This window comes from Ursus arctos, unplaced genomic scaffold (assembly GCF_023065955.2).
Source record: "Ursus arctos isolate Adak ecotype North America unplaced genomic scaffold, UrsArc2.0 scaffold_12, whole genome shotgun sequence".
In the NCBI taxonomy this organism is placed as follows: Eukaryota; Metazoa; Chordata; class Mammalia; order Carnivora; family Ursidae; genus Ursus; species Ursus arctos.
The window spans coordinates 29,009,680-29,081,768 of record NW_026622786.1 but is presented as its reverse complement, the minus strand read 5'-3'; the positions used below and the strand labels follow the sequence as shown (position 1 = coordinate 29,081,768).

At 37.7% G+C, this 72,089-nt stretch overlaps 1 protein-coding gene and 2 pseudogenes across 1 annotated transcript; 1 reads left to right on the top strand and 2 right to left on the bottom strand.

Moving 5' to 3' along the window:
- The first annotated feature begins 15,075 nt into the window (after positions 1 to 15,075).
- On the top strand, positions 15,076 to 32,142 carry DR1 (down-regulator of transcription 1). The gene is made up of 3 exons (XM_026497595.4): positions 15,076 to 16,029; positions 23,650 to 23,813; positions 30,099 to 32,142. Exons 1-3 carry the CDS (start codon positions 15,810 to 15,812, stop codon positions 30,243 to 30,245), a joined length of 531 nt encoding a protein of 176 aa, XP_026353380.1. The 5' UTR covers positions 15,076 to 15,809; the 3' UTR covers positions 30,246 to 32,142.
- An 825-nt stretch (positions 32,143 to 32,967) lies between these two features.
- LOC113254306 (eukaryotic translation initiation factor 2-alpha kinase 1-like) lies at positions 32,968 to 33,611 on the bottom strand (annotated as a pseudogene).
- A 14,115-nt stretch (positions 33,612 to 47,726) lies between these two features.
- On the bottom strand, positions 47,727 to 48,661 carry LOC113254305 (40S ribosomal protein SA-like; annotated as a pseudogene).
- Between the last annotated feature and the right edge of the window lie 23,428 nt (positions 48,662 to 72,089).

The window sequence follows — 72,089 nt, the reverse complement described above, 5'->3', positions numbered from 1 at the left end:
TTGCACGCTCTCTGTCAAATAAATAAATAAAATCTTAAAAAAAAAAAATCTCTTTCGTCCTAAATGTGATCTTTTGAGGATAGGAGGCTTGTTTTAGGTATTCTTTAATGCTCAATGCCCTATTGCTTGACACATAGTAGGTTCTCAATAAATTTTACTGAACGAATGAATGAATTGATGAATGGCTATCTTGGCTCCCCCACCAGACTGTTGGCTCCCTTGATTGGCCCCAGAGTTTGACACAGATCCTTAAAATTAATAAATTACAAGACTACCTTGTGTATTGTTTTAATAAATGCTGTTTTTAAAAAATAATTGAAGTACTAATAGAAGGGTTTTGTGATTTTGCTTTAATGATTTTAATTCTTGTTCACATCAATTTTAAATCTGTTTAGGAGTGACCTGGGATTAGAATTTGTCTTCTCCTGCATCTTAAATACTCCCCAATTAGAATTTGCAAAACACTAACTTAGATTGGTTTTCCTTAATTTGTCTGAATAATATTTTATAGCAGTTCTCTGCATAATGAAAATTCCTTTGTGCAGATAGCAGGTATGCCTTTATGTATTTGTTGACTTTCTGTGAGCTAGTGAGTCATTGACCCTGATGCTACAGTGGGGGTGGTTTGCACCACAGATAGCTTAATCATCCCCATGGTAACACGGAGCCTTCTTGCCTACTACTTCTTCCCACATCTTTGTTATATTTAAAGGAGGAAATCATTATTTATTTTAGATTTGATGTTCTGATGTTTTTTAGGACACAAATTCCTAACCTCAGCATTGTTGTGTATAAAACATTGCCATAGCAACAATAAAAATAGTGATTATCAATAATACCTTACGAAATGAAAAATGACCTGCCGATTCTACAGCATTTTAAGATTCAATACTTTTTTCCCTCAATTTTGCATCCCAATTACAAAGATATTGAAATTAAACTGTATTTAACCAAATGACTAATTGATGATTCTTACACATTTTGTAAAGGTAAACACTAAGTTGCATTATATGTTTAATTTGAAAATATGTTTGGGTGTACCTGGGGGGCTCAGTCAGTTGGGCGTCCAACTCTTGATTTCAGCTCGGGTCATGATCTCATGATCTCAGGGTCCTTAGGATCAAGCCCCATGTTGAGCCTTGTGTCGAGCCCTGTGTTGGTCTCCATGCTCAGTAGGGAGTCTGCTTGTCTCTCTTCCTCTACTCCCTTCCCTTCACTCCTGCTCTCTCTCTAAAATAGATAAATAAACAAAATCTTTAAAAGCAGGAAATATGTTTGCTTATAAAAAATAATTCCTGCTCTTTGTGGTTAAATTAGAAAATAATGACAGGCAAAAAGAACATTCAATAATGTAGTAATCTCCCTTCCCCATAGGTTATTATGTCTTTCCAATACCTTTCCATTGTGTATCTGTGTGTGTGGTGGTGGCCAAGAGAGGACAGAGAGATAGAAAGATGCACTCCCACTCACCTAACCCTCCACCCCCCCAGCCAATACATTTTGCTCTGTATCCCAAGTTTTTTACTTAACACTATATTGTGGTATGGAATTGTCGAATCACTACATGGTATACCTGAATCTAGTATAACACCGTATATAAACTATGTTGGAATTAAAATAAAATAAAATTTAAAAATCATAAAAACAAAAAACCACCCCAATATATTGTGAACATTTTTCAAATATACGGTTGACCTTTGAATAAGACAGGTTTGAACTGTGAAAGTCTACTTATACGTGGATTTTTTTCCATAAGTACAGTAATGTAAATGTATTTTCTCTTCCTTGTGATTTTAATAACATTTCCTTTCCTCTAGCTTACTTTATTGTAAGAATACAGTATATAATATACATAACATACAAAATATGTGTTAACTGAATGTTTATGGTATTGGCTTTTGGTCAACAGTAGACTATTTGTAGTTAAGTTTGAGGGAAGTCAAAGTTATACATGGGTTTTTAACTGCATGGGGTCGGCACCCCTAACTCTCTCATTGTTCAAGGATTAACTGTATTTACGACACTGTCACTTTTATTGGTTGACTAGTATAGATGTTTTGTTGAATGAATTTACCATATTTTATTTAACCAATACCCCTTTTGTTGGACATTTTAATTTTTTCAATTTTTCACCAATATCAAACATAAACCCAAAAAGAAAAAGGAGATAAAAAGAGAGAGACAGGGGAAGAGGGAGGGAGAGGAGAAGCAAGGAAGGAAACTGCAATAAACATCTTGCGGCATATATTATTAGTTACTTCCTGAGCGTGTATTTCCTTAGCACTATTTTGAAGTGGAATTGCTGGTTAATAGGAGTGCACTTTTCAGACATTTTGTCAAAGAGCAATTGAGAACAGATGTAGTATCCTCTCTAACCCTGGATATTATCTTTTAAAATAATCCTTATCAATTAGATAGGCAAAGATGGCAATATAATATGCATTTTTTATTACTGATGAAAAGGAAAAATGTTAATCTTTAGTGACCCTTTTTTTCTTTCTTTTCTATTTTACCTGCAGAAGTCCTTTACCCATTTTTCTATTTATCTTTTTCTTATTGATTTGTAAGACTTCTTAGCCCTTTGTCCCTGCCCCCCCCTTCTTAATGAATCTCTACCCACAGTGTGGGCTCAAACTCACGATGCCAAGGTCAAGAGCTGCACACTCTAGCTATTAAGCCAGCCAGGCAGGCATCCCACATTTTCTTCTTTCTAGTTTGGCATTTGTCCTTTAATTTTGGGGTAACTTTTTCCCCTTCCAGTCTGGGATTTGTCTTTTTATTTGTTGGTGATTTCTGAAACAGTTTTTAGTTTTTTATGTGTTTTATTTATTTTTGTATAAGATTTTATTTTTAAGTAATCTGTACACTCAACGTGGGGCTTGAACTTACAACCCCAAGATCAAGAGTCGCATGCTCTACCAATTGAGCCAGCCAGATGCTCCATTTTTTTTTTTTATGTATTTTAAAAATCAATCTTTTGTTTTACATTTCATGCAATATAATTCCCATTTCCAAGATTATATTAATATTTTTTATATTTTCTGTTAATAATATGATGATTGTAATTTTATATTAAAATCTTTAATCCACCAGGAATTTATTTTGGCACAAGGTATATATTTTCCTTCCTTCAAACAATTGGGCACTGGCTCCTTAACTTATTGTATAATTTATACTTTCCTTGAAGACTAGAAATGCCACTTATTGGGGCGCCTGTGTAGCTCAGTTGGTTAAGTGGCTGACTTCAGCTCAGGTCATGATCCTGGGGTTCTGGGATGGAGCGGATCCTGGGATCGAGCCCCACGTTGGGGCTCCCTGCTCAGTGGGGAGTCTGCTTCTCCCTCTCCCTCTGCCCCTCCCACAGGTTGTGCTCTCACTCTCTCTCTTTCTCTCTCTCTCAAATAAATAAATAAAATCTTTTAGAAAAAAAAGGAATGCCATTTATTTATCTACTTGGATCTGAATGACTTTGAATTCTAATGTGAAAATATAGAGCTTTTTGACAGATCTAACCATTTTCCCTCTCAATCAGCAATTATGTGGAAGATGAGGAGATGTCAATTTAAATGCCAGAAAGATACTGAATGAATCTCTGGCTTCTTTTTCTTTAATCAGAGAATGTTAAAAATATTTTATAACAGGGGCACCTGGGTGGCTCAGTCATTAAGCGTCTGCCTTCGGCTCAGGTCATGGTCCCAGCGTGCTGGGATTGAGCCCCGGGTCTGTCGGGCTCCCTGCTCAGCGGAGAGTCTGCTTCTCCCTCTGAGCAGAGAACCCGCTTCTCCCTCTGCATGCCATTCCCCCTGCTTGTGCTCTCCTTCTCTCTCTCTCTGTCAAATAAATAAATAAATAAATAAAATCTTAAAAAAAAATTTTTATAGCAATATCATTGCTAAAATCGACTTATGCTGTTGAATCTAAATGTCTTTTTTAAAAATCTAAATGTCTTACCTAAAAACTTACCTAAATATCTTAAATTTTTTATTGCTATGTATCTGGGCTGTAATGACATATATTTTATGAACATATTTTGCTCAATAAGCCAATAAGATATTCTTAATGTATTATGCGTGATAAGTGCATAAATGTATATATTTACATCATGATTCAGAAGCTAAATATTATTTATGAATTTCAAATTGCTCAACAAATTTCATATACATGGGTAACTTTGTATAAGGTGTTCATAGATCTTAAAGTTAAATTTATTGGTTCATGTTTTTCCAATACAATCAACATAATTATATTGTGGAAATTGAAATCAACTTTGTTAGCCTTTAAATTGGAGCTGCAAACACATAGTAAGCGTCTGTGTAGAAGTTGGATCTATTTCTGTGCTTTAGATGTTCCTTTGGTCTGAATAAAAAAATCACACATAAAAAAAAATCACACATGCATACACAGATACACAATCACAATACATATTTCTGATTGAAACAATAAACCTACTTTGACAAGTTTGATGGTTAACACTGTAAACTGCGATTTACTTGGAAACAATGACTTTTTCAACCACTTTGCCTGTAATATAGCCACAATTAAGTCAGTTATGATTAGGTGCTCCTGAAAATACTATAATTGGTCATTTAATCCATGTAATATCTCATTGTGGTAAATGTTGGCTTTAATTGTGACAGTGATTTAGGACATATTACATAAGCACAGTCATAAGGATAAATATGCAGAATTTTATATTAGGTCACTTCAAGGACTGATACACACACACACACACACACACACACTCACTTTTCTTCCCTTACATACATTCTAAGGCACTTTTAGAGATATTTTGGTACATTTGATAAATGTGAAAAATAATACAAACACCAAGATTAAATCCCACGTGTGAGCCTGACTGAAAAAAGAGCTACATAGTGATTACCAAGAAAATGGCCTGTGAATTGTTTCGGCAAAATCTCTAAAGCCTGTTCTTTTCCCAGTGCTCATTTACAGTGAAGAAAACAAGCCAGGTGCCAGGGGAATTTAGCCTGAAAAAGGTTTATTTTGCCCTCCCCCCGAGACAAATTTGATTTTATCTATTAGCTCAAACTACAAATTGTGGCTGTTCTCCAAATCAGGACTTGAGGATTTATTTTATTTATTTATTTTTTTAATTAATGTTTCTCATTTCCTTCCCTTTGATCTTGCTTTCTATGGAGTATTGAGAATATCCACCACTCCATCTCCACAGGTCTCTCACAGATCGTTTCTACTTTACCTACTCTAACTTTCTATTTAAGAATCACTTGATCAATTCCCACCACTTTTCTTATGAAATTCAGATTTCTGGAGTGCCTGGGTGGCTCAGTTGGTTAAGCAGCTACTCAGGTCATGATCTCAGGGTCCTGGGATCCAGCCCCCCAGTGAGCCCTGCATTGAGCCCTGCATGGGGCTCCCTGTTCAGTGGGGAGTCTGCTTCTCCCTCCCTCTTTCCCTCCTCGCCCCTTCTCACACTCCTGCTCTCACTTTCTCAAATAAATAAATAAAATCTTAAAAAAAAAAAAAAAAGTCCAGATTTACTTGCCAGTCTTAAGTAGGTGATGATGCTTTCACTTGGGAGTTTTCCTGATTTCACTCCTGTTCCTTGTCTTCCTCCCTTTCCTTTGGATTGTTCTAGGCTGGAACAATCTTTCCTGACCTGCCCTCTTCAGTTCACAATCTTCGTTATGTTCCCTTATGTCACTCCTGGTGTTCATAATCCAAAGTGAGGGAGGCAGATCTGTGGACCACACATTGGTATTTACATTTAATGGCTTACTTCAGATCCTTTTTATTGAAAGATCCAGGAACACAGGAATTATGCCCATCTTATGTACCACTGTATATCCAGTGCCTACATGGTATGCTCAATACATTTTTATTGAATTAATAATAATGGCCACTGGGGCACCTGGGTGGTTCAGCCCCTTAAGCATCTGACTCTTGATTTTGGGTTAGGTCATGATCTCAAGGTCGCTAGATAGAGCCCCACATAGGGCTCAGCACTGGGCGTGAAGCCTGCTTAGGATTCTTTCTTTCCCTCTCTCTCTGCCCCTCCCCACTTCTCTTCCTCTCTAAAAAAAAATAATAATAAAACAAGTAATAACAATAATAACAGCCACCATTTTATAAATCTACTTATCAAATGATAGGTATTGTGCCATGCACAAGGCTATCTTCATTTTATAGATGAAAAGACTAAAACTTAGAAAAATAAAGCAACTTGTTCTTGGTCACAAGGCGAGCTAAAGTTGAAGATCCAAGACATGACTTAATCCTGGGTATAGAAGGCTCAGCGCCCAGCCTCAACGTGCACACTGAGTGCAGAGGCAATAAAACGTGACTATGTAGAAGAGTTGTTCTAGAGCCAGACCGCATGAGTTTAAATCCTGACTGCCACTTAAGAGTTAATCTAAACTCTCTGTGCTTCAGTTTCATCATCTGTAAAATGGAAACAATTTATGGAACGAATACGCATGGGTTCCCTGTCCTTCCCCCTCAGCGTTGTGTCCAATCTGCTGCATTGTCTTTGTTTGGTTTGACACAATCCATGCTGACGATCACCAAGGGCTTAGACCTCCAGAAATGAAGGCTTAAATCACCCTGGCAGGCAAAATCCTCAGGTAGCTGAAATGTTAGCTGCAAACAAGGGAACTTGGAATGGGCCACTTATACTCTCATTAACAGCAGCAGGAATGGGTAGTCTGCACATGTATTGCTGGAATGTCTGAGACTAAAAAATTACTCTATTTTTTCCCTTTTAAATGAAGAACTATCCTTGTTTTCTTCTTCCTTTCTTTCTGTAGCAGCCATGGCCACCCCTGTCCCCAGCAATTACGTACAGAGTATACTGGTATAATTATACTGACCATTTAGTGCTCATATTGCAAGGCCATGAGGAGCCACCACACCTGGAGGAGACTGGGCCAAAACTGAAGGAATGGGTGTTTTACATCCAGAGATCACAACCAGGAAAACAATAACCCCAAGACACTCCTTCCACCAGTTGGGGGTATCTTGGGGCTTGGAAAGAACATGCCTTTGTGCAAGTTCAGGGGCTTTTGTTCTAGAATGGCTAGATCCCACAGGCTGGAGGCATTTTTTTCATTGCACATAAGGGAAAAGCAAATAAATAATAAACCACAACAGATTCCCCTTAGGCCAGCCACGACAGCTCACAGGGACACCTCCCTCCCCAGCAGAGGGGTGGAGCAACGGCAAACATCCACACACATAACTTCTGGTCTACTCATGGCTGAGTGATGAGAGGTAGGAATCTGACCCAAACTGGCCAAACAGACTTGCTCTCCTGGAAAACTGAAATTTCGAGCTGAGATGCAAAGAGACGGGGAGTTGTTTACAGCCCAATAGGAGGAGTTTTTGGATTCCTGCTACTGAATTTCCCTGGTTATACAATCCCCAAAGTCTGTTGGATACCCCAATCGGATTCTGGTAAAGGCAACTAGCTGAATTTGTTATTTGCAATCAGAAGAACCTTAACTACTATACTTTGTTGAATAGCTTTCTCTCATGCTATTTCTTCATATGTTCCTTTCCCTACACCCTCCACCAAAATGTCAAAGTTCCCCAAGAATGCCACAATGTTCTAGCTCACTGAGCTTGTCCTACTCCTATTTCCCTGAAAACCTGCTCAAGGGTTACCCCCTCTGTGATCTTTCTTTCTTTCTCTCTTTCTCTTCTTTCTTTCTTTCTTCTTCTTTCTTTCTTTCTTTCTTTCTTTCTTTCTTTCTTTCTTTCTTTCTTTCTTTCTTTCTTTCTAGATTCTATTTATTTGAGAGAGAGAGCAAGAGCACAGGAGCAGGGGGAGGGGCAAAGGGAGAGAGAGAAGCAGACTCCCTGCTGAGCAGGGAGCTGAAGGGGGCTCCATCCCGGGGCCCCAAGATCACAACTTGAGCTGAAGGCAGATGCTCAACCTACTGAGCCACCCAGGGCCCCAACCCTCTGTGATACTTTCAATCATCACTCCATACTTAAACCTGTTTTGATTTGAAAGGTCCTCCACTGTGCCCATGGAGCCTATTATGCCACAGTCACAGCACTTACCATTCTGCACTGTGGTCCCTGGTTTACTTGCCTGTGTCTCCCATTAGATGGCAAGCTCCTTCATAGAAGGGGCAAGTTCTCATTTGACTTTTATTTCTTTGGTTCCTTGTTACACTGCCTGGCACGTAGGAGACCCAGTAAGTAAATGGATAAATGAATAAACAATTTCTGCTTCATCATGAGAACATGTTCAGGCTCACCTACTGGAAGAATGTGAGAAACATGAAAAAGAGCCAAGGCCTCTCTAGACCTAAGGACAGACAGCTGGTCCCCAAACATGAGCATTCAGTCAAAATGAATAGACCCACCTACCAAACCCACAGCTGACTCAGAAAATGAGTGACCCAGCTCGTTCTAGAAGAGCTACCCAACTCACAACGCATTGACTCCTAAGAAATAATAAATGGTTATTATTTAATCCACTGACCTTTAGGGTGGCTTGTTAGGCAGCATTTTTGTGGCAATAAATAACTGGTACAATATCTGTGAGTTAAATTTTACCTGGGGATCACCAACTTGAGAGCTTTGCTAGCTAAACAGGAGATTTAAAATCCAAGAACTGCTTTCACGAGTCCCACTGTGAATGTGAAGATTGGATATATTTATAAATCAGTAGAAGTGAAATTTCTCACTACTTGCTATGACATTTTAAAAACTAATAAAACATTTTAAAAATACCTTAAAGGAAAATTATAAAACTAAAATTACTGATAACCTATTCCAACACACCTATGTTAATTTTTGCATGTTTCTATTCAGCCTTTACCCACATGCATATGTATTTTCATATAGTTCTAATAACAACAATGTTGTATTTTGTTTTAATATTATAAGAAAGTACCATAATCATACATAATTATTTTAATGGCTACATAATAGCTTTTCAAATTGTTATAATATAATTAATCATTTCTCTATTATTAGATTATTTTGTTGTTGTTGTTATCAACAATGGGACAAAATACAGCTTTTTTTTCCTTTGGTATTTTTATTTTCAGTATGAAGGCCAGGATGGTGTCTTTCTTGTTTATTGCCCAAGTTTCCAGTACTTACAAAGTATATGGTAGACACCTAATAAACATTTGTTGGATGAAAGCAATGTATGAATGAACAAATGGGATTTACAGAAATAGGCTTCCTAGTTTCATTTGTTTCAAATACTTTTAAAATTGAATTATCATGATTAAATTAGATTCAAAATTCACATCATTTTGAAAGAAAAATTTATTTGCAGTATGTTTTAAATGTATCACTTATAGACAAAGGGATTTGTCATTCACCCTAAAAAGTTTTAGTTAGTTGCAAAGTTGACCCATGGAAATTTATCAGCTTTAACTAAACAGACAAAGAAGGACTTCCAAGGTTTCTGTTCATGAACTGCTTATACAAGTATCACTAGATGAACACCATCTATTCCCAGTCCTCATTCCTTACTCTGCAACACTAGACCCTTTTGGCTACTTCTTACTTTTCTCAAATTCGGTCAGTTGTATATTGGTTTATGTGACCGTGAATTTATACAACTTTCTTGCTATGTTTCTGACCATTCCTTTGCCCTTGCCTGTGATCATTCTCTAAAGATTTCCTTAGTCTTCTGCTCATCTCCTTTTGCAATCACTGTCTATCATCACTTGCCTATAATCTTGTCTTCAACCTCTCTTCTTTGTGAAACATGCCCGAGCTGTATGTCTAATCCTGACCACTCCACCTGAGCTTTTGTAAGCTCGTCCACCTCCATTTCCTAAAACCTTAATTTGGTTGTATTTTCCATGTACCCCTCTCCACTGGCTCTTTTCCCTTGAACCTCACGTGTCTTCTAGCTTTGCGATTCTTTTTTGACCTTGCTTCTCCCTCAAGCAGTCATCCCATTGCCCTCCTTCCCTTTACCAACAAACTTAGAAGTTGTGCTCTATGCTCCTTGGCTCCGGTTCTTCCCCTTGTTCCTTTCTAACTGTTTACATGTTGACTTCTGCTCTCTCCTATTGGCCTGTTATTTCAGCGACACTACCTTTGCTCCCCTTCCAACAATGCCTCTCTGTGGCATTTCACACTCTTGGAACTCTTTCCTCTTGGTTTCTTTTAAAAATTTTTAAAAAATTTATTAATTAATTAATATTTCAGAGACAGACAGAGACAGAGAGCGAGGGGAGGGGCAGAGGGAGAAGAGGAGAAAGGAAAATCTTAAGCAGGCACCACCCTGTTGCTGGGCTCTATCTCACAACCCTGAGATCATGACTTGAGCTGAAATCAAGAGTCAGACGCTTAGCTGACTGAGCCACCCAGGCGCCCCCTTCATGGTTTCTTTTGCACTATGCTTTTTTGATTTCTACCAAGAATTCCCTGAGATATTGTCTTCTTTCTGCTTTTCGTTTTTGGACTTCTTTTTTACCCTACCATCCTTAAAATTCTTTGTCTACTTCTAGAGTTAACAAATATTTATTAAGTGCTTAACATGTGCTGGGAACTATGCTGGCCCTGGGGATGCAGAAATGAACAAACCAGACACTCACTGACTGTACTACTTACTTCTCCTACCTCACTGCAGATGCAATCCTATAAATTCTGTTTCCAAATACCTCTGATTTATTTCCTCTATCTTATTACCACTGAATCTCTTGCTCAGGTCTACATCATTAGCTTGTTTTTGAAATAGGCTAGTAACCTGTGTCCTGTCTCTCTCTCCATTCCAGTCCATCCCACATGATATCCCAAACTAATCTTTTTAAACATTTATGTCATCTCCCTTCTCATAAATGCTCACTGGCTGTTTCCACTGTCTACAGAAGAAACTCCAGACTCCTTAAAAGGATATTGGAAAGACCTTAGGCTTTGGAGTCAGAAAGCTTGGGTTGCGTTCCCAATCTGCCATTTACTCACTCTGTGACCTTGAATAAACTTACAGAGTTTTGTTTTTCCCATATATAAGATGGGATTAATGACTGGTGATGAAAACCAAATACATACAAAAGTGTTTTATATTTTTTAAGTGCTAGAGTGAATACGTTTTTTTTTTTTTCCTTTTTAATTTGGAGATAGTTACCATATTGAAAATGGCCTAAGATTCAGAATTAAATAACAGCCTGTTTTCAGATTCCAGCTCCATTACTTATCTGTGAGACTTTGAACAAATCAGTAAATCTCTCTAAAACTGTTTTCTGTCAAAACAACTTTTTGTATGGATATCTGAACATTAAATTAAACAGCGAATATGAAAACTTTTAGTGGTGCATAATTCATAACAGGTACTGATTTGTTATCTTTTGGGCCTAATCTCCTTTTCCTGCAGCATATCTCACTCTACCTCTTTACAAACCCTATTAAACAGAGGCTACTCGATTTTCCCAATTCAGACAGTGTACTGCACTGTAAATGGATCAATGAGTAAACAGTTTCTGCTTCATCATGAGGACATGCTCAGTTCTTCAAAGCTTAAAATGTTGAGGCCTCTCTAAAGCCCTACCCTAATTCCTACTCTCAGTTTCTGAGGTTAAAAATCTTAAAATTGTATTTAACTAATCTGTTTCCTTGACTATCTAGGAACCAAACTATCAGGTTCTCCCAGCTCTTTCTGTGAAATAGTTCTTGGAATCACTTTTCTTTTCAATCCCATTATGACATTCCTTCAGTGTAATGATGATTATTTTTTAACAACTGCCACCATTTATGAACGTTGCTATTCTGGGCTAAAGACTTTGTATACATTCTGTCATTTGATCTTTAAAACACCTTGTGAAGCAGCTATTCTTATCCTTATTTTATAGATCAGAAAAACCAAGACAGATTATATACACTGCCCAAGTTACAGTTAGTTGAGTGGCAGAGTGGGGACCAAACCTGGATCTGAAGCCAAAGCCTTTGAATGAGTCGGGCTTTTTCAAGTTGAGCAGAACAAAAAATAAGGATTTTTAGAAGGGTATTATGAAGATATACAGAAAATAAAGAAACACAGGAAACTGTTTCATGGTGTCCTACTGTCTATTTTGAAAGCAGAATACACTAACACTCTAGCAATCCAGTTATTTTGTTGGGCTCTCTGACATGTTTGAGGTCCTAAAGCTTTTCTCCTTGCTTCTCTTTCTCTTATTACTTCCTAACTTCTGCTGCCTTATGTGTTTGGCTGTCTCACTTCTCTCTCACTAGTGTATAACACAGATGCTTTACTCCAATTAAGGCAATCCCCTCACTGTTCCCAGAACAATTTCTGTCTCTACAACTTTGTTGTTGCTTTGAACACACATACCTCCTCCCTTTCTCTCCACCTGTTAAAAGCCTATTTTTCGAGGCTCCTTCATTACTTCTTCCCAACAGTTCCAATGGATTCTTGATTACTATGTGTTAAATCCTTTTGCTGACCCATAATGAACCTGTAACATGAGCAAGAAATAAACCTTTTCTGAGATTTGGGAGTTATTTGTTCTTGCAACATAATCTAGCCTTCCTGACTGTTACATGGACTTCAGGAAAGTTAACTTCTCCAAGCTTCACTTTCCTTATCTGAAAAATGGAGATTAAAATCATATCTAGCAAATAAAGTTGCTCTGCGGATTAAATGAGATAATACAGATAAAAGTACTTAGATTAAATACAGGTAAAAGCACTTAGCACAGTGCTAAGGAAGACATATATAATAGATGTTAGTTATTTTGTTATTTTGCATTATCACCAATTAGCAGTCTGTTAGCAATGACAAATGAACATAATGGAGAGTATTATTTGCTTTTTTAAATGTTAAGCTTCAAATTACAAATGTTATAGATTATTGTCAGTAACTTTAGCTGAAAACCTTGGCAGCTATGGATGAACACATTTTAAGATAACTACTATAGAGTTAGCCTACCTCATTATAAAAATAGCTATTATATTTTTTCATATCATAAAGATTAGAATACCATGAAAAAATAATGTTTCATATATACACACTCTGTCTAAAACTCTTAAGCTTATTACGGAGACATTATCCTTTTTTCAAAAGCCTATTTACACTAGGGATATATTGTACTATAAATAACAATTTAAATATGGGATTCAGGTTAGCATATTTCATGACATCTCACACTATTTTTAAAAAGATTTTTTTCATTTATTTATTTGAGGGGGGGGGAAGAGTGAGAGGGGTGGGGGGAGGAGCAGAAGGAGAGAGATAAGCAGACCTCATGTTGAGCATGGAGCCCGAAGAGGGGCTTGATCCCACCACCCCCAGATCATGACCTGAGCTGAAACCAAGAGTCAGACGCTCAACCGACTGAGCCACCCAGGCATCCTGACATCTCACACTATTGAATTTAATTAAATTTTCTCTCCAGCCATATTATGTATGGTTTATTATTGGTTGAAGGCGGCCCAGACCTGATAAAGATGATAATAATGAACACTAACATCTATATTAAGTCATAATGTTAAAAGTGCTTTTATATAAGTCTCATTTGACTTTGAATCATGCGAGTTATATAATATTTCCATTTCTAGTTGAAGAAAATGAGGCTCAGAGAGTGACCTGTCTAAAGTTACAAAAAACTGGGACTGTAACCTAGGTCTCTTTACTACATATTTCATGCTTATGCCACCACAGAACCTGTAGTAATAAACTATTACCGGAAATAACAACTTCACATGTGTTCTATAGATCTATGTATCATTAGCCTATAAGTCTATATAGCATAAATGTTATATAAAAAAAGCAAGATCATCATCATGATATTTTTTTCAGAAATGAGATTTGGGTCAGCCACAATGTGATAACTCTGGGGATATTTTTTGCTAGCTAGCTTTTTCAGACTAATACACTTGGTAAGGCCAGATAAATTTAGACAATATAACTCTTTGAGTGTACAGTAAACTGATTTACAAAAACACTTCATAAAGTGCCAACATCTGAGCCAAGAGTTTCACATTCCTATTTTGAAAAAATTTAAAAATATGGTTTTATCAAAGAAATTTTGTTTTGACTAAACTTAATAGCACCGAAAAACAAGCATCTATACTTTACAAATTAAAGAAACCACACGTGTACTAAAGGAAAAAAGTTTAGTACACTAAAGATCTAAGATCTCCTCCAGGTGCTACATCTAGGTCATTAAGGAAACACTTCAAACAAACCAGCTGCTGTCCAATGTATCAAGAACAATGTATCTGAAGTACCCAAAGTGACCTAAATGGGATCTTTTACTTTTTAGAAATTCCAACACCCCACTATTTACAACATAGCCTCTTCTTCCAAATGACAGTACGGTAAATTTTGTGAAGACCTTGACATATACGACAAGTCACCTTAGAGAGAAGCAAAGATGAGAGTTGCTTGATACTTTAACATATTTTTTTTCCACCCTTTCCAGAAGCCAATGTGCAATGCACCATGAAAAACGGCTAAATTGGCACCTCTTAAAGTGGCTCATTGTACGCTACTCATTTCCACTACGCTGGCTCTTACTTCCAGTTTCTGGCTTAGTTATTAGCAAGTCACTTCTCTGAATGTTTCATTTCCCATAAAACAAGGAAATGGGTAAAGGACCACGAAGACCTTTGATTCGAACGTCTATCAGATACCATCAAAAGCCTTTCTTTCGGACGATGGAGAGAGGCACACAACGTTCTGCTTTCCCCATCTCATTCCTGAACCCAGGCCTCTTTCTTTAAATCCCAATTTGGGCTTCTTAAAGGATAGCAAAGAGAGTTCGTCAGACGAAAACCAGTGCTCCTGCGTCTTCAAACAAGGCTGGGAGAGGGTTTCGAGGCCTCAGCTGGTTGAGACGGTAGATGGGACCCACCCTCGCCCCATCCCAAGTCTGACGCCTCAGCCCGAGAGCAAGTGCGTGCTGAGGGGATCTCCGGTACCACGAGGCGCGCCCTCGCTGGGCTGCGGTCCCAGCGAAGGGGTTGGGATTCTGAGGCGCGTGCCGAGGCGATGGCAAGCGGAAGCGGCTGGCGGCGAGGACGCACGGTTCTCTCCGGGGCGGGTGGGGGAAGGGCTGTAGCCACACCCGGAAGTCGGTCTGCGAGGGAGGGGGGATGAGGGGGGGTGAGGCTTCCGGTAGCGCAAAGGGTGTCGGGAGAGGCTTCCAGCAAACCTTCTTCCTTGGCCTCTGGAGGGACCACCGTTGCTGAGGCTTCGGCTTCCACGATCTGCGTTCGGGCTAAACGGCCACGGCGGCTGCTACTGTCGCTCCCCTTGTGCCCGGCTCTGTCCGTATTCGTTCCCAGGCGGCCGCCACGGTTCCAGCAGCGGCCGCGGCCGACATGTTGTGAGGCGGCGGCGCGGGTGTCTGAAGGATGGTTTGGCAGAGGCGGCGGCAGCGGCTGCTGGCGGCGGCGGCAGCGGGGGCTCCGGCTCTTTAGAGCCAAGCCCGCTGGGTGTCCGCCCGGTACGGCGGTGAGGCCAGTGCCCCTGGACCTTGCCTCTGCTCCGGCGCGGTTGGGGACCGGTTAGGCGACAGCGCCCGCTCTTCTCAGGGAACACGAAGGTGGTTCCCCAGTGCTCAAATTTCCGGACCACCTTTGCTTTCTCCTCTCCGACCTGGGCAGTGCTGTCCCCGTAGTCCTCAGCCCCCCGACCTCCTTCCCAGTCTCGCCCTAAATCTCTCACACGGGTGTTCCCCACGCTCACGAACCGGCTCCTCCCCACCCCCCACCCCCTTCATTTTCTGCACCCTCTCCTCTTCGCGCTCCTGGGATCACACTTTTGAGGGCAGCCTTTTGAAAAATCTTCGCGGAATAGTGGACCAGAGCTGGGGAGTTTTTAAAAGTCGGGGCGCGCGAGAGAGGGCGATACGATGGCTTCCTCATCTGGCAACGACGATGATCTCACTATACCCAGAGCTGCTATCAATAAGATGATCAAAGAGACTCTCCCCAACGTCCGGGTGGCCAACGATGCCCGGGAGCTGGTGGTGAACTGCTGCACTGAATTCATTCACCTTATATCTTCTGAAGCCAATGAGATTTGCAACAAATCGGAAAAGAAGACCATCTCACCCGAGCACGTCATACAAGGTAAGCGGTAGGTGTGGGGTTTTGTTTAAATGAGGGTCGGGGGACAGGCGGCCAGTCGCGTGTCCTGTTCATGTCAAAGCCTTCATTCCTCTACCCTGATAAGTACTGGCAGACGAAAAAGCCACGCGGGCATGGAAGCAGCCGGTGCCTTAAGAAAACTGTGTAGTGTTCTCGTGGTGGTGCTTCTCATCTAGCGAATACGAGTAAGGATTGCATGCGTTTAGGTCAGCTCACATCCTCCAAAGATCAAGTATTAGTTGCCTCTCAGTTGACGGCCAGGTGAGCCCACGCAACAAGAATTTTGCCTGCCTAAAGTTGAACCTAGACGTGACAACTGAGACGTTGTCTGCCTAAAGTGGAACCTCGATCATGACAACTGAGAAAGGAACCCAGAGTTCTCCTTTGGAAAGTGAAAATTCAGACAGGAACTTGAAGCATGAGTGGAGGCAGCACCCTTTCCCCACCCGACCTTTTTACCAATGTAGAGGAAAAGATAAATTTTTTGAACACATGAGTAAAAAAATTCATACATAAGTGTATTCAACGTTGTAAAGTTTGGTGATGTTGAATACAGACAGTATATTTTCTGCTTTAAAAATGGTTCAGTGGTCCTACCATTCATCAAGTTAGTAAAACTCTCCAGTTCTATTCTGTAAGAAAAGGGCGGATGATCTTTATCCTTCTTCCTTCTTCCCTCTTTCCTTTTTTCTCTCTTTCTCTCTTTCTTGGTTTTTCTTTTGCGAGCTTTGCTCTGTGGAGATAAATTTTTAAAGCTTGGGTTGAAAGGTTGTAAGAGGTTTTTTTCATGGAACATTTCCCTGTCCTTTCCTGCTGCCATTCCCATTTGGATGTATACACTTAAGCGTTTATTGAACAGCATTTCTGAAAGTTTCAACCGTTTCTTGGAGAGGATTTCGTCCAGTAGTAGGGTTTTGGGGGGACCACATTCTGTTGGTTTGTTTCAGGCATAGGGAGACATATTTATTAGTCCTAATGTTTTGAGAGCACTTACATATACTGTTATAAAAAAGTTGTGTTCAATTTGAGGTGACAATTTGTCTTTTATAAAATTCTAACAATTGCTTTTGAAGTCAAAACATCGTGACTAATTTTAATCATTTTAGTAGGCAGGCAGTTGTCTACCATTTTATTTTTTATAATTTAACTTTTTAATGGTGACTTGTCTGTTATTCTGAAGTAGAGAACACATCTCGTATTCACTATATCCAATATTTTACTGTCAATGTTGACAAAAGAATTAAATGATTCATTTGTGGTCCTTAATGATGTGTGGAAGGTAGATTTAAATATACTCTGCTATTTCCATTTCAGTACAGGAGGAGGAAAAAAAATCTCTAGGAAAAACCATATTTGATTTTAAAGCTAGTATTTTTTTCTATTTGTTCGGTGTGCTGAATATTCTGGCAAAAGTCAAGTTCTCTATTTTTTGTCTCGTGTTTTATTTTTACATTATATGTACAATTGTCCTAAGTCTTTCCAACACAAATTATCCAACACAGATAGCTACAGTTTCCTTTTACAACTCATAAAAAAGAAAAAGAATCTTTTATCAACATTGCCTTTCTAATGAAAATTGCACCAGATTTCTAAAGGATCTGCCTAAACATTTGTTTACAACCCAAAAGAGGGGATCATTCCAAAAATCTAATAACACATTACAATCTGTCTTCTTGGGTAGTTTATTCTTTTCTAGGATATATTTAGATTTCTGATTGACATGATGGAATAAAAGTGCAGCTGTAGTGTACAGTATGCTAAATAGCTCAACTTTGGAATATGCTAAATTCAGTTTAAGGTGTGAGTCAGAAAGTTCCAGTGAAAGCATTTTCCTTTATGTACTGAGGATGATTGATTAACTTTTTAAAAAATCATTCATTGGGGAAAAAATAAATCATCCATTGGCCTGTTATACTCTTAAAAATTTACCCGGTTTTTTTGGTAACATTGCTGTCGTTAAATAGATAAGGACCTACCATTTTTGCCCCCAATTCTCTCCAGTTAGGGGAATAAAATTTATATATTTATAATCTTGTATTAATCTCACAGTGCTTAATCATTTTAAAGAATTTTTGTCTTGAGTGGTTACATTTTAAAAAAGAATTCTTAAGGCGTGTATTTTTTATAGGTATTTAAAATGTGTTTTTACAGGTTAGTTCTGGAAAGTTTGCTAAATCATGGTAGATATGACATTTTTTATGCTTTCGGTAAGCATTGATTATTTTGGTACGTAGGCTCTATCTAAATGGAATAATAATGTGTATTTAAAGTTGTATGACTCTCACATGTTGAAGTTCAGATTTTCTAGTAATAAGTTTAATGAACTAGATCTTGCTTCAGGACATGTCACTTTTTCACTTGCTACTTTGCTTTACCTTGTCAGAGCAAATTAAGCATTTGAGGCAGTTCTGTAGAATGCAAGTTACTAAAGTCGAAATAATTTTATTGCCAGTAAATCTTTGAAATAGTTACATTTCTAAAAAATTTCTTAATGTTATGAATATTTTAAAGAAAGTGAACTTGGTATTGAAGATCACAGATACACAAAAGGGTTCTAAGCTATAAAAGGTGTTCCTTTTTATATCATTGCTGGTTTCTCTGAACACATATTCTTTTTTTTTTTTTTAAGATGTATTTATTTTAGAGAGAGAGTTTGTGGGGGAGGGGGGCCGAGGGAGAGAGAGAATCTTAAGCCCCATCCTGGGTCTTGACTCAGGAGCCTGAGATCATGACCTGAGCTGAAATGGAAAGTCGGATGCTTAACTGACTGAGCCACCCAGGCACCCCTGTGAACACATATTCTTAAATGAATTTTAACATAGTCTGTTGTATTATGGAAAGAACTAACATTGAGAGTTAAGAGTGCAAGTTCTACACTGGAAAGTCTTTGGCCTTATGCAAATCTGTTAAAGGTTTCCCCATTTATGTATAAATAATACCTCATTGTTTCAGGTATTACTTGCAATTATTGAGAATCAGTTGAGGTTGAGAACCTTACATGATATGCTGTAATAAATAATAATTTTTTAAATGTGTAATGCTACTGACTGAAACATAAAGCTGGAAGTCTGTTATGTTTAACCTTCCAGCATGATGCCGTTTGTTAAGCCAAAGGGTAAGTAAGGCTATTTTAAGTGATATTACTTTTTTTGCATTTTTAATCTCCTGCTAAATCCCCCCGTCATATTTATAACAATAGTAACTGAAAGTAGTGAAAGTTTGAAAAAGTCTCTGAAGATTTGCTTCTTTAACAATTGAGTTGCTCCTCAATATCTATGTTGAAGGATTTTTTAAAATTCCAGTCCCTCTCATGCTGGTACTTTTGTAAAACACAATAAAAACAAATCACTAGAAAAACAAAATTTAAAAAAGACGTAAATAAAAGTTCAATTTTTTTTGTTAGATTCAGTGGACATAAAATTACCATCAAGTTGCTATGAAGGTTCTTTTTTTTCCCTCAGCTTTATTGAGATATAATTAACGTAACATTGTGTAAGGTTAAGGTGTACAACATAATGATTTGATATATGTATATATTGTGAAATGATACCACAGTAAGGTTAGCTAACACATTCATCACCCCATGTAGTTACAGTTTTGCTGTGAAGTTTCCAAAATGCTTACTTTGATTTTCATACTTAACCCATCACAGACCATTATAGGCAATTCTGGCATAAGTCCATGGACCACAGTTTGAGTAGATCTGCTCTGAAGTCTAAACCACAGTCTATTTTAGAAACTGGATGTGAAGTAGTTTTTAAATCAGAGAATCTGAGTGATTGCAGAGAAGTTGTAATGAGAATGATACTGTATTACCTAAATAATCATGCATACTCATTTTTTCCCAAGGGGACACATTGTATATGGCATTGTACCATTTATCGCATAATCAAGTTCTTTTCAAGTTAGGATTTTATTATTTTCCTTAAAACTGATATATCTTTCGTTTTTATTTTCCTTCTGCCACCCAACAATAACTTGAATACTACTAGGTACTTGGTACTGTATTAGATACTGCTCAGGATAGAAAGATGGATGATACTTGGTTCCTGCTCTGCCATCAGTCTCTCGTCGTTGTCCCAGATTCCCAGGAATAGTGATCCATAGAGGACATGGTTAAGGGTCTTCGGAAACCTTTGCCAGGCTAATGAGCCAAGAAGTCACATTGGCCTATATTATCCTCTTAATATATTTAAGTGAAGTACATCATCCCCCCTTCCCTTAACATATAAACAAAAGAAAATAGAGAAATTTGAGAACGCTATTTTATGTATTTTAATTTTTTAATGAAAAACCTGCATTGTACATTTGAAGTACAAAGTAAGTCTCACAAAGTCTTGTTATAACAAAACTTTGTAAGATTATATCACTTTTGTAAAATAAGAAAAGACTATATTATTGTTGCTGGGTTGAAGTTTTACTTTTTTTTTTTTTTCCAAGTGGTTGTCTTGTTAACATCTGTCTTTCAAATTGAAAAATGTGCCAAGTATTTTTTTCCCCTAATATACCATGCACTTTTCTGGGTATAGTTTTAAAATACATGGGGAGAGGGTAGCAGACAAACCTCTGAGGAGCAAGTGATGTATGTGTTTTACCCACAATTTTTTTTTTTTTTTTAATTTTTCTTTTCTGGCTTTTACTCTGAGATCCCTAGAGCCAGGGCCATAACAGTCCATTAAGTCTCTTTACACAAACTAGAAAAAGACACTTTTTCCTTAAAAACCTTTACTACCATCTGCCAGAAAAGTGCCATAATAAACATACAAATCCGTGTTTACAGTAGGAATGGCCCTCCTTAGTTATGGCACTGTTGTGCACTGAATAACCTACACCACTGCAAACGATGGCCCTGCTTATAAGTCATTTCCCTTATCCTTTAAGATTCTCCTTTGTGTAAAATGGGAATGATTATTACTACATGGCAACAAATGATGTAAAATATCTCCTTGTTTAGAAGATACTATAACCACTCATGGCTATCTGTTAGCCAAAATGTATTTAAAATTTGTATTAAAGTCAATGTAGTTTTTGAAATTAAAGTTATGGCTCTTCCTGTTGAGACATTTTATTGATAGTACAGATTTGTATATGGAAGCTCTTTGAATAATATTAAATATTAACCTTGGATTCACTTGCAAATTTTTTGAAAGCAGTGCTCTCAACCTTAGATGTTTTTTAAAGGTGAGTTGTTTCTTTTTAATTTTTAACTCAAGCCATCCATGGTTAAACGTAGTTTGGATTGGTTTTTTTTTTTTTTTTTTTGATGTCTAGTCTAGTAATTAATGATATTTTGAAGAGTTGTCTCCATTGTGTTAATTTGTTAATTTTATAAATTTAATATTTTATATTACAAATATATTTACTCAACTTGAATTTAGTGTGATAATGCATATCTCTGTATTTGTTTAGGTCCTGTACACTTCTCAGGGCACTCTTTTAATTTTTTAATTAATTAATTATTTTTTAGTAGGGCACTCTTGTAAATGTAAGACAAAAAATAAAGATGAATAATACATAGTCCAAGTGGTTAAGCGAATCTTACGTGCTAGACACTGTTAAATGCCTTAGATTACTTGTTGATTCTCACAATACAAAAATAATAAAAATATAATAGTGAGTACTTTATTTTGCTTATTCTGTGGGCCATCCTCTGTTCTAAGCTCTTTGTTTATATTCATTTATCCTTCACAGTAACCTGATCTGATGAGATGTAGGTACTGTTATTCTTGTTTTAGAGGCACAGGTGAAGGAACTTATCTAGGGTCACACAGCTGAGATGAGGCAGAACTGGGATCAGTCTCTGGCAGCCTTAGGGCCTGCATGCATAACCACTATACTGCATATGTTTTAGGAAGATATGAAATAGATACTATTCTCAGAGAAGGAAAACTGAAGCTTAGAGATATACATCCAAGGTTATATGAATATATTGACAGCCAAATTTCAAATTCTAAGATAACTATCTGATTTTACAAGGGGGGGAGATTACTTCTGTCTAGGAGGATCAGGCAAGCTTAATTTGAAGATGCAGTTTGATTTGAGCCATGAATGCATTACCATCAGTATTAATGTGGGAAACTGATGTCTTCTGGGAAACATTGAGCTGTTAGATTTAGCATAAGTATGCAGGGATTTAATGGCAGAAATAAAACTGGAATGGTAGGTGGGGCTACATCCTTGGTGTAGAAACTTGGTGTACACCAAGGAAATAAGACTTTCTTCAGGATGTGGGAGGAAACCATAGCCATTTTTGTTTTCTTTTGGTACTGTCTCCAGCCAGTATTACTGAAAATATACTATTATGTTCATGCCTTTAAAAAAAGAGAAAAACCTTGGCTTCTATTATTGACACTTAATAATCCGTCTGTCAGTTCAAGTAAAAAGCATAAGTTGCCTAATCTTCACTTAATTTTCCACTATACCTCAAGCTCCTTGAGGCCAAAAATTATGTGGTGGTTAATTTGATATACAGAACTCAGAGTAATGCAGTACTGAAGTTTTTTTGGGGGGGGGGGCGAAGAGGGGCAATAAGTTAATATAATTAAAATTCAAGTTGTACTAAGTTCATTTACTATGTTTTTTCACCACCTATATTTCATCATTGGGTCAGAAAACAAAAATGCCTTTGGGGATATCAACAGAAAACTATAAAATACAATTTTATTTACTGTGAGCCAAAAGGAAACTTAATGCTTTGTCTTGATTACAGAAGGCATTTAGAAAGTGCATTATTGTAAAACTTTCTTTCTAAATATGAAAAAATAAAGGGAGAGAGAAGTTTTTGTTAATGCTTCTATCCTTATAGTCTTCCTTTATCCCAGTTTTCTGCCACATCACTTGAAATGTTTTCATAGTGCTTCCTGTTAAGTTTTATTTTCAAGGGAAACTTGTTGGCTGAATATAAATGCTGAATTTCATAAGTTTTTTTCACCAGTATTTCTTAAACTTGGCAGTTTGAGTGTCTTTGCTAAAAATAGTTTTCTGTTGATATATTGTACAAAAGAACTTATCTATTCTTTCATCCTGTCCTACTGAAACTTAGAACATGTGTTACCAGCCTACTTTTCCTAAGCCAAATGGCACAAAATATGTTATTAACAGATAGATTCCAAATATTTCCTTTTTTTGTCTTCTTTGAAAAAGTGAGTTAATGATGTTTGATTTACTATAAGTGGTATAGGAAAAACGTTTTCTTAATAAAAGCACATGTTCTTACATTTGACTTTTTTTTCTCACAGGAAATGCTTTGGTTTTTAAAAAATAAGAAAGAAAAGGAAAAGGAAAGGCCTATGCTGTTAAGTGTTCTTCAAGTTTTACCTAATTTGCAATTTAATATTAAGAAAGTTGAAAAAAAAAATACTAGACTGGGGTGCCTAGATACCAGTCCTGCCTCTCAAAAAAAAAAAAAAAAAAAGTTGATAAAATGGATTTAGCCATTCAGATAGTTGCTTTGCAACTATAAAATGGGTAAAATTATTATAAGACAGCAACAGCAACCTCCTCCCCCTCCAAAAAATACCCCACAAAAGTTTAATGTTCCGAAGATGGGGGAAAGAGTAAATTTTATTACTCTTTCATGTTTTCCTATTTTCATTTCCCTAGCACTAGAAAGTTTGGGCTTTGGCTCTTACATCAGTGAAGTAAAGGAAGTCTTACAAGAGTGCAAGACTGTAGCGTTAAAAAGAAGAAAGGCCAGTTCTCGTTTGGAAAACCTTGGCATTCCTGAAGAAGAATTATTAAGACAGCAACAAGAGTTATTTGCAAAAGTAAGTAATGCATTTTAAATTATTTTCATCTGAATCCTACCCTGTTTGCTAACAGAAATCATACTGGTTTCTGAAATCATTTCCTAAATCAACATACATACCTAGAGGATTTTCTTTCTGTGGCTGATTGTTTGATCGTTGAGTCTGATGTCTACATCTAACTAACTGATTTGACTCTGTTTGCCCAGTTGTTTATTTCATATAAAAGTAAATATTTGTAGCAACCTGTTTTCTAAGGAGAATAACTCCAAATAACTACTGAGATCTTACTTTGATGGGTGTTTTTTTTTTTTTTCCCAAACAAAATACCCACTTAAAAGCATGCAGAGTATACCTAAATATTCTTAAAATTTAAAATGATGGACTGGTGAGAAAATACTATATCATATTTTATAATGAGTGGCATATGAGGAGAATTTGATAAACATCTATTTTATAGTTAAATTTTTAAAATTTAAATTCAGTTAGCCAACATATAGTACATCATTCGTTTCAGATGTAGAGTTCAGTAAATCATTAGTTGCATATAAAACCCAGTGTTCATCACATCACGTGTCTTCCTTAATGCCCGTCACCCTGGTTAAATTTTTTAACACACCTTTAAAACATTCTAGGGATGCCTGGGTGGCTCAGTTGGTTAAGCATCTGCCTTTGGCTCAGGTCATGATCCCAGGGTTCTGGGATCTAGTCCCACATCAGGCTCCATGCTCAGTGGGGAGCCTGCTTCTCCCTCTGCCTACCACTCCCCCTGCTTTGTGCGAGCTCTCTCTCAAATAAATAAAATCTTTAAAAAATAATAAACAAACATTCTAATCCTAAAAAATATTGAAGGGCTAGTAGAACAGAGAAAGGGAGAAAACTTTTTTTTTCTTATTGAAGTTCTGATTACCAGTTTGTGAAGGATTAGCACCAAGTACTAATATTCCTCTATTTTATTTTTTTACTTTATTTTATTTTTTAATATTCCTCTTTAAAAAAAAAAGGGAAGGAAGAGGATGAAATTCTTTTTTTCCCCACTAAGTTTTGGCCTCTCCTTTGAAATTGTAAGGCAGTTTTGGGTTGAATAGAAGAGGTGAGATTTCCTACTAGTTATTATAGTTACCATTAACACTGGGAAGTATCATTTTAGGTAATCTCTTCCAGATTGGCACCATACCTGATCTCTGTGTAGTAATAACAATCAGTTGGGTTTGAATCAAAAAACATTTGAATTTTAAGTGTTGTGAGGTACTAGGTATTAGAAACCATTTAAACTAATAAGAAAAATAAAAGTTTACTAACATTTATTGAGTTCTAACCATGTGTTAATCATGTTGCTAAGTAATTTACCAGTATTTTTTTTAATCCTTACAACAACCTACAAGATAAGTACTAAAGAGTTACTAAAAGCTTTTGAAGCAGGCGTGAACACAAGCAAACAATTTATAATCCATATGAATATGAGGTTACTAAGAAAGGTGATTAAAAAAATAATGGCTATTATTTATTGATTCTCTGCTATTGCAGATCACACAGAGAGTTCCAAATTAGATTTTTGTTTTTTTTAAGAGAAGGAGAGAGGGGAGGTAGGGGCAGAGGGGGAGGGAGAGAGAGAATCTTAAACAGGCTCCATGACAGTGCGGAGCCAGACTCAGGGCTCGTTTTCACAACCCTGAAATCATGACCTGAGCCGAAATCAAGAGTCAGATTCTTAACTGACTGAGCCATCCAGGTGCCCCCCAAATTAGATATTTGATGAAAGGAAAAAGATTCTCTGCTAGATGCTTTATATACTTTGCAGAGTCTTTATAAATATGAATAAAATAAATAAATGTAAATTTTATTATACCCATTTACACATTAAGAAACATTCAGAGATGGAGAAACTTGCATGAGATCATTCATTCATTTGTTCTACTGGTAATTACTGAAGTTCTCACTACTTACCAGAGATAGTGCTAAATGCTAGGCTTATAGTAGTATACAAAAGAGACATGGTTCTTGCTATTCTGAAACGTAGTTTACTGGAAAGGATTGAGTTAAACAAATAAAACAAGTAAGTTCATATAGTTAGGAAGTGTGGGAGTCTAAATTCAAAACTCATGTCTTCTGACTCCAAAACTTGCTCTTTCTACATTACCATGCTAATGTTCTAGCCACCGTTTTGTCTGCTTAAATTTATTTTGAAACTTTTAAGTGGAACATGCCTTATCCTTTCCAGGGCAAAAAGAAAAATGAAAGAAATAATTGCCTGTCTGCCTGCCTGCCTGCCTGCCTGCCTGCCAAATCCGTCTTTACTTTTCTATCCTTGTCATCTGTTTTTTCCTCTTCCTTATCTCCCTTTTTTTTTCCCTCATCTATGGGGGGAGGGGGGAAGGGCAGAGGGAGAGGGAGAAGCGGACTCCCCGCTGAGCAGGGACACTGATGCAGAACTCCATCCCAGGACCCTGGGATCATGACCTGGGCCAAAGACAGGTGTTTAACCGACTGAGCCACCCAGGTGCCCCATTACGGACTCTTAAAAAATGTTTTTCATGAAGCACTCTTAGTCTGTTTTACACTCCAGGTATTCCTGCCATAAAAGTAAATATGCTTGTATATTAGAATAACTATTTTCCATGCTTTTTTAATAAAGATGGATGAAAGTAGTGATTAGAATGTCTGGCTTCTGATTTCCTAAACAAAAAAAGTTTTTGTCTTGTAGGAGAAGTATGATATAGGTACACTAACAGCTGTAATATGAGGCTGACTGTTCCATGAGCAACGTATAAAGAGATCCCAAGTATGGAGACATCACATTAGATTTTGGCAGTGTAAGAGTGTGCCAATTATCTTGCATGTGAGTGCTAATACAAATTTAAACCCAAGCCGCAACTTCCTCACATGTCTCATGAATGTTGACAATGGAAGGAATACTTTGCCTGTAGTATAAAATCAGTTCTGGACTAAAAAGCTGGGGAAGAAACTTAATTTTCTTTTTTGCATAACAAAAAAAACAGCTAGTATGCAATTTTCTTGTTGATCTCAGCAGATGAACTGAGCTGATATTGTTAATTCAGATTCAAGAAATTATCTGAATCTTAATTTGTGTAGATTTGTGATCTGCGTGCAGTATTAACTAAATTGGATAGCTTTTGGGATGCCTGGGTCGGTCAGTCGGTTAAGTGTCTGCCTTCGGCTCAGGAGTTCCACATCGGGCTCCTTGCTCAGTGGGGAGCTTGCTTCTCCCTCTGCCTGCCACTCCCCCTGCTTATGCTCTCTCTCTCTGACAAATAAATAAATAAAATCTTAAAAAAAATAAATTGGATAGCTTTTACACTTTCACATGTGTACATAGGCTTTCCCCACCCTTTTCAACATCCATTAGTGATTGAACTTTGTGAACTGGCATGAAACATTACAATGTTTTGTTGTAGCATTTGATGGAGAATCTTTTATATACACTTGTAGTAGGTGAAAAACCAAATTGCAAATCCTTTTTTTTTGTTTTTCTTTGAAGCTTAAACTATATACTAAGTTTTTGGTCCAAATTGAGTAGAATAAGTTAAACTTACATTGCGTTCTGTTACCCAATATGAGTGTATTTTTGTAAGCATAATGATATTTAAATAAAGTTTTAAAAAGAAAAAGACATCATGTGCCAGTTACTAAACAGTTTTCTTAGCCTGAAACCCACCTTTCTATGCTTTGATTTCTGCTTTTCTTTTGGACTTCATTATAGACTCTGCTGCCAGTAGGGGTTCTGGAGGAAGATTGTCCAGCTGGAGGAGGAAGGCAGCACTTGGGCTCCTTTCTTTTACTTCCTATTGGCCTCCTTTCTTTTACTTCCTATTGGCCTCAAGCTTCTTCGAACAACCTACCAGTGTTTCTTCACCCTGGCTGCATCAGTTTTTTTTCCTGTAGCAGGACCTGAATCCAGTTTGCAGTTTCTTTAATACTTACAGAACCAGCCTAAACATTCACCCTCTTCCTCAGGAATGTGGGTCTCAAACATTGGGGCCCTCTGCCAAACTCAGAGATGCTTTTACCAGCCAATCTATGCCCCTTCTTCAGAGGACTGAGTTTCAGTTCCATGGATTCTTCCTGTAAGCTTCTAAGTTTCAAAAATTCCAGCCTCTTCTTTTGTTGTGCCAGTTTTAGGGTTGGTGGCTGGTTTTGACAGTTACCAGTTGCATGATGTCTTAGTGTTCTTTTCTTGCCTTTTCAATGACCTAGTTACCAACTTTATACTTGTTTAACAATCCTTTATATTTTTTTCTCTCTGTTCCCCTAACTAGTGTGACTTCTATCTCCTGATTAGATCCTGAATGACAGGAATCAGGAAAGAACTTAATAGAGAAAATAATATTTCAGTTTGATTTGGAGGAAGAGTGGAATTTTGGTGGGTGAAAATTAAGAAATTTCAAATAGAATGAACATCAGCGTGAGTTAAGATAGCGAAAATGGGAGGGTATGGTGTATCTGGGAAATATTTTACGTTCTAAGTTTTTTTGGAGTACCAAGTATAGCAAAAGTTAATTTGGGAGATAGGTTGGGGCACGCAGTAATTTGGAGACCTTTAACTCTAGGCTGAGAAATTGAACTTAATTGGTAACAGGTGATTTTTTTTTTTAAGTATAATAATGGCCTGATTAGAATTCTCCTCTAGAAAATTTTGGATAATAAATTCATGACAGATTATTAAGGAAAGTTAGGAATGTACATGGTAAAATCTTAATGTAAGAGTTATGCTGAGTATTACGATTTCCCCACAAAATATTCATTCAGAAAATACTGGAGGCCTATGTGTTGGGAATGCAACAAAGAGTATGAAAATAGTCTCTATCTCAGGTCTAGTGGAGAAAAAAGATAATAGGCTCAGATAATTAAAGAATAAAGTAGATAGGTGTGGGAATGCATGGAGAATTATAGCATATAAAATAGAGTATACAGTATGACCTATAAGGGTCAAGAAAGACCAATTTCTACTTTAAATGATAACTAGGAATTAGCCATGCATAAAGGAAGGGGGAGGATATGAGCCAAGCTTAAGGAACAATTCTGAGAAAAGACAGAGAAGGAGAAACAGCATTGTTTTGGTAGAATCCAATGGACAATTATATATGTTCTTTTCATGAACAGATTCATTTTTTCCCTCTTGGTGGGATTTTTCTGTAAGTAGATGAAATTAAATTGAGAAAGATCTTCAGCTGTTGCAAAGCGTGTGTAATGCATATGTGTATATCTTAGTTTCTAAAATTCTTTATTGAGAATATAGCTTTAAAACAAAGCTTTATTTATTTATTTATCTATCTATTTACTTATTCTAAGTAGGCTGCATGCCCAGTGTGGGGCTTGAACTCCTGACCCTGAGATCAAGAGTCTCATGCTCTACTGGCTGAGCCAGCCAGGTGCCCCGGTTTCTAAAAATTCTGTGATGGTTGTTGGAGAGGATATATATCAGATGAATGAATTTTAACTATCTCACTTAAATTCAGTCCTGGATAAGTGCCTTTTCTCTAGTGTGTGTATTTATGGGGAGGGGGACAGAGGAGAAATATATGTATAGGATACGGAACTGTGTGAGAAACTCAAACATCGGTGCCTGGTGGCTCAGTCGGTTAAGCATCCAGCTCTTGATTTTGGCTCAGGTCGTGATCTCAGGTCATGGGTTAGAGCCCCCCCGTTGGGCTCTGTGCTCAGGGCAGAGTCTGCTTATGCTTGTCCTTCTCCCTCCACTCCTTCCCTGGCTTGGGTCCCGTGTGTTCACTCTCTCTCTTTTTTTTTCTCTCTCTCTCAAATAAATAAGTATCTTTAAAAAAACCCTCAAGCATCAAGGTAGCTATTGCATTCATGTATAGTACTTCTCCTTAAGAGTTAGAGGTACTGTACTAGACAACTTTTTAACCACAGAAAGAATCTTTAGTTTGAAAAATGTTTACATTTAACTGTAAGTTGAGAGGACAGAAGAATCAAGTGAAACAAAAGGAATGAGAAGCAGAGAAAAGAACCAAAGAGAGGACATTGTGATTGTTCTACCAGCTTTTTCAACTCTATTAAGCCAAAGGTCATAGAATTATATGGCATAAAAGGGACTGTCTAAAGTTTCCAAGTTTTGGAAACTGTCCTTAGTTGACAGAGAGGCAGTCATCTATATTTTCTTATAGAGTTCATGTTCTCCAGATGTATAACAGTTATATAGTGGTTGGAAAATATCCAAATTTGATGATTAAGTCTGTAATTGGCTTAATTTATATTTAACCAAAGTGTATATGTTGTGAGTTTTAAAAAATATGTATTATTTGTTTTTATGTTTTTGGTGTTTAGGCTAGACAGCAACAAGCAGAATTGGCCCAGCAGGAATGGCTTCAAATGCAGCAAGCTGCTCAGCAAGCACAGCTTGCTGCTGCCACAGCCAGTGCATCTAACCAGGCAGGATCTTCTCAGGATGAAGAAGATGATGATGATATCTGAAATTTACCAGCTGAGTTTCTATTTCCTCTATAAATGTTTTTCCCTGCACAAGAAAACAGTGAAAGAAATGCTTATCTGTAATTTTGTATGCATCTTGGTGGACTTGCCATTGGTATTCTAGGGAAATCTGTTGTTAAGTTTCATCTATTGTGTGCTATTCATGTAAAAACTGTCTCTTTGAACTATTGAAAATTTAAGGTTCAGTATAATATCAATTTCGAATTTTTAATGGTGTTTATGAAATTTTAGATAGCAGTGAGTCCTTTATTTGATCAATAAACAGTGTTACAGAAAATGTCGTTTATAAAATACAGTGAAATTTATACAAACAGAAACTCTAAGTCTGCATTTGCATTTCCTCTGCCCTTTTAACTAAGCTAAAAATTGGGAATTTTAAATTATTGGGGGGAGGGTGTTATGTGATGCAGTAGATGTTAGATCAGGTTGATAAAAAAACAAAAGAGTTCAGTTTTGTAGTATCTGAATTTTTTGTCTTTTAAAATGAGTATATATATATATATGCAGTAAATATATATGCTCAGATAAATATACTTGTTTAAAAAAATCTCAAAACATTCAAAAACTAGGAAGGAGTATGTTCAATAGTTGTATAAATTCAGTGGGTTATGTTTTTGATTTTGTTTTTGTTTTATGTAGAGGTAAAAACTACAGTTTTATTATGGCATAATTCATCTTGAACTATGCTATTACATTTCAAAGACTGCCCAATTTTGAGGACTGTCATGATTCTTACTACTTCACTCCAATAATTGTTAATAGTATTACTTGCTTAGTCCATCCATGTTTATTGGACCTTGTGAAACAATTGCTTAGGTTCCATTGGTTTAATGGAGATTCATGAATATTCAAACCTTTACTGGGGGAAAGAAATGAAAGTTAATAAGCATGCTTACTGTAAAAGAGGGATTTTTTTGTAATTTAACTTGTAGTTATAGTTTACTTATTGTTTGTTTTTAGCATTACTTTTACATTTTCTTGACTAGATGGCCTAGAGTGTCCAATGCTTCCTTTTGAAATAGCACCATTGTCTCCATCATAATTGAGTGATAGCTTTAAAAATGATTGGCTTTATTTTGTTTAAGAAAGCGTGTCATAACTGATCAGCCCTATATGAAACGTAAATAGTTTCAACCTACTCATTAAAAGGGAGAAGCTTTACTTTGTTTCCAATAAATAAAGCATGGTAGTGATTTTTATAGGAATCCAGTGAGTTGAAGAAATGGCATATTGTTTGTATTTTGGAAACAGAATGGAAAAGCCATTTAAGATAGTATAAAGTAAATTCCTATGTCAGTTGCCAAATCATTTAAATTTGTATGTTCACCAAGCCCAAGGATAAATTGTGGCTGCTGGGATTCCAATTTTAATTGAAGAGCTAAATAAGTAAAGTTTATAAGTATTAGATTTCTTAATTATCTTATTTTGCAGTTTTAGAAAATGTGAAATATTAGCATACATTTATTAAATACACTTCCCCCATGCCATGAAAAGGTTAATTTTGCTGGATGTTTTAAGTTGAAGTTGATACTGTATCCATGAAGTGCTTTGGACAAGATAGAAGGGGTTGTTCTTTTAAAAGTTTAAGTACCAAAGGTAGTCTAGTCTAAGAAATAATAAGTTAATAAGTGTTGGCTTTTCTAATTTGTATTGTAACATCCTAATACTTTCTATTTTAAGATTATCTGTTTCTTAAGTAAACAACTTAGACATTTTTCCACACCTTTTTTTTTCCTGATGCAGAGTTCAGGTTAATTAATATTTTACTGCATCTGATAATGTATTATATGTTTGAAGCCTAGTGACTTTTCATTTTGACATTCTTGTGATTTCATATGCTGTATTCTTCAAGCAATAAAATTCTGATGTGTTTTATAAATTGTTTTTACATTTAATAATCTACACAGATTAGCAGCAATGTCTATTATTAACATTTTTACTAGTTTCAAGAATCTTAGGCCCAGAAGACATTTTGATCATTTGGTATATAGTACCTGACTTTCTCCTTTGTTTATTGTTATTATTCAGAAAATGTGGTTTTACTTGTACTTTTGTAATTTGCAGTCCTAGGATCGAGGCATAACAAAGCTAATTAAGCAGTGTTTTACTTTTAGCTTATTTTTTAACATTTAAAAGTCACTGTACCATCCGTTGTTGAGATTTTTAAAACCTTGTGGGGAGAGAAACAAATCTTTAGGGTTCTTGAGAAATAAAGTTATTGTTTAGTAAATATTTTCCCCACTTCTTTGAATACATATCTGTCTTTTTCAATAGCCTATCAGATTGATAAATGTTGAAAAGTTACCAATTTTTAAAACTGCATATACCATAAATATAGAAGAGTATATAAGTGAGGGTTTTGACAAATTAAATGTAATCCTGTCATTGGCCCTCAGATCAAGACACAGCGGTATGAACACCCCAGAAGCCCCTCTTGCCCCTATTTTAACACTACCTTCTTCCTCCCCAGAAGTAACTACTATTTTCTAAAACCATAGATTAGTTTTGCCTTTTATTTTATGTAAATGCAATCATAAATAATACACTCTTTTTTTTAACTTTTACAATTTTAATAAGTCTTGTACAGGCTTACTAAAGAAAAGTATTCTACCCTGTATACCTAATAAAAATGGAAAATTTACATTCCATTTGACTGGCTTAAAGAGTTTAAGACAACTTTCACATTTATAGAGCCTAATTAAGGCTAGACAGGCACATTCCCATCTTCCATGTCATCCTTAACCCTTTTGTCCTGAGAAAGGAGGCTTAGCTGTTTCTTTAGTTCTTTTTTTTCTTTTTCTTGTTCTAGTATCTTTGTAGGGTGAGAATAACATTTCCACAATTTTGGAAAAGTTCACTTGATGGCAGCTGAACAGAGCAGACAGTCTCTGAGTTGCATTCTTTCTGGTTAAGTGCTAGATACACTTGGCTTGTGTTTTACTGAAGGATTCAAGTATTTGACCAGTTCTTAAACCTGTTAAAACTTGTACTTGTTCCATTTCTGTTCCAAATGGCTGAAAGAGCTCTGGTAGGATCACACCCAAGTTATACATATCTCACATGGCATCACACTCACATACTTCTAACTCTTCAGGTTAAGGGTGTACAGACAAGTACCTACTCTGGAAGTTTGTGTTGATGTTCTCCTGTCATGTCTATTGATCCAGTCTGTGTTGTTCTGTATGATGTCTGTGCAGGCCAGACCAAAGTCTCCTATTTTTACTTGGTGATCAGGGCCATGAGGAAAATATTTCTGGGCTTCAGATATCTGTATACTATTCTTATGTTATGAATATAAAACACACCTTCCTCCAGTTCTTGAAAGATTTTTATTGCAACACTGGCCATAACATAAGGACATGCAGATTGGCCTCCACACTCCCGGCCCTGCTTGGTTCTATTCTTATGTTATGAATATAAAACACACCTTCCTCCAGTTCTTGAAAGATTTTTATTGCAACACTGGCCATAACATAAGGACATGCAGATTGGCCTCCACACTCCCGGCCCTGCTTGGTTCTCTCAGCTATCCAGTTCCACAGAGAGAGTCCCGCAGCTGGATCTGGATGTGCAACATCAGGTGATGTCTGCCCCAACGAGTTTTACGTTTTCTTCAGAATATTCCTCGATGGATGTGAAATTCTCTTCTAAGTCTCAATCATGCCTAAGTGGCAGCTGATGTTCAACAATCTGGAAGACAAATCAGCCAAGCTATTTTCTTGGAGTAAAATGAATGACTCAAATTCACTGGCATCTTTTGTGACTAAATTGATGATATAGTTCATCAATCTGTTAGTCTGATTTTCAGTGCCAGATTCTCCTAAGGATTTTTCTTTTTCTTTTTTTTTTTTTTTTAAGATTTTATTTATTTATTAGACAGAGATAGAGACAGCCAGCGAGAGAGGGAATACAAGCAGGGGGAGTGGGAGAGAAAGAAGCAGGCTCATAGCAGAGGAGCCTGATGTGGGGCTCGATCCCATAACGCTGGGATCACGCCCTGAGCCGAGGGCAGACGCTTAACCGCTGTGCCACCCAGGCGCCCCGAGGATTTTTCTTTTTCTAAAGTGACCTTGGCAAGGATAATGGATGAGCTGTTACTTTAATCATTTTTAACGTCATATTGATTTTTGTCATCCTCCTGGTTGGAGCTCACTTCCAGAGGTGGCAACTGAGTAGAAATTCTATCTTGCATTTGGACCACCTGAGCATGTTCTATCCAAGCATTATGATGGCCTGACAATGTTAGGATACTGAAGACCTGCCAACACCTTCACCTACCATAGTACCTTCATGCAATCTGTTTAGTTGCACCCTTAATCAGGATTTTTTTAATTGCAAAATACTGACCATCTAATTTATTCCTGATCTTGTATACTCTTTCGTATTTACCTTTCTCTGAGTTGGCAAACTGTTGTAATTCACTTAAGTAACATGAAGTTTGTTCTTCAAAGCTGCTTCCCTTGATCTGATCTTCTGGATGTGAGAATTACCCTCACAAGGATCCTGAGGAGCTCTTAAGCTGACATCATTAAATGAGCAATAGCTTGGGGCGCCTGGCTGGCTCAGTCAGTAGAGCGTGTGACTCTTGATCTTGGGGTTGTGAGTTTAGGCCCCACGTGGGGTGTAGAGATTACTTTAAAATGTTTTTTAAAGATTTATTTATTTTAGAAAGTGAGAGAGAGCACGGGAGTGGGAGTAGGGGCAGAGAGTGAGGGAGAGAAGCAGACTCCCTGCTGAGCGCAGCCCTGATGCAGGGCTCGATTCCAGGACCCCGAGATCATGACCTGAGCTGAAGGCAGCTGCTTAACTGACTGAGCCACCCAGGCACCCCCCCCCACCCCGCCAGTGTACTCTTTTATTTGATCATTGTTATATTTGTGAGTGTACTAGATTTCTGATGCCACTGTAATAAATTAAAACAAACTTAGTGACTTAAAACAGCACAAATTCATTCTCTTACAGTCCTGGAGATCAGAAGTCCCAAACTATTTTTATTAGGCCAAAGTCCAGCTATCAGCAGGGCTGGCTCCTGAATCTGAAAGTTGTGAGTGGAGCATCTGTTTCCTTGCCTTTTTTCAGCTTCCAGTAGCTGCCTGTAGTTTTTGTAGCCCCTTACTCGGTATTAAAGCCTCTGCTTTCATCATCACATCACCTTCTCTTCTTCTATAGTCTAACCTTCCTCTGCCTCTACCTTTAGGGCCCACCTGGATGATCCAGGTTAATCTCATTTCAAGATCCTTAATTTAATCACACCAGCAAAGCCTCTTTTGCCATATAAGGTAACATTCACAGATCTTGGAGTTAGATCCTAGATATCTTTGGAGGCCATTATTTAACTTGCTTGAGTGAGATTTGTTATAATGTATGTGTTTGTAGTCATTCATTCTCACTGCTGAATAGTATTTCATTAATTTAACCATTTTTATTATATCCAAAATTTTTCCTTTCTACCATTGATGGGTATTTGAGGAATTTCTAGTTCCTGGCTATTATGAATAATGCTGTGGAGAACATTCTTATACATGTCTTTTGGTGACTGTATATATGCACTTCTGTTGAATATATACCTGGGAGTGGAATTGCTGGGTCTTGGGGTATGCACATATTTGGTTTTAGTATGTATGTCAATTTTCCAAAGGCTTTTAAGAGGGCACTATTTTAATATGTACCATTATAATGAATTACTCTAAAGGTCTAGAGGCCTGACAATGTTAGTGAATTTCTCAAAATACTTAAATTTTACCAAATGAGTTATATTTGCTACAGCAGGTCTGTTGTTATTTAATATCACACAAGATGAAAATAAAAGCAAAAGTATTTGTTCTTATTACACAGTAGTATTGTGCACTCAGATTATTGCTCCTCAGAAGAAATGCAAGTTTTAGATAATCATAAATAGTATGTTGAGTTTATAAATAGAATGTTTAGTTATGGAAAATACATGATTTACATTTTAATTGAATTAAAATGTTTTATAACTTTTTTTGGAAATAGAGATATTTCCTCATACCCAAATGGCCACCAGGAAGAATTATCTAATCCAGATAGCATAGACACTGCCTTCGACTGGCTTCACTTGGACTGTGTTTGTTTCTTTTCTTCTCTGTCCCCAACACCTTGGCCCCTTCTACTTTTTACCTTGCCCCACAGCATAGAATATCATGGGTAGGATTAGCCAGGGTGAAGAGAATGGCTGTGTAAATAGCATCCTTTCACCCCCCCCCCCCAAGCATCACCACTGATCCTTCTCCTATTTCCTCAAAATAAACGATCTACTCTTACATATGTACTTAAATTTGCTCTTTCCCTATACAAGATAGAAATGAAAAGAGAAAGCAGGGAAGCAAAGAAGGCAACTTTTAACTTATTATCAGTTCCTACCAGAAATCAAGCAACTTAGTAGAACCTTAGAATTTCTTAATCTCTTAGAATTTAGGATTTCTCAACCTCGGCGTTATTGGCATTTGGGGTCAGTCAATTCTTTGTTGAGAGGCTGTCCTGTGCATTGTGAGGAGTTTAGCAGCATCTCTGGCTTCTATGTACTGGGTGCCAGTAGCACCCCCTCACCCCTTGTGACAACCCCAAAATACCTCCAGACATCCCCAGGTTTCTGGGGGAGTGTGCAAAATCACCCCTTGTTGAGAACTACTGCGTTACAACATCAAGGCTTTTACTTTTAGGATAGGGTACTGAGGAAAGACTGAAACTGAACCTCTGTTTGGAAGCAACATGTGTGTAAGTCAAAAAAGACAAAAAGAAGCAAGGTGCTTTGGAGAGAATAGGCCTGGGATTAAAGTATATTTTGAGGAAAGTAAGATCTTGAAGGTGGCTCTTGACTTCACATCTGCGGATCCCTTTACCCCCTAGAAAGCTGGTCCAGTTCTTAAAAATCTACCTGCTTATGCTTTTCACCCAGAGATCCTCGCCAAACCCAGTTTAAGATAAATCAGGTATACTGTCTCCTTACAGTATATATCTTTTAGCAAGTATTTTTAATTGCTTTTATTGTGGTTAAATATGCATATAAAACGTACTATTTTAGTCATTTTTAAGAGTTCAGTTCAGTGACATTAAGTACATTGATATTGTGCAACCATCACTATTTCCAGAACGTTTTCATTATCACACACTAAAATACCCATTAAACAATGATTCCTCATTCTTCTCTCCCTGCAGCCACTGGTAACCACTGTTTTGCTTTCTATTTCTAATGAATTCAGTGATTCTAGGTACCTCACATAAGTGGAATCATACAGTATTTGCCTTTTTGTGTCTGACTTAGTTCATTTAGCATCATGCTTTGAAGGTTCATGTTGTAACATGTATCAAAACTTCATTACTTTTTACAGCTGAATAGTATTCCTCTGTATGTATATGCCACATTTTGTTTATTCATTTAGTGTTGAATGAGTAGCTTCCGCCTTTTGACTATTATTGGTGCTAGGGACATAGGTGTACAAATACTGGTCCCTAATAAGCTTGTTTTTTTGAACACAGAGATCTATATTTTGAGAGTCGAAACAAGGTAAGAAGTATAGTACAAATGCACATATTAAGATAGTTTGTAATATATGATAAATATGACATGAATGAAGGGGATACTTTTGTACTAGATCTTTACCTGTGTTATTTCATGTTCTCATTACCTCTGAGAGTTAGGTCTTGATAATCCAGGGTGGCAGACTGGTAAACACAGGTATACCATCAGAAGTAATAGATACATATAGTATTTTACTTTATGAACCTTATATCTTATGTTTAATGTAGTTGATGTAGAAAACAATATAGTCCATGGCTATTTCCTTTCAATTTCATATTATCTACTTTTTGTATACTTTTGTATACTTTTTATGAATAGTACTCATTTGTCACTGGTGTGAAATATAGTAGTGGAGCTAGAAGGAGATTTTCCAGAAAAAAATTTTAGTGTATTCGAGAGGTTTTTTACCGGGGATTGGGAGTGGAGGGAAAGTGATAGTATTAGAAAGGATGTATCTGGTGATGGAAGAAGAAACTGTGCTTGCTGTTAAGGCAGCTGAAGATCCTCTGACTACTAAAGGAAAATGTGGCAGGCTCAGAATTGTTTGGTTATGCAAGATGCTTTTCATAAGTTTGCTTCCTTTATTATGCCTATAAAAGATACCATTAACATCGTATTTATGTCATTAATAAACTTCCAGGATCCATGTAGTACGGTATAGTAGTATAGTTAAGATAAGAAGAGACAACAATGATACTTATTTCAGAAACATTTATTTGGTGTATTACACTGGATAAGGTATGTTCTATAAGCCTGAGGTTTATATATGCAGTTGAATCATACATGTAATTGTAGCCAAATTTTGGTCTGTCTTTAGTATAAACATTTTATAAATAAGGGAACTAAATTTAAAAGAAATTAAGTAATATGATAAAATGTAGCAAGTGGAGGCATCAGAATTTGAACCCCAATATAAGTAGGTCTAAGGACTATGTTTCTTCCACTAGATCATTCTGCTTTCCCTCCAGAAGTACTCTGGGAATACTGGGATGAATCTTTAGATCTTTATTTGAAGTCATTTAAAAAATTATAACCCTTCCTGAGGATAGCGAAATTGTGTGCTATTGCAAGATAATTACAGAGCTCATAGTAAGGAAGCAGAAGTAATGTCTGGTAATGTTTTTGGCTCCCTTTTTCTGCGCACTGTTGTCCAAATGATTCAGTGTTACGCAGAATACAAAATATCGTTATAGAAGCTATTTCAGAAAGTTGATTTTTTTTTTTAAAGATTTATTTTATTTATTTGACAGAGATAGACAGCCAGCGAGAGAGGGAACACAAGCAGGGGGAGTGGGAGAGGAAGAAGCAGGCTCATAGCGGAAGAGCCTGATGTGGGGCTCGATCCCAGATCGCCGGGATCACGCCCTGAGCCGAAGGCAGACGCTTAACCGCTGTGCCACCCAGGCGCCCCAGAAAGTTGATTTATTTTATAGATTTTTTGTTTTTGTTTTTGTTTTAGAGAGAGAGAGAGAAAGATAGTGTGTGAGCAGGGGGAGGGACAAAGGGAGAGGGAGAGAATCTTAACTTTTGGGGCATGGGGCTTGGTCTCATGACCCTGAGATCTTGACCTGAGCCAAAATCAAGACTCAGAAGTTTAACCTACTGAGCCATCCAGGTGCTTGCTTTTTTTTTTTTTTTTTAAAGTAGCTGCACACCCAGCATGGGGCCCAACGTAGGGCTTGCACTCACAACCCTGAGGTCTTGATCTCAGGTGAGATCAAGAGTCGGATGTTAGCCAACTGAGCCACCCAGGCGCCCCTATTGTATAGGTTTTTTATAAGACTTTTCTTCTGGTCAAAATACTTCAAAGATTGGGGCGCGTGGGTGGTGCAGTCGTTAAGCGTCTGCCTTCGGCTCAGGGCGTGATCCTGGCGTTCCAGGATCGAGCCCCACATCAGGCTCCTCCGCTTGGAGCCTGCTTCTTCCTCTCCCACTCCCCCTGCTTGTGTTCCCTCTCTCGCTGGCTGTCTCTCTCTCTGTCAAATAAATACATACATACATACATACATACATACATACATACATAAATCTTAAAAAAAAAATACTTCAAAGATTATAGAAAATGTGACCTGGAATCGGGTTTCTAGAATTTCATCTTACCCAAATGTTGTAGAAATTTGGAATTCTTTGGAATAAGTTCTCAATCAAGGCCAAATTAAAAAATTTAATTGCAAGTCCCCTGTTTGTTTATATCCCAATAACAAGCTTACTATTTATACAAGTAGGAAATAAGATCTGGTAACAGTGGCCCATTATTTAGAATTTTGAAATTAAAGATTGTGTTCTTAATGGTACTGATAAATCAACAGCTATTATTATATGAAGATAAGGCTTGGAGAAGGTGCTGCCTCTACCTTTAATGTAGGCATTATTTCATAGTATTCCACTATGATCACACCCTGAGCCAAAGGCAGATGCTTAACGACTGCGCCACCCAGGCACCCCAATCATCTACTGACTTTCACTCTTGCAGGAGCCCTATTACCGCATAAGAAATCACTTAAAACTCAGCACCTTAAAACAACAATCATATTATTTATTACAGTTCTGTTAATTGCCTGGCCTCAGCTGAGTGGTTCTGCTTCACATACTGTTTGAGGCTGCAGTCATCTGAGGGCTCAACTGGAATGAAATGTCCAAGATAACTCACTCACATGGCTGGTAGTTGTCACTGTCAGGTGGGATCTCAGCAGGAGGGGTCATTTGCAATTCCTTGATTCTCCATGCGGCTTGAACTTCTTAGAGCATGGTAGGATTCTAAGGAGTGTCTCAAGAGTATTCCCAAGGGAAGAAAATAGAAACTGCCAGTCCTCTCAAATCCTGGGCTCATAAGTCCAAGAACATTACTTCCATGACATTCTATTGGTCAGAGCAATTTCAAGGCCAATCTAGATTCAAAGGGAGAAGATACAGGTATCTCTCACTTCTCAAAAGTTCAAGTATTACACCTCTCACTTTTAAGAAAGACCTACACTGGGGCACCCGGGTGGCTCAGTCAGTTAAGCGTCTGCCTTCGGCTTAGGTCATGATCTTAGGGTCCTGGGATTGAGCCCCACATTGGGCTCCCTGCTCTGCTTCTCCCTCTCCCTCTGTGATCTCTCTCATTCTCACCTTCTCTCAAATAAATAAATTAATTTTAAAAAAATACATTAGTACCCATTTTTGCTAACCAAAAGAAATCTGAAGGGGCTTTTTGCTGTTACAAAAAAAAGGTGAAAAGGGAAAATAGCATTCAGGGTTTGTTTGGCAGAGAGCCCTTATAGAGGCAGTGTGCACGCTGAGCAGCAGAATGGCATCACTAACTCCTTCCCAGGGAACTACACTTAGCTTCTCAGCAACAAGCTGCCATAGCTTTGAACTGAGTCTGTGAGCATCTCTACTTTATAGTGATTTATTTTGTGCATCTGTTAGCAAGATGTGTCCCAAGGTGTCAGAAAAGCCTAAGAGAGGTTATTTTTTCAGTCTGAGAAAGCTCAAAAATTTTTTTCATCTAAATTAATAGTAATTGCATCTTTGTCTCATGCCATTTCAGTTTACAAAAGTTTTCATAGGAAAGCTCTACTTTCGGATAGCAGGGGAGACCTATATAAGCATACAGGAAGAGAATGAATTGTCGGGAGCTGTCTTCAGAGACTAGCTGCCATACTTGTCTTTGCACATGCTTCTTCTTTGGTCTGAAATGCCTTTTTTCTTTTTCTGACAAACATTCAAACTGCAAGACCCAACTTACATTTCAGCCCACATCTAGAGCCTTCCCTGATACCCTCAATGCACAGTCAGTAGCCCCTTCCTCCATATAGTCTGTGCCTGTGGTATATATTTCTATTTTTTTATCTATCATTTCTTACCATAATTTGTTTGCTTACATATTTTTCTGTGAGAGGGTCTAGGGAACAGTAATCATGTCATCATCATCTCTCTATCTCTAGTAACTCTCATAGTAAAGGTTTTTGCAATTGAACTTGCACATATCTGCTTGTGATCAGTACTAATTCAGTCTGGTGTCCTACACCATCAATGTTCTTGGTGCTTCAATGTGGGGCCTAAAGGGAGATACTCAGTGAGTATTCAATGGTGATAATAATGGAAAAGGGCAAAAATTGCCTTTTAAATATTCTGTTTAGGAAGAAAGAACCATGTCTGAATCTTTAAATAAAAAATTTCAGGAAAATTGGTATTTTAGTCCCGAAAGTTTTAAACTTATCTGAACAAATAATTTTCCCAGCATAGCACATTCTCTGGTTCTAGGAACACCAGATTAAATGCTATACCATATTCAGAAAATGGGAGCTAATCCATCAAAATCCTAGAAGAGTACACAGGCAGCAACATCTTTGACCTTGGCCGTAGCAACTTCTTGCTAGACAGGTCTCCAGAGGCAAGGAAAACAAAAGCAAAAATGAATCATTGGGACTTCATCAAGATAAAAAGCTTTTGTACAGCAACGGAAACAATAAAACTAAAAGGCAACCTACAGAATGGGAGAAGATATTTGCAAATGTCTTATCCAATAAAGGACTAGTATCCAAAATCTATAAAGAATTTATCAAACTTAACACCCAAGAAACGAAAAATCCAGTCAAGAAATAGGCAGAAGACATGAACAGACATTTCTCCAAAGAAGGCATACAAATGGCCAACAGACACATAAAAAAATGCTCAACATCACTCAGCATCAGGGAAATACAAATCAAAACCACAATGAGATACTGCCTAACACTGATCAGAATGGCTAAAATGAACAACTCAGGAAACAACAATGTTGACAAGGATGTGGAGAAAGGGGAACTCTCCTACACTATCGGTAGCAATGCAAACTGGTGCAGCCACTCTGGAAAACAGTATGGAGATTCCTCAAAAAGTTAAAAATAGAATTGTCCTACAATCTAGCAATTACACTACTAGCTACATATCCAAATGATACAAACATAGTGATTCGAAGGGGCACATGCACCTCAATGTTCATAGCAGCAATGTCCACAACAGCCAAAATATGGAAAGAGCCCAGATATCCATCAACAGATGAATGGATAAAAAAGGTGTGGTATTTGTATACAATGGAATATAACTCAGCCATCAAAAAGAATGAAATCTTGCCATTTGCAGTGACATGGCTGGAACTAGAGTGTATTATGCTAAGTGAAATAAGTCAGAGAAAGAGAAATACCATATGATTTCACTCATGTGGAATTTAAGAAACAAAACAGAGGAACATATGGAAAGGGAAGGAAAATAAAATAAGATAAAAACAGAGAGGGAGGCAAACCATGAAAGACTCTTAACTATAGGAAAGAAACTGAGGGTTGCTGGAGGGGAGGTGGTGGGGGATGGGGTAATTGGGTGATGGGCAATAAGGAGAGCATTTGATGTAATGAGCACTGGGTGTTGTATGCAACTGATGAATCACTAAATTCTACCTCTGAAACTGATAATACACTACGTGTTAACTAAATTGAATTTAAATAAAAAATTTTTAAAAATGGGAGCTACTTGAGGTATTTTAAGCAGGAGGGATTTAATACAGAAAATAAGATAACAAAATTGTTGGAAAGGCTGGAGCTGCTAAAGGAGGTCCATGTTGCCCAGTGATGAAGAACTATAGGAAGCTGCTTCTTCCCCTGGAGCCCACAGTTGCTGGCAGAATTCAACTCATGCAAGAACCCATGACCTAAAGGAATTGTGCTCCTCTGCTCCCATGCCGCTGATGCAAACTACTAGGAGCCCATGTTTAGCTGCTCTCCAGATCCCGCAGGAACTGACTGTTAGGACAAGAGGGTGCAGCTTGGCTGATGTCACCACTGCCTGAGCTAGAAGATTGTTTCTATTTTCCTTTAGCTTTCCAATCTCTTGCACATGCCCACTGTTGACTCAATCCGGAACAGGATTCCTGCTGGCTAGGGAGTCCAGGGAAATTTCTAACTTGCAATACAATAAAACTGTGTGGATGATGCTGAGCACGTCACAATATCTGGAACGTGGCATTATAAGCATAGCTTACAAAAGGAATATAGTAATTATAGTTCTCACTATAGTTGTGCCCAGACTAGAATTTTACAATGGAAGAGTTTCTGTCTAAAGCTTTTAAATAATTGATAGAATAAATAAGAGGTTTTTTTGAACCAATGTCTAAAACTGGAGTACTAGTGATCTTAGGTAACTTTCAGCCTTAGTCTTCTTACTGGCAAATTAGAAAAGCTTCCTGACTTGGCAGTCTTTCAAAGGTAGACAGGTAGAAGGATCTTTAAGCCTATGAGGGGAAAATTATGTATGTGTACATATAAATATGTGTGTATCACTGTATTGATACACACGTAGTATATTATGTGACAAAAAGATACTATTTGAGGAAATGGAATTTTATTTTTGCCACCCAGTGACAGTATGATTTTGGTGGAGTACTTCCCAAAAGTTGAAATATAGCTCCACTAACGTTTATTGGGCATTGGCACTGTGCTTGGCACTAGGAATACAAATATGCATATTATACATTCCAATTCAATAATGTTTGTTAAATATCTACCCACTGACTATTTAGGTCTTGGGTCTACCAAGATGAACAAGGCCAGATTTTTTTTCCCTAGGAGGTATTCATAATCCATGGGAAAAGACTGGTAAGCAAATGATTGCAAAATTGTGGTAAGTGTGTTGATAAGAAACTGGAAGTATGACCAAAAATGACCGAATGGTGAAACTTTAAAATTTAATTTACAGGGCGCCTGAGTGGCTCAGTCGATTAAGTGGCTGCCTTCAGCTCAGATCATTATCCCAGGGTCCTGGGATCAAGCCCCGCACTGGGCTCCCTGCTCAGTGGGGAGCCTGCTTCTCCCTCTGCCTCTGTGTTCTGGCTGTGCTCTCACTTTCTGTCAAGTAAATATTTTTTTTAATATAACTGATAATAAGAAACTTGGCATTTACTTAAAATTATTCAAGAAGATGCCACGTCTCAGGGAAAAAATACTGGGTCTGGAATGAAAACATCTCAGGCTGTTAGAATTGAAAGTTTTTTGGTTTTTAAATGTATGTAAAATGCTCACTTTGGGAACTACTGAAAAATATTTTTTTAAAGTCATGTAATCTCACCACAGAGATAGCCACTGGTAACATTTTGATGTATTCCTTTCTAATCCAAGGGCATCTTTTTTAAAACAAGGAAAATAAAACCAAAATGAGGCCTCTAAGTCCACAAGGCATGATAGATTGCATGTAAATTAGAAGGCAAGAAAAAGAGAGTGAGAGTGAGAATGAGAGAAGGATCCATTTGGGCCAAATATTTCAAACTTCAAAACATACACCTCAACTCAGTATCTTTTTCCCAATTCTCATTCCTCCACTTGTACTTGCCCTTTTTAGGAAGGCATCACCATCTGTCCAGTCACGCCGTCAGATACATCCATCTACTGTCAGAGTAATCCTAAAACAGTCTAACTTGATTGTTCCTTTGATTGAAACCCTTCAACAAGTCCCCATAGATTTTGGTATCGAGTGTCATCTTCTTATTTTAGCTTCCTCTTCATCTAGCTCCCACCCACCTTACTAGCTTGACCTGTCTTCTTGCTACCTGCACAGGTCTCCCCTGCAGCCGTAGTAATCATTTTGTACTTCCACAAAGGTGTAGCAGTGTTCTCCAATCATCTCTGTCTTTCTACATGCTCTTTTCTCTCTCTTTAGAGTACCATTACTCACCTCCATCTTTTCTCTTTAATTGCTTCTCAAAAATTCAAGGGTTGCCTTTCTGGATGCTGCAAACTATTCGTTGCCCCACTGTACCATGCACATATCTCGAACATAGCATTTGTCATGCTGTCCTGGAATTATTGCTGTTGTTGTCTCTTATTCAACTCAACCAAGAGCTCCTTGATGATCTTGAGACTCCTGCTTCTATCACGGTAACCAACATATAGTAGATGTTATAAGGTTGAGGGAATTTATGTAAATTGATAGATAAAAGGATTGGTGAATTTTTTTTTATCAGTAATCTTCAGGAAACACATTTAGAAATTGTTTTTTTTCCTTAAGATTTTATTTATTTATTTGACAGAGAGAGAAACAGCCAGTGAGAGAGGGAACACAGGCAGGGAGAGTGGGAGAGGAAGAAGCAGGCTCGCAGCAGAGGAACCTGATGTGGGGCTCCATCCCAGGACTCTGGGATCACGCCCTGAGCCAAAGGCAGACGCTTAACAACTGAGCCACCCAGGCGCCCCTCAGGAAACACATTTAGAAATTGTAGCACATGTTGTTAATTGCTTACACAATAGCCGTCTCCCCTTTCTTTATTATCAAAACTCAAGTTTCAATGTGGCAGTGTACCCTAGGGCATGTATCTTGATAGATCCAAGGCAGGCATGGCATCCCCATCCCTCTTTGGCAATAGTACATTTTGATTGAGCCTGATAGGGCATAGAGAGAAGCTAGGGAGGCTTCAGGGAGAGGTCTTGTTTCTCTTCTTTTTTCCCTTCCTGCTATATTTACTGTTCTGTAAGGGATGTGAAGCCTGGAGTTGGGGCAGCTGTCCTGTAATCATAAGGCAAAAGGTTTGAGAACAAAAAATAACATGCTGAAAATTGTGGAGGGGGAAAGACAGAGAGTCTGGGTCTTTCATGAGATCATTGAGCCTTACCAATCCTAAATTGCCTATCAGATACAGACTTCCTTTTATGTAAAATAATTGAAATAGCTTCATTGTTTAATGCACTGTATGGTTGAATGGTGGCCCCCAAAAGATATGTCTATGTCCTAACCCTCAGAACCTATGAATGTGACCTTATTTGGAGAAAAGGTCTTTGCAGATGTAATTAAATTAAGAATCTTGAGATAAGGTCATCCTGGATTATCTGGATGGGCCCTTAATCCAGTGACAAGTGTTCTCGTGAAGGACACACAGAGGTGGGGTGCCTGGGTGGTTCAGTCGGTTAAGTGTCTGACTCTTGGTTTCAGTTCAGGTCATGATCTCAGGTCATGATCTCAGGTTTGTGGTATCAAGCCCTGCAATAGGCTCTGTGCTCAGGGGGTCTGCTCCTCCCCCTCTCCCTTTGCCCCTCCCCTTGCTCACATGCTCACTCTCTCTCTCTCTGAAGTAAATAAATAAATAATTTTTTAAAGATTTTATTTATTTGAGAGAAAGAGCATGCGCACGAGTTGGGGGAGGGGCACAGGAAAAGGGAAAGGAAAAAGAAGACTCCCTGCTCAACACAGAGCCCCCTGCGAGGATCTGTCACAGTACCCCGAAATCAAAACCTGAGCGAAAATCCGACACTTGACTGAGTGAGCCACCCACGTGCCCCAGTAAATAAATAAAGCTTTTAAACACACACACACACAGAGGAGAGATGCACAGAGAAGAGGAGAAAGTGGAAGCACTGGAGAAGGCAATGTGAACCCAGAGGCAGAGACTGGAATTATGCAGTGACAGTCCCAGGACTGCCTGGAGCCTCCAGAAGCTGGAAGAGGTAAGGAAGGATTCTCTTCTAGAGCCTCTGGAGGGAGAATGACTCTGCTGACACCCTCATTTTGGGCTTCTGATCTCCAGAACATGAGAAAACTACTCCTGTTGCTTTAAACCATCCCGTTTGTGGTAATTTTTATGGCAGCCTCAGGAAATAACACAAACTGTGCGTCAGTTCTCTGTTGGATTGCAGCCAAAGATATCTTAATTAATATAATGATGATTTTTAAGTTCAAGCTAAACTTAGGGAAAAAAGGTTTCGGTAATAATTCAGGAAAAGAACCTGGAGTCCCTGAAATTTGTTTCCATAGGATTTCAAACTAAGATTGATATCAATGTTGTCAGATCCGGGATTTAAGCATATCTCTGACTCCACTTCAGTTTCCCCTACATCACTCTCCCTGAGGGACAAATGGGTGGTAGCAGAGACGTAAGTTATACCTTAAGACCATTTTTTTTTTAAAAGAAACTTTATTTTCCATCAACCTTCTTTCCATTTTGTTTGCCTTTGTGGAAGAGGAAGACCACTCATTGTCGTTCCTACCCACTGCGTGGCTTGAGCAGTGGGAGCCGCAGACCAGTCTTCTGTGGCAGGCTGCGCACTCCAGTCTCCAGTAGGGAACTGCTTGATGGCACAGAGGGCGCCTGCACGCCTCCAGACCAGGCTGTGACTTCAGGTTGAATAGCAGTGAACGCAGGAACTGGAACAGTCCACTCACCCTGAGTCCTTCTTGGTCGCAGAGTTCTCAGCAGCGACCTGCCCTTCCTTTTCAATCTCTTCAGGATCTCTGTAAAAGTAGAGATCAGGCATGACCTCCCATGGTGCTCACAGGAAATGGTGCCACACATGCACAGAACTTCCCAGGCCAGCATCCGCCCCATCGGACCCACTGCATGAGCTCCCTTGTTGTTGCAATGGGTGGCAATGTCCACGTAGTGCAGAGGAGAGTCTGTGTTACCCAGAGCAATGGTAGGTTGACATAAGACACCTCTGTAAGAGACTGGTGGTCAGCCCTGGGATCAGTAACCGCCAGCAGTCTCGGCTCTTAGAGGGCTGCCTGCGTCTGGTTAGTGAAGGCTCCAGGAGTGAAGCGGCCAGCAATAGGAGTGTCTCCAGTAGCAGCAGCAAACTTTAGCACAGCTCGCTGGCCAGTATTCCTGTATGATGATACTGACATCAGCCAGATTTTTAACGGCAACAACGGCTCGAGCTTCCAGCAGAAGCTTCTCCCAGGTTCTCTTCAGATTTATGATGTAAATGCCATCACTTTTCCTTTTGTAGATGTACTGTTATATTTGGAAGTCAAGGTTGGTGCCACCTAACTGGGTTCCTGCTGCAAGGAATTTGAGGACATCCTCCTCCTTCATTTGCAGGACATCAAGGGCTCTGGACATTGTGAAAGTTTCCCTCTAAGTTATGACAGGAATGCAGAATAATGCCATATGGACCCCTCCCTGGGTAGCATGGAAAATCTCCCTAAGACCATTTTTTATAAAGTTAAAGTCATCCCTGGTCCAGCTCAATATAGGACATTTTTTGGTTCCTATTTTTAAATATAAGCAAAATAGACCGCGATTTGAGGTAGCTTCAAAACATGTATAATTTAGAACAGAAAAATAACATAAACATTTAAAAATCAGGAAAAGAATAGAAAGAAAATCAAGACCAGAAGATGTTTGGAATACAAATATGCAAACTATCAGGTCCTACATAATTAGAGTTGAGCTGCAAAATTGAAATTATTTGGGGTCAAAGTAAAATTATGTGAGTCATGTTTTCCTTAAGAAAAAACACATTAGTTTCAAGAAAAGGAAAGCTTTGCTTTTCCTGGCACTTATTCTTTAAGAAATATTCGTGTAGGTTTCAATTTAGATATCACTTCCTCTAAGAAGAGTTTGCTGATGACATCCTCCCTCCAAAATAGGTACCACAACTGTGTGCTTACCATTGAATCGCTAGTAAGATCCCTACAAGACTGTAAGTTCTTTGAGCACAAAGACTGATTAGCTTACTCATGTATCCTTGGTACCTATTCCATTGTCTGGCACATTTGCAATAGTCAGTATTCGTTGAGTAAGTGGGTAAATGAGACTTCATGAGGGAGGGGTCTAGTTCCCATTTTAATGATGCATTGAGTTATGATTCAAGCTGTGAGTGGGACTAGAATTTTCCTTAGAAAATGGCTTGGAGTATGTTCCAAGACATGAAGCAGTTAACAGTTTAAAGCCTGATTAAAATTATTTTACCCTACAAAACATTCACTGTGAACTTAGCAGCTGTCCTCTGAAGTCATAGAACAGTGTTAGTAATGCCACATGGAACATGGTTTTTAAGCAACACAGCTTCCTGTTAAACCCTCTGAGATGAACCAGCTGAACACACTTATGTATCTTAGTATCACTTAAAGCAGGACAACCAGGCAGCACGTGTCTCCTAAAGGGATTGACATGAGGCTGACAACACTACCTGTGAAGTATTCTTGCTCCCCAAGAAATTTGAATCTGCAAGTTTCTTTCTTTTTTTTTTTTAAAGATTTTTTAATTTATTTGAGAGAAAGAGACTGAGGGGGGAGGGGCAGAGGGAGAGAGAGGATGTCTCCCCGCTCCACGTGGACCCTGAGATCGCCACCTGAGACGAAACCAAGAGTCAGACACTCAACTGAATGAGCCACCCTGGCGCCCCTGAATCTGCAAGTTTCTAAAAGCTAACTTTCATTATAGGAAACAGAGGGGATAAAGGAACAACAAGGAAGCAAATAGACAAATCCAGAATGTGGTAAATTCAATAGGACAACTGATCTTGTCTCTGCAATCAAGTCAATGTCATCAAAGAGAGGTGAGGAAGAAGAGACTGCTCTAGATTAAAAAGGTTTAAGAAACAACCAAATGCAATTCGTTTAAAAATCTGATTTTAACAGACCAATTATAAAAATATAACTTTGATATAATTAGGACAATCTCAAAAAGATCTGGGTATTAGATGATACCAAAGAATTATTGTAAGTCTGGTTAGGTGAGTTTCTCAGTTTGGGTTCTCCCAGACCCAGAGATAAAGGTTCAAATACAAGTAGTATATTTGAGGAAGGATCCCAGGAAACACTGGAAGAGGAAGAGGAAGTGAGATGAGGAAGGAATAGAAGCCAATAAAAGCTGCACTATTAAGCAACTTAAGCGCTGTGGGCAGGTAGAACTTAATCTCACTGATGTACTTGGGGAAATAGTGTGGAATATACCTTGGAGCTAATCCGCACCCCCAGGCCAAGGGACGTGGGTTACTTGTATACCAGCTCCCAACAGGCTTTGGTTTAGCTGTGCCCATGGGAGAGTGAGGCAGAGTGAGCTCTTCAGTGGCCAGAGAAAGCCCTCAGGCCAAGAACATAGACTGAAATGGTAAGGGCCAAAGTGATGTGGGGGAAAAGCACCAACACTATTTGCTACAGTGTGATAATAGCATGGTGGTGGTGTAAAAACATGTCTTTTCTTTAAAAATGTATACTGAAATATGTGAGGGTGAAATGATCTCTGAGTTTGCCTTAAGATACTTTAAATCTTTTTTGTTGTTGTTGTTCTTAAGATTTCATTTATTTATTTCAGAGAGAGAGCACGAGTGGGGAGGGCCAGAGGAAAAGGACAAGCCCACTCCCTGCTCACCGGGGCTCCATACCAGGACCCCGAGAGATCATGACGTGAGCTGAAGGCAGACGCCTAACTGACTGAGCCACCCAGGTGCCCCAAAATACTTTAATAATAAGAAAATAAAAGGGACAGATGAGGAGTGCCCGGCCGGTTCAGTCAGGGGAGCATGCGACTCTTGATCTCAGGATTGTGAGTTCAAGCCCCATGCTGGGTGTAGAGATTACTTAAAAATAAAGTCTTTAAAAAATAAATTAATTTAAAAACATAAAAGAGACAGATAAAACAAATATGGTAAAGCTTGATAATTATTTAAATCAGTCATTACAATTATGTAAATCAATCAGTACATGGAAGTTAATTATGCTAACCTCTCTACTTCTCTGTATATGAGAATTTCTTGCAATAAAATATTTTTAATGTACATTTAAGTAATGAAAGTATGTCAGTTGGACTGCCTGCAGTAATTGGATATAAATCATAGCATTTAGAGAACATCTGTCAAAAATAAGGTTTTTCGTTTTAAAGATTTTATTTATTTATTTGAGAGACAGGGAGGGAGCATGAGCGGCGGGGAGGAGCAGAGGGAGAAGGAGAAGCAGACTCCCCTCTGAGCAGGGAGCCCGATGCAGGGCTCATGCGAGCTCAATCCCAGGGATCGATCCCGGGACTCCAGAATCATAACCTGAGCTGACGTAGGCTGCTTAACTGACTGAGCCACCAGGCGCCCCAGTAATCTTTCTATTTTTAAAATAGTTTAACTTAAGCTATTCTTTCTAGTTCCAGGTTTGGCCTAAAATGTTTTCACAGTAGTACAAGCTGTCTGGGGTCTGGGTACTACCTTTTAATTTCTCTTTTGGGATGGAGCCAATAAGTGAACCAGACCAAATACATTTTACAGATGGTCCAGTAGCGCAGGGCTGCTGTGGCCTTGCTAGGCGGGTGTGTCAGGATTCCCCCACCCTCTGTAATTGGTTTTTTTTAGCATCTGTGAGGCCCTCCCTTTTCTCAGCTGCAGACACAAAACTGCCTGCTTACACACAAAAGGAAACCCAATACCAGCCCACCAGCTAAAGTCTTGGGCTCCTCTTGCTTTCGTTGACAATCCTGGATTTAGACTCTTCTTGCCTTCCTGGACTTCTGACACTCATGTGCATAGATCTGATGATAGAATAGTCAAACACTTTTCCCTGGATCAACAAGTCACTGAGCCTCAAAGCTTGCTCGCCTACATCAGGTCTACCCACTATGCCCAATGACTTCATTAGACTTTTAGGTTTGGCCTTTTTGCATGCCCCACAATACCACTTGGCACTGTTTTTTAATTATTGGTTCATATCTGTTATGTTAATCCCTTGAGAAAGGATTATAGTAGTTGGCATTTTTTTGTAGGTGACAAAACCCTGACATGACTACCTTAGGCAAAAAGAAGAATCTATTGACTCATGAGACTAAATCACAATGACAGAGGAATCATTAGCAATATGAACAGAGGGAACTAGGATTTTTTTATTTGTTGTTCTTGGAACAAAGATCTGGGGATTAGCAGCCTAGCTTGCCTTTTACCACTATACCAGAATCAGTCCCCCCCCCCCCCCCCCCCCGTACATCTACGCTACCCTCACTGGCCGCCATGATTGGGTACAGCTCAGCGCCACAGGCTGGTCTTGGAGACTAGATTTTCTTTCTTTTTTTAAGACTTTATTTTATTTTATTATTTTATTATTTATTTGTTTTTAAAGGTTTTACTTATTTATTTGTCAGAGAGAGCAAGAGCAAGCAGGGGGAGTGGCAGAGGGAGAGGGAGAAGCAGGCTCCCCACTAAGCAAGGAGCCCAGTGCGGGACTTGATCCCAGGACCCTGGGATCATGACCTGAGCCAAAGGCAGACGCTTAACCGACTGAGCCACCCAGGTGCTCCCAGATCATAGCTACTTTTAATGTGTTTTGCAGTACAGTGTAATTCTAGCCGGGCTGTATTAAGATTATGAAGTTTCTTTAAACATTCACCGCAAACTCTAAGAGCTAGAATGAACAGAGGGTTTCCTAATTTTCGGCTAGGCATTGATTGTGTTTCCAGCCAAATTTTGAAAATAAATTAATTTTAAAGATTGTCATTTTTTAGATTTTATTATTTTAAGATAATATGCTTTTCTTTTCTTTTTTTTTTTTTTTTCAGTTACGGCAAGCTGTTTCCTGTTTATCTTTTTTTGTTTGTTTCTGTGTTAGACTAGATTTTACTTCAGTAACATCCTCAAAATCTTAGTGGCTTAAAACAACAAGAGTGTATTTCTTACTCATGCTATATGTCCATCTTAGGTGGGTAAGGGGCTCTTTTCCATGTTGTTCTCACTAAAAGATGCAGACTCACAGAGGCTTCGCTCTCTGAAACATCACTGGAAACCATGGCAAGGGCAGGGAGAAGGACAAATTGTGTAACATCTCTTAAAGTCTCTCTGTTGGGACGCTCATGACTTCTATTCAGTTTTATTGGCCAAAAGAAATCACATGGCTGCTTCTAGCTTCAAAGGGGCAGGGAAGTGTAGTCCCACCATGTGCCTGGAATGAAAAAAAAAAATCAGAAATATTAGGGAGTAGCAATATTTTCTTCTGGTCACCAAATATTCATTTAATTCTCCCTCATGCATGCGAAATACGCTCACCCTCTTCCCAAGGCAGACATCCTAGAAGCTCTATCTAGTCGGGCACCCAGATCAAAACCCAGAACCTCTGAGGGATGTGCAGTCCCCTCTACAATAGGTACAGATGTGGTTCTTTTTGACATAAAAACCTATGCCTGAAAAGTCAAGTTATCTGCCCCATAGAAAAGACGACCGCTGTAAAGATTACCTTCAGGAAGGAGACGTGTAGCAGAGGCAGACACCGATCTGCGGCGTTCTGAAATTCTGTTTGGCAGCTGTTTTGAGGATCTTATATCACCCTGGGGAATGAGGAATATTTCTTCATGAAGCCCTGACTCTGCCCCCTGGCAGGGAACCCCTTGTTCATTGTTGTCCATCGTTCCTGATTCTTTCTGTGGCTGACTTTTTCCATTATTATCCTTGGCCACATCTGGAATGGGTGTTGGGGGGAATATGCCCTCCTCCTTTCTTCCCAGAGATATTGGAGTTCTCGGGGTGAATGGTCATAATCTCTTTTATTTAGTTCAGTGTAGTAATTATTTTGAAACTATAACTCTCTCAGAAACTTAATGAAAAGGGAAGGAAACTGAAACTAGTCATTTTCATCAGCTTCACAAGTCAATCGTCACCTCCATAGTTCCTTCTGAGGCATTACTCTCATTTGGTATAATTCTTTGTTTTCTAGCCCCTATCCATATTCATTCTCCCTCTCTCTCTCTTCCTCTCGCCCTCCCTCCCTCCCACTCCCTCTGTCTCTCATAGTGATTACATAGGTTTATCAGACTGATATGAGAGCCACCTCCCCCCTTAGTCTCCTTTCTCTGAGCCATTGTGTCTATATAACCTTAGTTGGTTGGACTTTTGATCTGGGACCTATCAATCCATTCAGAGTTTTAAAAAATTGGTGAAATAGCCATTCTCTTAATTTGATGCATTGCCTTCAGGCTGAGTTCTAGTTATCCTTTGTCATTACAAGCATTTCTCAGTTTTATCTTTAACTATTTGAGGTGCAGAAGTAGTTTCCTATTTCAACCCCACGAGTCCTCAAACCGGTCAATTCTTTTTTCACCTTATATCTTCTTTTAATATCTCGTCAAATGCAAGCCAACAGGAATGAACACGAAACATTCCTTTTTTTTTTCAATCTGCTGCTTAAGCTACAAATTTATTATATGATCTGTCTCCCAAATGAACTGTAGGAAACAGTTTTATGAAATGTTTTATCACCTCATAACATGGATTGCTATCTCTCCATCCTCTGAAAATTGTTTTCTTTCTATTTCTCATCTGTCTCTTAAATATTTTAAGTTCTTGTTGTGACAGCACCTCACTTTAGATAACAATTTCAACCTTCTATCTGTGATCTAGATTTTGCTGCAGTAACAACTCTGAGTTCCCAGTGGTTCAAAACTATAAAGATTTATTTATCGCTCGTGCTACCCGTTTCCACAGTATGGAGCAGAGCCACTCAGATAGACATGTAGCCTACCTCTCAGTGTTCCCAAAGACATGATGCTTACCCTGTGAGATACCTAAGACTTTCCCAAGGTACACAGGAAGGATAAATTTTAAGGAGTCAATTTCTGTATCTTCAACTAATAAACACACTCTTTTTAAAGACTGATCTGACTGAATAGGAGCTTGTGATGGAAGTGTAGATTTTCTTTTCTCACATCCCCTTTCACAATTGTTTTTTTCTTATTCTATAAAAATAAACCTTCCTCACATCCCAAATTCTTCCAGATGCATTTCCCGAGGTATTAAAAACGTTCCTGCCAGAGGGGGCCTGAGTGGCACAGTGGGTTAAGTGTCTGACTTCTGGTTTCGGCTCAGGTCGTGATCTCAGTGTTGTGATCTCAGGGTTGTGAGATCAAGCCCTTCTTCAGGCTCCATGCTCAGCCCAGAGTCTGCTTAAGACTGTCTCTCCCTCTCCCTCTACCCTTCCCTTTCACGCATGCTCTCTCTCTCTAAAATAAATAAATACATCTTTTAAAACAAACAAACAAACAAACAAACAAACAAACAAACAACAAAAAACTTCCACGCCATAGAAAGGGTAAACTTGAATATGGTTGTTGATGTAGAGAAGGTGAATGACTGTGTAGCAAATCCTTTAAAAGTCAGGTGGTTTCAATTTTCTTTTCTTTCCAGAAATTTAAAGAACTTAATTGAGTTGTCAGTGGAGATATCAACAGAAATTATTTTTAGTAGTAGTAGTAAAGATTTTATTTATTTATTTTGAGAGAGAGAGAGTGCGAGGGGGAGGAGGGGCAGAAGCAGAGGGAGAGAGAGAACTCAAAACAGACTCTGCACCCAGCATGAAGCCAGACGGTGAGGGGGGACTGGATCCCACAACCCTAAGATCATGACCTGAGCCAAAAATCAAAAGTCAGATACTCAACCGACTGAGCCAGTGAGGTGCCCCATGTAAAAATTATTATTTTTTAGAATTTTTGGTGGGGGGGGGGCTGGAGAGGAGCAGAGAAAAAGAGAATCCCAAGCAATTTCCACGCCCAGCATGGAGCCCAACATGGAGCTCAATCCCATGACCCTGAGATTATGACCTGAGGTAAAATCAAGAGGTGGAAGCTTAACTGACTGAGCCACTCAGGCACCCCTAAAAATTATTTTTGTTGATAGAGTACTATATGATTTTTTTTTTTTTTTGCCTGCAACTCAAGTTCAAAGAATTGAGTGGCATTACTCTGACAAAACTCCTTCCATTCCCAGCTACTTATTTATGTAAACAGGTTTCTCAGTGCTTACATCTATTAAAACAGATAGCTAGGAATAGAACTGAGGCTGAGGGGCGCCTGCGTGGCTCAGCCAGTTAAGCATCTGCCTTCAGCTCAGGTCATGATCCCAGGGTCCTGGGATTGAGCCCCACATTCTCCCTCTGCCTGCCATTCCCCCTGATTGTGCCCTTTCTCTCTCTCAAATAAATAAATAAAAATCTTTAAAAAACAAAAAAATACTGATGCTGAATCCTTTCTCATTATAGTAATAAGTTATACCCATCCATATAAAAAATTAAAATGGCCCATTCAACTCATTAAGAAATGCATTTCCAGGGGCGCCTGGGTGGCACAGCGGTTAAGCGTCTGCCTTCGGCTCAGGGCGTGATCCTGGCGTTATGGGATCGAGCCCCACATCAGGCTTCTCTGCTATGAGCCTGCTTCTTCCTCTCCCACTCCCCTTGCTTGTGTTCCCTCTCTCGTTGGCTGTCTCTATCTCTGTCAAATAAATAAATAAAATCTTTAAAAAAAAAAAAGAAATGCATTTCCAATAAAATTGGACTTATATGTTTAATAATTAGTCATCAAAATGTGTAATATATTTTCATCACCTTCGTAAGTTTTATACTAAGATCATTGGAATGATAAATGTATACAAAAGAATTTTTTTCAAGATTTAGAGCCTTATGATCAGAGGAAATAAATGCTTTTTATAATGAAACTTTACATGCTTATTTTTGTTGCAAAGAAGTATGGTAAGACAAGCAATGAAAGGGGCACCCGGCTGGTTCAGTTGGTGGAGCCTGCGACTCTTGATCTGGGGTTATAAGTTCAAGCCCCACAATAGGTGTAGAGATTACTTAAAAATAAATAAATAAATAAACAACAACATCAACAACGAAATGAACATTCTTATTCTTAGAACATGTTTGCTGAACTATTTAGGAGTAAAGTGTCATGATTTCTGCAACCGATTTTTAAATGGTTCAGAAAAAAAAAGAAACTACAACCATGCAAAGAAAGTATGACAAAATGTCTACAAATGTTAAGTCTATTCCAGGTAGATGCTAATGGGGGTATAAGGTGTTGAATTTTTTTTTCTTTTCTTTTCTTTTTTCTGTATACAGGGAGTTTTTCCTAATAAGGTGTTAATAAAAAGGATAACTACCCATAGTTATAACTTTCAAAGGGAAGGCATTATAGACCTGTGTAATAGTTTTCTGCAGGTTAACAACACCAAGGTTATATGCAGGAGTCACTGATTGCCACTATGTGCCATTTCAATGGCAGGTAGTTCAACTATACATATTGAAGTGGCTAGATATCATAAATACAGAGAACAAGCTGATGGCTGCCAGGGAGGGGGGGAAAGGGGTATAGGGAAAATGGGTGAAGAGGAGTGGGCGCTACAGGCTTCCAGTTACGGAATGAATAAGTCACAGGGATAAAAATCACAGCATAAGGAATATACTCAATGATACTGTAATAGTGATGCATCGGGGCAGATGGTAGCTGCACTTGTGGTGAGCGTAGTGTAATGTATAAACTTCCCACTATGTTGTACTCCTGGAACTAATGTAACACTGGGTGTCAACTCTACTCAAATTTTAAAAAATGGAAAAAAGAGAAAAAAAAGAAAATACAAAATAATTATTGAAATCTATGAGAAAAAATTAAATATTTAAAATGATAATATTAAGATTAATTTGCATGTAAAATTGCACTTAAAATGAATAAATTATGTTACCTGGTAAAATTATGTGAAATTTATAATTTTACCACGATATTGAACAAATGAGATTCCTTTCCATTTTCTCATGGATTAGACTGTCAAATTAGGCATGACAAAGTTATGCATTAGAGGCATGTTTATTTTTTGTACAAATTATGAATAAAAATATGTTTTTACATTAAAAATAAGCTAGATATTACATGTCTGGAATATAGTAAATGCCCAGTCTGTTTGTTGAGCTGGTATGATAATGGAAAGAATGCTAGACTGGGGGTAAGGAATGCAGGATTTTCTAATCCTGGATCTGTCCCTATTTAGAAATAAGACCTAGAGGAAATCACTTATCTTTTCTAGATCCTACTTTCCTTATTAAAAAAGGAGAGATTTAGATAAGATGGTCTCTATGGTGTCTTTAAATATCTAAGCACATGAAAATGAACTTCCTTAAAACTTGGGTAAGTTTTCATTTTTATAAGACATTAGAAATTTGAAATTTTTTATCCTAAAAAGCTGGGCTTAATGAAAAATATGGAGCAATATAATAATGCCTTACAGTGAATCATAACTGACACTTACATGGTACTTCCCAGCTTACCAATTGCTTTCACACATATGATCTCAGAATCTGACAACTCAGACACTGATAATAAATGTCTTGGTATTATATGTAATTTATGAATTTATAACCTGAAATTATCCTATTCTCCAGAATAGGATAGAGATCTGTAGTCAACTAGAGAAAAGGGGGAATGTGTCATGTATGATAGAAATAACAGCCTGGCTCTCACTCCAGTGTGTGTAGGAAAGCTTATTATGGGTGTATCTATTATTTAACAGAACGGCAGCCTGCAAATGGACACTTCAGTGGAAATAAAAATTATAAACCTAAAAGCTCTGATTCAGGAAGAAACTGTCGGTCAAAATAGCATTTGACAAAAAGGCTTGCTGGGAGGCAGCATAAAGAAGTAGTTAAGCATTTGGATTCTGAAACTGAGCCTACCTGTATCCCAGCCGGTCCTTTGTTGGCTAAGTGACTTTTCGAAACTTGACTTCTATGTGAGTCACTTTCCTCATTTATAAAATGGGGATAAAAATAATACCTACTTCTTAGAGTTGTTAAGGAGATTAAAATACTTAATATTTGTAAAATGTCTAGAATAGTGATTACATAAAATATAACTTGTGTTTGTTAAATAAAAATTGTAAATGTAAGTACCTTCTCATTCGGCAGCATATTAATAGGAGTATATGCCATTATCAAGTGGGAGGAATATAGTCCCGAAATGTAAGGATCCTTCAAAATATGAAAACTGTTCAATGTAATATGCCACACTGACAAAATGAAGGGGAAAAGCACATGATCATCTCAACTGATGCAGAAAAAACATTCATCAACACCCTTTCACAATAAAACTAGGAATACAAGAAAATTACCTCAACATAATGAAAGGCATATATGAAAATCTCACAGCAAATATATTCAATAGTGAAAGACCAAAAGTTTTTCTTCTAAGATCAGGAACAAGATAAGGATGCCCCACCCACCACTTCCACTCAAAATAGTACTGGAGGTTCTATCCAAGATAAAGAAGTAACTGGCATCCAAATTAAGAAGGAAGAAGTAAATTTATCTCTGTATAAAGATGATATGATCTTATATGTGGAAACCCCTAAAGATTCCACAAAAAAACTGTGAGAAATAATAAACAAATTCAGCAAAGTAGCAGGATACAGAGTCAACACATAAAAATCCATTGCATTTCTATACACTAACAACAATCTGAAACAGAGATTGAGAAAGCAATTCCATTTACAATGACATAAAAAATACTTAAGAATTCACTTAAGCAAGGAGGTGAAAGATTTTATAATGAAAATTACAAATCATTGCTGAAAGAATTTAAAGAAAACATAAATAAGCCAAAGATACCTGTGCTGATGGATTGGAAGACTTAAATTGTTAAGACATCATTACTACCCAAAGTGATTTACAGATTTAGTGCAATCCTTATCAAAATTTCTATGACTTTTTTTTTTTTTTAAATAGAAAAACCTGGAGCACCTGAGTGGCTCAGTCGGTTAAGCGGCTGACTTCAGCTCAGGTCATGATCCTGGAGTCCTGGGAGAACCCCGTGTAGGGCTATTCACTCAGTGAGGAGTTTGCTTCTCCCTCTCCCTATGCCCCTCTCCCTCTCCCTATGCCCCTCTCCCTACTCATGCTCTCTCTCTCTTAAATCTTAAAAATCTTAAAAAAAAAAAAAAGGAAATAGAAAAGCCTATCTTAAAATTCATACAGAATCTCAATGGACTCTAATAGTGGAAGCAATGCTGAAAAAGAACAATGCTGGATGACTTACACTTCCTAATTTCAAAGCTTACTACAAAGCTACAGTAATCAAAACAGTGTGGTAATGGTATAAAAACAGACATCTAGACCAATGGAATAGAATAGAGAGCTAAGAAATAAGCCCTAGTACATATGGGCAAATGATTTTTGACAAGGATGCCAAGACTATTCAAAGGTGGAAGGACAGTCTTATCAAAAATGATGCTGGGAATACTGGATATCCACATTGAAAAGAATGAAAGTGGACCCTTACCCAACACCAAGTACAAAAATTAAGTAAAAATGGAGGAAAGACAGGGGCGCCTGGGTGGCTCAATCACTTAAATGTCCGACTCTTGGTTTCGGCTCAGGTCACGATCTCAGGATTGTGAGATCCAGCCCCCTGTCAGGCTCTGCACTCAGCATGGAGTCTGCTTGGGATTCTGTCTCTCCCTCTCACTCTGCCTTCCTCACTCTTGCACTTTCTCTCTCAATTAAATAGATAAATCTTTTTTAAAAATGGAGCAAAGACGTAAATGTAAGACCTAAAACTATAGAACTCTTAGAAAAAAATACAGGGTAAAAGCTTCACAACATTGTATTTGGCACTGATTTCTTGGCTATGACACCAAAGTCAGAGGCAACAAAAGAAAAAACAGACTAATTACAGTTCATGAAAATTAAGACATTTTGCACATCAAAGGACACTATAAACAGAATAAAAAAGCAACCCACAGAATGGGAGAAAGTATTTGCAAAATAAATGTACGATAAGGGATTAACATTCAGAATATATAGAGAACTCCTAAAATTCAACAATAAAAAAAATAAACAACTTTATTAAAAAACGGGCAAAGGACTTGAATAGACATTTCTTCAAAGATCTATAAAAGGGCAATAAGCACATGAAAAGATGTTCAAAGTCACTAATCATTAGGAAAATGCTAATCAATTAAGTAAAATGAGAGACCACTTTACACTCATTAGGATGTCTATCATCAGAAAAAATCAGAAAATAACAAGTATTGGAGAGAATGAGGAGAAATTGAAACCCTTGTGCGCTGTCGATAGGAATGGTACAACTGCTGTGGAAAGCAGTATAGTGATTCCTCAAAAAATTAAGCGTAGAATTACCACATGATCCAGCAATTTCACTTCTGTCTATATACCCAAAAGAATTGAAAGCAGAGACTTGATCAGCTAATTTGTATACCCACGTTCATAGGAGCATTATTCGCAATAGTTAAAATGTGGGCACAGCCCAGATGCCCATCTTACAGATAAATGGAAAAGTAAAATATGTTATATATATAAAATGGAATATTATTCAGCCTTAAAAAGGAAGGAAATTCTGACATATGCTATAACATGGGTGAACCTTAAGGACATTATGCTAAGTGAAATAAGCCAGTCACAAAAAAGACAAACACTATAAGAGTCCATTTATATGAGGTACTTGGAGTAATCAAAATCATAAAGACAGAAAGAAGAAAGGTGGTTCCCAGGGGAGCCTGGGAGTTGTTGTTTAATGGGTATATTACCAAAGTGGCAGTTTCTTTTCCTACTCAATACAGTTCTCCAAATAACCAAACTGTATTTGGAACTCATGTTCTAAAGGGAAAGGAGACCTCCCTGATTAGGTCTCATGGTCAGTGTTTTAAGGGGTTAGGGTAACTAAGGGGCTGGTAAGCAAGTTGACATTGGGATTTTTTGGAGAAGGGGGAAGAGGCTTCTCAGAATCAGAGTGCCACCTCTTTTCTTCCCTTAAACAGGTGAGTCAGATCTACTATGGTGCTATAGGTATGTTTTTTTATTATTAAATTAGATGGTAATGATCCGAAGGTCATCCGGAGGGTTAGCACAGCATCTAAATGGATCAAATCAGTTGAAAACCGGGTCACAGGGGCTTGTTTGGAGCCTGCAGCCTCTGGCATCCCACCCTTAGTTTTGGGTGGCAAGCAGCACCTGTAAACAGTGCTACAAAACTGGGTTATTGTGGCTTGTTTGGGGCTTGTTAGTGAGTCCCTGGTGACAGGTACAGAGTTTCAGTTTCACAGGATGAAAAGAGTCATAGAAATGGATGGTGGTGATGGTTGCACAACATTAGGAATGTATTTAATACCACTGAAATGTACACTTAAAAATGGTTAAGATGGTAAATTTTGTGTTATGTGTATTTTACCACATTATAAACAAATGGGGGGAGGGGATCTTCCAGGGATGCCTGGGTGGCTCAGTCAGTTAAGCATCTGCTCAGGTCGTGATCCCAGAGTCCTGGGATGGAGTCCCACTTCGGGTTCCTTGCTCCTGCTTCTCCCTCTGCCTGCCACTCCCCCTGCTTGTGCTCTTTTGCTCTCTTGCTCGCTCTCTCTCTGTCAAATAAATACATAAAATCTTAAAAAAAAACAAAACAGGGGCGCCTGGGTGGCGCAGTCGTTAAGCGTCTGCCTTCGGCTCAGGGCGTGATCCCGGCGTTCTGGGATCGAGCCCCACATCAGGCTGCTCTGCTGGGAGCCTGCTTCTTCCTCTTCCACTCCCCCTGCTTGTGTTCCCTCTCTCTCTGGCTGTCTCTCTCTGTGTCAAATAAATAAATAAAATCTTTAAAAAAAATAAGTAAATAAACAAAACAAAACAAAAACTTTCCCATAAAGAAATTTCTAGGCCCAGATCGCTTCATGGTTGAAGTCTACCAAAATGTAAAAGTGAAATAATTAAAATTGTATAAAAATTCCTTCAGATAATTGAAGAGGAAGGAATACTTCTTAATTAATTGTATGAGAAAAGTTAACCTTGTACCAGACAAAAACAATTGAAGAAAAAAAAGTACATTCTAATATTCCTCATAAACGTAAAGGCAAAATGTCTTTAGACAATTTTGGCAAAATAAATCCAATAATGGATACAAAGGATAATACATTATGATTAAAGCAGTTTCCCTAGGAAAGTAAGACTGGTGTAACATTCGAAAACCACACACACACTCACACACTCATCCCAATAGATAGAAATCATTTGACAAACCTTACGTTCATTCTCCATGAAAGCTCCCAGCAAAGTTGGAATAGAAGAGAGCTTCCTCAACCTGACAAAGTCCATATAAAACAAACAAACAAACAAAATGACAGCTAGCCTCATGGCTAATCATAAAAGACTGAATATTTTCCCTTTAAGTTTCCGAACATGGCAAAAAATGTCCATGCTCATTTTTTTAAAATTCAACATTGTATTAAGGCCATAAAAAGAAACAAAACCCATGTAAATTGTAGAAGAAGAACGTAAACTCTATTTGTACACAGCATAGTAATCTTTTGAGAAAATCCTAAGGATCTGGAGCACCTGGCTGGCTCAGTTGGTAGAACATGCAACTCTTGATCTTGGGATTGTAAATTCAAGCCCCACATTGAGTAGAGATTACTTAAAAAAATAAAATTAAAAAGAAAAGAAAATCTTAAGGAACTATTTTTAAAAAGCTACTATACCTATGAAGTGAGTTATCACTATTGAAGTATACAAGGTCAATATAGAAAAAATATAAAAATACTAGCCACAGTAAAGATTCAAAATTTAAAAATATCTACTAGTCTCAATAGCATTAAAAATATGAAGTATTTAGAAATAAATCTAATGAAAGATGTTGAAAGCTAATAAGGATAAAACACGGCTGGGAGAAATTAAGGAAGACCTAAATAAATGGGGAGATATAGCGTATTCATGGATCAAAAGACTCAAAATTGTTAAGATGTCAATTCTCCCATTATAGATTCAATACGATCCCAATAAAAAAGGCCAACAGAATTTTTTGTAGAAATTGACAAGCTGATTCTAAAATCTATGTGAAAATAAAAAGAATCTTAAACAGTCAAAACAACTTTGAAAAAGTTGGGGAGGATTTGCACTATTTAATTTCCAGATTTATAAAGCTACAGTAATCAAGTTGCTATGGTATTGGTGTAAAAATAGATAATAGAACAGAGTAGAGAGTTTGTAATTAGATCCAAACATAATATGGTCAATTGATTTTCACAAAAGATTAATGCAATTCACTGAGGAAAGGGTAATCTTTCAAACAAATGATGCTGAAACAATTGGGTAGCCATATGTGACAAAATGAGCCTCACACTATACACATGCTATACACTGTTGCTTCATACTGTATACACACTACATACAAAAATTAACTCAAAATGAATCATAGACTTAAACATAAGAGCTAACACTTTAGGAATGCCTGAGTGGCACAGTCAGTTAAGCATTGACTCTTGGTTTTGGCATGGGTCATGGTGTCAGGGTCATGAGATCAAATCCCACATCAGGCTCCGTTCAGCTTGGAGTCTGCTTGGGATTCTCTCTCCCTCTCCCTTTGCCCTTAAATAGCTAACACTTTAAAATTTCTAAAAGCAAACATAGGAGAAAATCTTCATGACTGGTTTTGGCAAAGGTTTCTTAAATAGGGCACAAAAAGCATAAAAGAAAAAACCCTACTGTATTAATTATTTGCTATTGTGTAAGAATTACCTCCAATCTTAGTGACTTAGAGCAATACACATTTATGACTTTTGTGACTCAGGAATCCAGGCATGACTTAGCTGAGCCTTCTGCTTTAGAGTCTCTCATAAGACCACAATCAAGCTGTCTACGTGGCTGTGGTCTCATCTGAAGGCTCATCTGGGCAAGGATTCACTTTCAAACTCACTGATAAGGTTGTTGGCAGGATTCAGTTTCTCAAGGGTTGTTGAAAAAGTCTTAGTTCCTTAGTTCCAACCTCAGGCCACACGGGCTTCTCAGTAGGGCAGCCCACAACAGAGCAGCCTGTTTCATCAAAGAATGAGAGAAAAGCCAGAGAGAGGCTACACACGAGAAGGAAGTCATGGACTTTTGTAGCAGAATCTTGGAAGTGACATTCCATCACTGTCCCCACAAGCTTTTCATTAGAAATAAATCATTAGGCCCAGCTCACACTCAAGAGGAGGGGATTACACAAGGGCACAAATGCCAGAAAGTGTAGATCATTAGAAGCCATTTCAGAAACTGACTATCACAAAGAACAAATTGGATGTTATAAAAATTAAGAAATTTCGCTTTTCAAGAGACACTCTTATGGACTGGGAAAAAAATTGCAAAACATATATCCTATAAAGAATTGGTATCCAAAATATATAAAGAACTCACACAACTCAATAAGAAGAAGATAAACCATTTTTTTTTAAACAGGCAAGAGAGATTTAAATAGTTACTTCACCAAAGAAGATATGTGGATGGCAAATAAGTACATGACATAATGCTCAGCATCATTGTTCATCAGGGAAATGCAAACTTAAAATGCAATGAGATACCACCATATAGCCACTAGAATGTTAAACTTAGGAAGACCAATAGTACTAAGTATCAGTGAACATGTGAAGCACCTGGCAGTGGAAACTTAAAATGGTACAATCTCTTTTGAAAACAATTGGGAATTTCTTAAAAAGTTTATCATAGGCCTACTATATGATCTAGCAATTACATTCTATCACATTATTTCTATTGCTGCTGTAACAATTTATCACAAACTCAGTAACTTAAAACTGTATACATTTATTATCTTACAGTCATGGAGGTCAAAAGTTCAAGGTCACTCTCATTGGGCTAACTCAAGCTGTTGGCAGGGCTGGTTCCTTCTAGAGGCTCCAGGGGAGAATTAGTTTCTTTGCCTTCTAGCCTTTTCCTTGGCTCATGATTCCATCCTCCATCCTCAAAGCCAACAGCGTAGACTCTTTTCCAATCTCTCTCTCTGTCCTCTGTTCCATCATCACTGCATCTTCTGTCTGAGTAACTCTACTGCTTCCCTCTGGTAAAGATGTTTGTGATTACACTGGGCTTACTTGGATAATCAGGATGATTTCCTCATTTTAAATTCTTTAACTTAATCACAACTTCAAAGTAACTTTTGCCATATAAGGTAACATATTCACAGGTTCTGGGGATTAGGGCATGAACATCGTTGGCAAGTCATTATTCAGCCTGCCAAACCTTTTAGGTAATTGCTGCAAAGAAAAATATGAAAGCATATATTCACACATAAACTTTTACACAAATGTTCATAGCAGCTTTATTGGTAATATTTACGAGTAGTTTATTTGTAAAACAAAAAGCCTGTCAATCAACATGAATGGATAAGCAAATTGTAGTATACCCACACAACGGAACATTACTCAACAATAAAGAGGAATTAACAATTTATATAGCAACGATATAGATGAATTCAAAATAATTGCAGGGTAAAAGGAGTATGACAGTAAAGAGTACATACATCATAATTCTGTTTATGGAAAATTCTAGAAAGCACAAATTTAATTATAACGATCAGAAGCAAATGAGTGGCTGCCTAAGGGCAGAGCAAAATAGAGGGAGAAGGGTTTGGGTTACAAAGAGTCATGAGGGAACTTTTGGGGGTGATGGATATATTTATTATCTTTATTGTTGTGATCTATATCTACAACCCTTTAAAATGTGCGGTTTATAACATTCCATTTACCTTAATAAAACTGTTAAATATATAAGCAAACAAAAAACCAATTTCTTACTTCTGCTTGGATTAAACATAGTATGAGGGGTTGGGGCATTTTGCCGGAGGTACAATTGTATTCATCTTGATTTCTTAGTAATCAAACTGGATTTGATCAGGAGCAGGGTGCCGAAGAAATATAACCAAAACATCCTCTTTTCCAATTTCTCTCTGTTTTTCAGTTTTCCATGGAAGTTGTCGAAATCCACCCAAAGGGTAATAGCTTTCTTAAAGCTTCTTTCAGAAGACTCTGCCTAGGGAAATTCTTTGCTTTCAAAAATATCTAGTTAACACTTGAGGTTCAAAAGTACTTATTCTCACCTAGAATTCTCAGCTAAGCATTCTCTACCTTTTTCTTTTAGTCCTAGATTTTATCACAGTACATGTCAGAGGAATAGCAACGTTCCACGCAGGCCTCTGCTTTCAAAATCCAACTGAAAATCTAGCATCCAAGTAGAATGCTTAAATTCAAAGAACTGAATTACTCATACGTAGTCTATTTCTCCTTTTGGATTTTCATTGTAACAGAAATATATGTTGTGTTGTTGTCTGATATTTGCTGTACTAAGTGGGCTGTAAAATCTGTAAGGACTATACAGTCTGGTTAAGAGACAGAATAAAAATTATAATAGGGTCATAAAGTTCTTACACAAAGAAATGGAAAATTCAGTTTTATTTCAGATTTAACCATCTTAAATGAATGTCATAAAATTTACATCATGTCCTAATACCTGCATGTCCTAATATTACACCTAAATATTTTCATCATGTACAAATATTTGCCTCATATTTGCAGGTAATAAGTTGTACAGAAAAGCAGGCCTGCAAACTGTAGCCAGCAAGGTTCTTTTGCTCGCTGCAGGGACTGGTCGTTTGCCTCTATACAATGCAGCATTCTCGCCGTTAGATGGCAGTCAAAACTAATGTAATGATTAAACTCCCCTACCTTATGTTTAGTAATGATTTGCATATGTGTGAGTTAACGTTATTCAGTGGACACATTTCTGAAAAATTCAGTGAAAATTGTAAGACACTGTAAGTGATCCAGCATTCCTTTTGGAAAGCAGAATGATTTTGCAAGGTAAATAAGTATCCCCTTAAAGAGATCAGCTTTTTTCTTTTAAATATTAACTTTTCTAAAAATTGATGTGTAACATATACAAAATGCACAAATCTAAGTACCTCCAGTTTGAAGATCATCACAAAGTGAAAACACCTATATAAACGTCCCCCTTCTAAACTGAAAGAACATTACCAGCATCTCAAAAGAACTTCTCATGCTTCCTCCTAATCATCACCCTCTTCCTTCTCCGTGGAGATAAACGTTATCCTGACTTCTGACATTACAATTAGGTTTTCCTGTTTTGAGAAATGTTATGAGTAAAATTATGTATTACAGATTCTTTGTGTCTGGCTTCTTTTACTTAATATTTTTTGTTTATAGGTATATTTCATTCTTTTTCTTTGTGGTAATATATTTTATTATATGAATATATCTAAATTTATCCATTCTACTACTGAAGGAAATTTGGAGTGTTTCCAGCATTTAGCTGAATAATTGCTGCTATGAACATCCTTGTACATGCCTTTTGGCGTGCATCTGAATGTATTCATTTTGAATATATATCTAGGAGTAAAATTTTTGTGTCATATAGTATGTCATATTGCCAAATAATTCCTCAGAGTTGTAGCAATTCACATTTCCACCAATGTGTGAGGATTTCCACTGTTCCATGTCTTCACCGACACTTGGTATTGTCAATCTTTCAAATTTTAGCCATTCTGATAAACATGTAGTAATGTTTCATGGAGGTTTTAATGTGGATTCTCTGATACCAAATAAGACTAAACACTTTTTAATATGTTTGTAGACTATTTGAATATTTTCTTTTCTTGAGTAATCTCTACACCCAATATGGGGCTCAAACTCAAACCCCAAGATCAAGAGTCAGATGCTCTATCAACTGAGCCAGTCAGGTGCCCCTGAATATTTTCTTATGTGAAGTGCTGATTTGTGTATTTTGCCCATTTTCTATCATGTGGTTTATCTTATTGTTTTGTAGTTCTCATATTCTTGACATGAGTCCTATGGTGGATATATGTATTTCTAATATAGTCTCCGATTCTGGGCTTGTTTTTTCATTCTCTCAAAAGCATTTTTTATATATACTAATGAACCTGATTTGCCAATTTTTTCCTTTATGGTTAGTGCTTTTTTGTATCCCGTTTAACACATTTCTGCCTATATCACATCATGAAGATGATCTCTTATGATATGTTCTAGAAGCTTCAGTATATTAATTTTCACAGTTAGAGCTAAAATCTACCTGGCAATGAATTTTATGTATTACATGAGGTAGAGGTCAAGATTTATTTTTTCCATATGGGTATCCAGTTGATTGAGCACCGTTTGACAAAGAAGCTGTAGCTTTCCTACTCTTCAATGCCAAAATGGGTGTTTCGTGTTCAGATTTTTTAAAGCTGTATCCAGTTTGTTTAAAGTAGAACATATCCAGGGCGCCTGGGTGGCTCAGAGGGGCGCCTGGGTGGCTCAGCCGTTAAGCGTCTGCCTTCAGCTCAGTGCGTGATCCCAGGGTCCTGGAATCCAGCCCCGCGTCAGGCTCCCTGCTCCTCTGGGAGCCTGCTTCTTCCTCTCCCGCTCTCTCTCTTGTTGGCTGTCTCTCTCTCTGTCAAATAAATAAATAAAATCTTTAAAAAAAATAAAGTAGAACATATGCATATTTCACAAAGTTCATCACTTGGTACAGTTTTTCTGGAAAAAGAAAGTCATTTAAAAAGCCCATTAAAATCCTTTAATATGTAGACAGTTGCATGGTTTTGACAAAACCTAAACACATTTGATTATAATAGGGGATAATTTCATCATTATCCAAAAGGTATTGCATTTTCTGGGAGTTTAAAACTCTCCTTTCTTGAGGGAATTTAAAGGAAAAGATAAACAATTTGCTTGAAGTGAAGCAGATTATATAGGCTTAGAGATGATCCCGATGACACTTTAAAATCAATTAATCAACTTCAAAGCTACTATTAATCTGCCTTGTGACTGATCTGATCCAAACCTGAGAAGGTGTTACCATCAAGCTGGGGAAACATGAACACATTCAACGGTTTAAAAACAAACACAATAATATAAAATCAGGTGTTTCGTCTTTTACCTCTTCATAATAGACTTGGTAAAAGATGAAAAAAAACCAAACAAACCATGAATACTGTTCGCAGAAATTCAAAAGAATTGTAATTTTAAAAATATGATTGTGTGGTTTTAAACAAGAGGTGTTGTATTCTAAAATCATTTCTGTACTTTATAACTTTTATACTTGAATGTAGATTAACTTGTTTACTACTTCTTGAAGTTAATGATTATATATTTTCACAGATGGCCTTATCTGGCTGTCTTTCTATTTAAGTCTTGCCAAATTATCTCTTGTACTTAAATACATTAAAATGTGTTGTTTGATTAATTATATATCTGCAAGTATAATTCTTTAGGAAAACAACAAATAGAAAAAGATAAAATGTTTAGAAGTTTGGGAATCATAATCGAATTGACTTTCTCCATAGTTCAAAAAAAAGCCTTAAACTCACTTCCTTTTCGTGGATTATTCATTCTTTAATAAACACTTAGGGGCGCCTGGTTGGCTCAGTCGGTTAAGCAGTTAAGTGTCTGTCTTTGGCTCAGGTCATGGTCCCGGGGTTCTGGAATTGAGTCCCACATCTGGCTCCCTGCTCAGCAGGGAGTCTGCTTCTCCCTCTTCCTCTGCCTGCTTGTGTGCTCTCTCTCTCTCTGTCAGATAAATAAAATCTTAAAAAACAAAAACAAAACACTTCATTCACCTCTGCTGATCTTTTGCCAGGAAAGTGGCTGTCATGGTTGCTTTGGTTTTTCTGAATTCTTTTTATTAATTTTTAAAGAGTTTCTTTTAACCTGTATTTCTGAACAAGTTTTAAAATGGTAACTAACTGATACCACTTTTACATGCAATTTTAAAATGACTTTTGAGTTTGGGAGAATTTATTCATTTTTAAAAATGTACAAAAACTACTGTGCATTTTACAAATCTGAAATAATTACCTCCTGCCAATTCTTTTTCTGTACAAAATAAGAGTACAATTCAGAACAACGTTTTATAAATAATTTTCATTTTAAGATTTCTTTTGAATCAGATTTTAATTCTAGTTTATCGGCAATTTGGAACCAGATAAGAATGTATATAGGCATTTGATGTGAAAGAATCTGAAAATCAATCCTAGAAATATGATTTACTCACATCTATTGTCGACTTTAAAGCTATGTAGAAAGTGAATTTTGTTGTATTATTTGAGAACCTTTCATTGTCATTTATTAAATATTAATTGAGTACCTATTCTGTGATAGGAATAGTCCTGAGCTCAGAGGAGACAGACAAGTAGAAAGACTTATTTGAATTATCTGTTTAGATGTAGATACCGACAACAATTAAGAAGATACCAAGGAGCACCAAGTACAATGTCAGGAGAGGAAAGGAGAGGGAAATGAAGAGTCACAAAAGCCTTCTCAGACCCATCACATGTCAGGTGAGTCTTCGAGAATGTGAGTTAACCAGATGGAGAGGAACACGTGCACAGAGGCATGATAGGGTACCCAGGCAGTAGTGGAACTAAGTGTATTTGGATATGGCCAGAGTCTAGGAGTAATGGCAGGGTGGTAGGAGACAGGGGACGAGATAGTCTAAGGCCATATCATGAAGGTTCTTGAATGTTGACAAAATTCACAGTTCTGTAATATTTCTTTTTATTAAAAATGTCTTTATCAAAAAAGGGCTTTAGGGTGATTATCTGGATCCTTGTAACCAACAAAATATTTAGTATCATCAAAGAAAATTTTGGATCGCCCTCTTCCAAAGAATAAGTGAAATAGCCATAATGACCTCAGAAATCACCCAATTTGGAGGCTGAAGAAGAATCACCAAGAAGCCCCAGGATTACTATCAGTGGAAGAACACCAGGCACCCTTTTCTACAATATGGGTTCATAATAATGGTTAGAGTTGTTTTTATGAATGAAATCAAATGCATTGCATAAATTTTGATGCAGTCTCGTAATTTGTGGCATTCCTTTCCCCTGAACACATGGACCAGGAACAGAACACTAAAAAAAGGGGAGTAAATTTTTTCCCCTCAGATTATATATTCGCTTATGAAAAAATTCTCTGCTACCAATTTTGCTGAAATGG

Coding starts and splice junctions, on each gene's coding strand:
- DR1 (XM_026497595.4), top strand. CDS start 15,810: ATGGCTTCCTCATCTGGCAACGACGATGATCTCACTATACCCAGAGCT. Junction 16,030..23,649: donor ACCCGAGCACGTCATACAAG/GTAAGCGGTAGG, acceptor TCATTTCCCTAG/CACTAGAAAGTTTGGGCTTT. Junction 23,814..30,098: donor AACAAGAGTTATTTGCAAAA/GTAAGTAATGCA, acceptor TTTGGTGTTTAG/GCTAGACAGCAACAAGCAGA.